At 41.8% G+C, this 72,089-nt stretch overlaps 2 protein-coding genes across 2 annotated transcripts; both read left to right on the forward strand.

The window, feature by feature from the left end:
• Positions 1–39,380: 39,380 nt before the first annotated feature.
• On the forward strand, positions 39,381–43,566 carry LOC120042304 (capping protein inhibiting regulator of actin dynamics-like). The gene is made up of 3 exons (XM_038987127.1): positions 39,381–41,293; positions 41,958–42,079; positions 42,375–43,566. The coding sequence occupies exons 2-3, from the start codon at positions 41,997–41,999 to the stop codon at positions 42,955–42,957; spliced, it is 666 nt and encodes a 221-aa protein (XP_038843055.1). The 5' UTR covers positions 39,381–41,293; positions 41,958–41,996; the 3' UTR covers positions 42,958–43,566.
• Positions 43,567–44,772: 1,206 nt separating this feature from the next.
• On the forward strand, positions 44,773–48,173 carry LOC120042303 (trichohyalin-like). The gene is made up of 3 exons (XM_038987126.1): positions 44,773–45,546; positions 46,930–47,437; positions 47,589–48,173. The coding sequence occupies exons 1-3, from the start codon at positions 44,778–44,780 to the stop codon at positions 47,611–47,613; spliced, it is 1,302 nt and encodes a 433-aa protein (XP_038843054.1). The 5' UTR covers positions 44,773–44,777; the 3' UTR covers positions 47,614–48,173.
• The last annotated feature ends 23,916 nt before the right edge of the window (positions 48,174–72,089 follow it).

A 72,089-nucleotide genomic window follows, 5' to 3' on the forward strand; every position in this document is an offset into this window, starting at 1 on the left:
AATACCAGTCTCCCAGTCTGCTCCAGCACAGTGTGCTCCAGCCCAGGTCAGCCAACCAGCCTCTCAGTCTGCTCCAGCCCAGGTCAGCCAACCAGCCTCTCAGTCTGCTCCAACACAGTGTGCTCCAGCCCAGGTCAAAATACCAGTCTCCCAGTCTGCTCCAGCACAGGTCAGAATACCAGTCTCCCAGTCTGCTCCAGCACAGTGTGCTCCAGCCCAGGTCAGAATACCAGCCTCCCAGTCTGCTCCAGCCCAGGTCAGAATACCAGCCTCCCAGTCTGCTCCAGCCCAGGTCAGAATACCAGCCTCCCAGTCTGCTGCAGCCCAGGTCAGAATACCAGCCTCCCAGTCTGCTCCAGCCCAGGTCAGAATACCAGTCTCCCAGTCTGCTCCAGCCCAGGTCAGAATACCAGTCTCCCAGTCTGCTCCAGCCCAGGTCAGAATACCAGCCTCCCAGTCTGCTCCAGCCAAGGTCAGAATACCAGCCTCCCAGTCTGCTCCAGCCCAGGTCAGAATACCAGCCTTCCAGTCTGCTCCACCCAGATAGTCACCCACAACTGCAATCCTTATTGATTCAAATGGGAAGTTCTTAGAGAGGGAGAGGGAGTGAAAAGGTAGAGAGGCGGAGAGAGGGAGTGAAAAGGGAGAGAGGCGGAGAGAGGGGAGTGAAAAGGGAGAGAGGCGGAGAGAGGGGAGTGAAAAGGGAGAGAGGCGGAGAGAGGGGAGTGAAAAGGGAGAGAGGCGGAGAGAGAGAGTGAAAAGGGAGAGAGAGGGAGTGAAAAGGGAGAGAGAGGGAGTGAAAAGGGAGAGAGAGGGAGTGAAAAGGGAGAGAGGCGGAGAGGGAGGGAGTGAAAAGGGAGAGAGGCGGAGAGAGGGAGTGAAAAGGGAGAGAGGGAGTGAAAAGGGAGAGAGGCGGAGAGAGAGAGTGAAAAGGGAGAGAGGCGGAGAGAGGGAGTGAAAAGGGAGAGAGGCGGAGAGAGGGAGTGAAAAGGGAGAGGCGGAGAGAGGGAGTGAAAAGGGAGAGAGGGGAGTGAAAAGGGAGAGAGGCGGAGAAAGGGCAGAATACCTGACCACTGTGACTGACCCAAACTTAACCTTTTACGGGGGCAGCCCGACACCGGTACACAGCTCAAAGTGCAGGGCGCGAAATTCAAAATCTATTTTTTTTTAATATTTAACTTTCACACATTAACAAGTCCAAGACACCAGATGAAAGGTGCACATCTTGTGAATCAAGCCAACATGTCCGATTTTTTAAATGTTTTACAGGGAAGACAAAATATGTAAATCTATTAGCTAACCACGTTAGCAAAAGACACAACTTTTCTAACTCCATCAGTTTCTTACTCCATCAGGTGCTATAACAAATTCGACCAAATAAAGATATAAATAGCCACTAACCAAGAAACAAATTCATCAGATGACAGTCTGATAACATATTTATTGTATAGCATATGTTTTGTTCGAAAAATTTGCATATTTCATGTATAAACCATAGTTTACATTTCAGCTACAATCCGAAATTGCACAGAAAGCAGCCATAATATTTACAGACACCAACGTCAAATAGCTAATTACTCATCATAAAACATTTCTGAAAAATATAATGAACAGACTAGGTCCATACTGCTCCTACATGGTGTAACAATACATCATGTAGATGTATACAATGAACAGATGTATATAATGAACAGACTAGGTCTATACTGCTCCTACATGGTGTAACAATACATCATGTAGATGTATATAATGAACAGACTAGGTCTATACTGATCCTACATGGTGTAATTAGGTGATTTACACTACCATTCAAAAATTGGGGTCACTTAGAAATGTCCTTGTTTTTGAAAGAAAATCACATTTTTTAATTTATCATTTATAAAAACTTCTTTTTGCTTTGTCATTATGGGGTATTGTGATGTCATTATGGGGTATTGTGTGTAGATTGAAAAAATGATTTAATCCATTTTAGAATAAGGCTGTAACGTAACAAAATGTGTAAAAAGTGAAGGGTTCTGAATACTTTCCAAATGAACTGTATATATAGGGGCAGTACTTAGTGACATCACTTCATGAAACAGGAGGTACAAATATATAACATAGGTTCACAGTATCAACATTCAATGTATCAAAATATATGACCAAGCTGGAATTGGAAACGCCAGCCCAGCCACAATCCTAGAGGTTCACTGATGATCAACCTCCTCCTTCACATCTGACTCCTGATGATCAACCTCCTCCTTCACATCTGACTCCTGATGATCAACCTCATTAAAAAAACTCAGTTGATCTTAAACTGCAGAAAACATTTTGGAAGTCTTTAACTGCATCAAAGTCTGTGGCCTGTGATGTTGGGACAAATGATAGACCCTTATTATACAAGAGACAAAATCCACAAATTCTACAGCACAACGGCAGAGTCATGTCTTCAGTGTAAAACTCACAATGACTCAATAATCCTTCTGGGAATGTTATGATGTCATAAAGTTATGGGCGGAGTTAGAAAGTTGGCTGTCAGAAGTACAGTTATACAATGTAAAATTACTTTTAATCTGTCTGTCTGTATATTTCAAAACATGGCATTTGAGGGTGCAGTGAGATACCCCAGAGTTGGACGATACTTTTCTCATAAATCATCTTAAATATTATACTTAATTAAACCTGGAAATCAACCAATCCTCTGTTGTTAATTCAATAGAAAGGTCAAATGCTTTATTATCTAAAAGTTGAAAGTGAGTTGGCAACGGAGAGAAAAAAAATGGTGCTGATGAATGCGCTGGCTGTGTTCCAGTGGGTCTGGGCAGGTGTGATGTAGTTAATGGAGATGGAGGTGTGTTCTCGTGGGTCTGGGCAGGTGTGATGTAGTTAATGGAGATGGAGGTGTGTTGTAGTTAATGGAGATGGAGGTGTGTTCTAGTGGGTCTGGGCATGTGTGATGTAGTTAATGGAGATGGAGGTGTGTTGTAGTTAATGGAGATGGAGGTGTGTTCTAGTGGGTCTGGGCAGGTGTGATGTAGTTAATGGAGATGGAGGTGTGTTCTAGTGGGTCTGGGCAGGTGTGATGTAGTTAATGGAGATGGAGGTGTGTTCTAGTGGGTCTGGGCAGGTGTGATGTAGTTAATGGAGATGGAGGTGTGATGTAGTTAATGGAGATGGAGGTGTGTTCTCGTGGGTCTGGGCAGGTGTGATGTAGTTAATGGAGATGGGGGTGTGATGTAGTTAATGGAGATGGAGGTGTGTTCTAGTGGGTCTGGGCAGGTGTGATGTAGTTAATGGAGATGGAGGTATGATGTAGTTAATGGAGATGGAGGTGTGTTCTAGTGGGTCTGGGCAGGTGTGATGTAGTTAATGGAGATGGGGGTGTGTTCTAGTTGGTCTGGGCAGGTGTGATGTAGTTAATGGAGATGGAGGTGTGTTCTAGTGGGTCTGGGCAGGTGTGATGTAGTTAATGGAGATGGAGGTGTGTTGTAGTTAATGGAGATGGAGGTGTGTTCTAGTGGGTCTGGGCAGGTGTGATGTAGTTAATGGAGATGGAGGTGTGTTCTAGTGGGTCTGGGCAGGTGTGATGTAGTTAATGGAGATGGGGGTGTGTTCTAGTGGGTCTGGGCAGGTGTGATGTAGTTAATGGAGATGGGGGTGTGTTCTAGTGGGTCTGGACAGGTGTGATGTAGTTAATGGAGATGGGGGTGTGTTCTAGTGGGTCTGGGCAGGTGTGATGTAGTTAAAACCTGTTAAGGCTAGGGGGTGCTGTTGTCACTATTTATGGAAATCGTGTAATTTTTGAAACGGCTTCCTACAAAATTCTTGATCGTACAATATGCATATTATTATTATTATTGGATAGAAAACAGTCTATAGTTTCTATAGGAGTTGAAATTTTGTCTCTAAGTGGAACAGAAGTCATTCTACAGCAATTTCCCTGACATGGAGTCAGATTTCAGAAATGTTGGCCCCTGTTCTGGAGTCAGTTTTAAGGCCAATGTTATTCCTATGAGTATACGGACACTGCTTACGTCTTCCCCTGGATGCCTTTACGTGATGACGATTTGAATGGGGTCGATTGCGCAATCACAGGCACTATAAATAAAAAAACCCTGTAGCTAGGAACTCTTTTCTTGCTGCGTCATGCGCTTGGCGGCCACCGACCCGCACTTGTTCCAAGCATTAGTGTAGGGAGTAATATTACTCTGGTCATGTTTCTACTCGTTATAGGAGTTAAAAACATCATAAGGTAGTTAATTTAAAGCGTTTTATAGCAATTTATATCCGTTTAGTGCGATTTTGGGACATTTATTTCTGAGACGCTGTGAATCTCTGGGCACGCTTCCAGTTCATGCCGAACGCAGTTGGCATTTCCACATGGCAAGAGGACAGCTTTCCACCAAAAGACGATTAGACCCAAGAAAGGATCCTTTGCCCAAGATACTGATGGAAGAACAGCTCAAAGTAGGAACAATTTATTATGATAAATCGTGTTTCTGTCGAAAAATGTTAGTGGCTTAGGACGCCATCTTTTTTGACGTAGCTTCGCTTGGCGCAAACTGTATTGAAAAGTAAGGATAATTTAAAAAATGTAATTCCGCGATTGTATTAAGAATTAAATTGTCTATCAATCGCTGTCCACCCTATATTTTTTAGTCACGTTTATGAGTATTTATGTATACGACTAGATCACTGTCTAATATGGCACACGGCATTTTCTGACCAGCTCGGCTACTTTTCTCATTGTATAACCACGATTTTGGTGGCTAAATATCCACATTTTCGAACAAACTGTATATGTATGTTGTAATATGATGTTACAGGAGTGTCATCTGAAGAATTCTGAGAAGGTTAGTGAAAAAATTAATATCTTTTGGCGATGTTGACGTTATCGCGCTCTTTGGCTAGAATCAATGCTGGGGTAACGTTTGCATATGTGGTATGCTAATATAACGATTTATTGTGTTTTCGCTGTAAGACACTTAGAAAATCTGAAATATTGTCTGTATTCACAGGATCTGTGTCTTTCGATTAGTGTATGCTGTGTATTTTTACGAAATGTTTTATGATTAGTAATTAGGTAAGACACGTTGCTCTATCTATTTATTCTAGTCGATTTGTGACGGTGGGTGCAATTGTAAACTATGATATCTACCTGAAATATTCACATTTTTCTAACAAAACCTATCCTATACCATAAATATGTTATCAGACTGTCATCTGAGGAGGTTTTTTCTTGGTTAGTGGCTATCAATATCTTAGTTTAGCCGAATTGGTGATAGCTAGTGGTGTTGGTGGACAAAGAAAAAATGGTCTCTTTTGCTAAGGTGTTTACCTAATAGATTTACATATTGTGTCTTCCCTGTAAAACATTTTAAAAATCGGACATGTTGGCTGGATTCACACGATCTGTATCTTTCATTAGCTGTATTGGACTTGTTAATGTGTGAAAGTTAAATATTTTAAAAAAATATTTTTTTTGAATTTCGCGCCCTGGCTTTTCAGTGGGGGGGGGGGGGGGGGGGTGCCGCTAGCGGCACCCCAGTCCTAGACAGGTTAATGGAGATGGAGGTGTGTTCTAGTGGGTCTGGGCAGGTGTGATGTAGTTAATGGAGATGGAGGTGTGTTCTAGTGGGTCTGGGCAGGTGTGATGTAGTTAATGTTTGGATGATGTTGTAATTTGTATGTGTATGTTTATAAAATATCAAATGAAATATATGTTTTAAGTCCCAATGCAAAGTTACACCTTATTACATTAAACCAATCAGAATTCAAAAGAATGCCAAAGTCAGGTGTGAAGTAATATGGAGGACCAGCCTATTACCTATGATGTAAACTACAACAGAAATAACTTCAAATGTACAACTTCAAATTAAACCAATCGTTGCACTCGTGACTTGAGTGATTGAAGTATACCAAAGTTTTGTGAATACATAACACCATCTAACCAAATATCAAAGAATGTTAGCTATATGCAGTTATCTTAGCCAGCTAACGTTAGCTATATGCAGTTATCTTAGCCAGCCCGCTAACATTAGCTATTTAGTCAACTAGCTATGGTCAGCGAGCTGGAGCCCAACTACCGGAGACCAGTTAGAACCCAACTAACAAAACCCAACTAAAAACATAACTGCACATCAAAAGAGACAAACAGAATGATGTCAGGGAAAATCCCCAAAATCCAAAATATAAAGATTACAGGTGTCAGTCAGCTAGCGCGCTAGCAGTAAGCCAGGGTTGTAAAAGTTACAAAACTCCCGTAGTCTACTTCACAGAGAACATACTGAAAAGTAGCATGGGGAAACAAAGCTTCCTGAAGCATTGATGCTTTCCAGCCAATTGTGGCAAAAATAGGTTAGTTACTCAAGGCTTTGAGCGACACAGAATTTAGAACAGCCACATTTTATAGATGAAGTCACATGCCGTAGCAGCGTAGCCATTATGTCATATATTAAACCACTGGCCGTGTTCGAGGGCATCAAATCCATGCTGCGTTGTGGGTAAACGGTGACTGGCTGACTGATTTATAAATAATAATGAGTAGTTATTTATGATGTAAGGTGATTTGTAAATCAGTCAGTTGGCAGTCGCCTGCAGTGTCGAACCAGCCCAGTACCAAACCAATCAGGTGGTTGTTCGATGAAACGAATCTTCAGACGTCATTGATGACGTGCTGCTGATAAAGTGATACAGGCATCAGCACACTGCTTTGAAGTTTAATGCTTTCAAGGCCTCGTACCTCCGGTATCAAACATAACATCCCCATCGAAAAGTTGACAAAACAAAAAGGAGCAAGCAGGTTGATTTCCTCTGTCGTTTTGAGCCCACGGCAAGAAGTCACCAGAGCCCACCGTGCTAACGGGTTCCCACTAGATAACACAACCACACAGTTAATGAAAAGCATGAGGTGAAGCTTGAGCTAGATATCAACCTATCGAGCTAGTGTGACCTTCCTGGTCTCTCAAGTCAGTGAGTCAACACAGGAAGGAGCAATGGATGGATAGTTAATTTATTTCCAAAGCTGCAATGATGGGACACACACAGTATGGATGAATGATCAGTAGTGACGGGATATAAATAGCACTCCCACAGCAATTCTCCATAAATCTGCCCTATAATATACTAACAAAAAAACTATTGAAGTGTCTACCAAAGTTATTGTGATCGTATAGTGGATTTAACAATTCCTACTAATTCCTAATTTACTATAATAAATGAATCAATTGTTTCCATGTGTCTCATATTCACTACATCAGAATAAACTGTCATCCATTTTACTATCAAAATATATCAAATTAACCTGGAAATGACTAAATGTCCCCCTCTGGTGGCGAAGAAGTATAATACACCTAAACTAACAAAACCGGGCTAAAAAACTGGCTGGTGTTCATGAGTTTATAAAACATATACTTTATACATTTGTCATAAATGACCTGCATTGATGAGACACACAGTGTGGATGAATGATCAGTAGTCGACAGGGTAAAAATAGCACTCCTAAAGAAGATGCATTTTCCAGTTAGATACCAACTTGAAAGAGGGAACTTTAGCATAAAACCCACATGGAAAACTGAGATTTGGCAAGTAACATATAAAGAGAGGCTTATTTGACGCCAAACCAACAACAGTAGTTACTAAAACATAAATTGCTAATGTATGATTTAAAAGGTGGATTTTATGATGTAATGTCAACTTTATATATTTCTATCCCGGGACTATTCCATTTTGAACTCACCCACAGCAATTCTCCATAAATCTGCTGTGGATTACCCAGAATCCCAAAATAAATTAATACATATGTGATAACACAAAAACATAACTGGTTGTGCTTATAGGTAACCAGATCTTCAATACAACTCAGTTACTAAGTCTTTATCCACACTGTGTTGTTACACTGGTGAGTAAAAACTCATGCTTCCTACACTAACTTTTTGTCTGAACATTATAATATATATTTTACGTCACACTAGCGTCATTGTCTTAAAATCGCACATCTCCTTCGCAGTCAGAGGTTCAGACTAAGCGTTACCCACTCCAGTCAGCAGATGGCGGTGTGCGATTTTAAGGCAATGCTGTTAGTGTGACGTATAATCTAGTGGACGGAACGCAATGCTGTTAGTGTGACGTATAATCTAGTGGACGGAACGCTTCTTTCAGCAGCAGCAACAGTTAGTCCGCCACCTCGGTAGCTTGCTAGCCAAAATAGCCGAACCCATAAAGCTCTTTAGACGATTTAGTGTATATTAGCCACTGTGTTTTAAACCCTCTTCTGTCGTCTAGTTAGTTAGTTATCCTATTTCATTTCATATTTACGGTGTTGTTGTTATTATTCAGCTGGCGGGCTGGTTAAGTTAGCATTAGCCTAGCTAGCTAACATCTCCGACCATGAGTTCACTAAATTACTCTCTTCCTGCTGAAGAAGAGACGGTCTGCTGGACGGAGAAAGAAGCTCTCATCAAAGAGGAGGAGGAAGAGAAGGATGTTACAATACAAAAACAAGTAGAGGGTGAGGCTGTTACAGGGAAAGAAGAAGAGAAAGACTTTACAGTGAAAGAAGAGGCGTTCAGAGTTAAAGAGGAGGAGGGTGTTACAGTAAAAGATGAGGAGGATTCAGTTTTTGAAGTGAAAGCGGAGGAGGGGGAGATTACGGTCTCATCGGAAGAAGAGGAGGAGGAAACTGGATATCTGGGCCCGATTTCCCAAACGCAATTTAAGGCATCCAGTGGTTCTAAAGATGAACTTAGCCATAAGATGGTTTTGAGAAACCGGGCCGTGATTACCACTGGTAAGTACTGTCTTAAAAACAGAGGTACAAACTCTGCAGTTGTTGAACTGATGTTTGGTGTTAAAGGGGAAATCGGCAATTGCTACATCCATATTTTGACTTTTAAATTATTTATTTATAGCCATTGATTCTTGAAGAATATAACACATGCCTCATGAGCTTAGTTCAACTGTTGTACCACATCAGAACCCAAAATAAGCTTTTTTTACTCCAATGTCTAGAAACAATGTAAACCAACACTGTATAGCCTCAACATGGTTAACTATAATGTTGATATCATGGATGGTCAGTCCTTGCATCCATAGGTCTGTCTATGAATTTGAGAGTAGTTAAATGTCTCCAGGCCCATCATCATCTTATTACCAAAACAGTGGTGGAATGACTGCTGTGTTATTGTTTCAACTGCAGATTGGTTGATTGATGTGTGTTTTTTTAATGGGACAACCTAGTATTTAAACAGCAACAAAATGGCTGCCAAGAGACTTGGTTTGGTAAACAGCTGAGGGATGGGGGCTGGAGAAATGTAACCACTCTCAAATTCATAGAGAAAGCTATTGTAGCAACCGTAACCCAACACCTAGCGACCTCGTCAAGAAGTTCAGACATCTTGGCATAACAGTTATAAAGTGTTGGCTTGACAGTCGCTGGACCCAGGTTTGAGTTCAGCTCAGGGCTTCCCCCTGAATTCACTACACTATGAATACAAGGACTGGCAATGCATGATGTCATAATGATAGTTTAACCAGGTTTCTAGGATATATAGTATATTCTAGAATTCATCCATGATGTCATAATGATAGTGTAACCAGGTTTCTAGGCTATATAGTATATTCTAGAATTCATCCATGATGTCATAATGATAGTTTAACCAGGTTTCTAGGCTATATAGTATATTCTAGAATTCATCCATGATGTCATAATGATAGTGTAACCAGGTTTCTAGGCTATATAGTATATTCTAGAATTCATCCATGATGTCATAATGATAGTTTAACCAGGTTTCTAGGCTATATAGTATATTCTAGAATTCATCCATGATGTCATAATGATAGTGTAACCAGGTTTCTAGGCTATATAGTATATTCTAGAATTCATCCATGATGTCATAATGATAGTTTAACCAGGTTTCTAGGCTATATAGTATATTCTAGAATTCATCCATGATGTCATAATGATAGTGTAACCAGGTTTCTAGGCTATATAGTATATTCTAGAATTCATCCATGATGTCATAATGATAGTTTAACCAGGTTTCTAGGCTATATAGTATATTCTAGAATTCATCCATGATGTCATAATGATAGTTTAACCAGGTTTCTAGGCTATATAGTATATTCTAGAATTCATCCATGATGTCATAATGATAGTTTAACCAGGTTTCTAGGCTATATAGTACATTCTAGAATTGCCAGTGAAGATTTCCTGTGGAGGCAAATTATTAGAGCTGTTGATAAGTCATTGTATAATATTCAGCCAATTTTTTTTCATGCCTTTACATTAATGGCAAGACATACCTAGATGCAATTACATTCATGAATTGGTTTGAAACCTTTGTTTTAAACCCTTCTCAAAGTTGGTGCCTTGACGGATTTGTAAAAAATGGTTTGTCATGAAACACTATTTACTTATTTATTTAAATGTAACCTTTATTTAACTAGGCAAGTCAGTTATGAACAAATTCTTATTTACAATGACTGCCTACCCCGGAAGACGCTGGGCAAATTGTGCGCCGCCCTATGGGACTCCCAATCACGGTCGGTTGTGATACAGCCTGGATTTGATCCAGGGTGTCTGTAGTGGCGCCTCAAGCCCTGAGATGCAGTGTCCGCTGCGCCATTCGGGAGCCCCAAAATCATGTTTCTAGTGCTGTCCCCAACTAAAATACATCTTGGTCAACCAAGAGTCATCTGTTCTTTCTACCAATCGCCCCATGTGTTTTTATAAAATCTGTATGTACTGAACTTGTCTGATGCTTTAAGCACGCTGTTTGATTAAATAAATTATACACACAAATGACTAGAGGGAGCCGGTCGTCAACATAACCCGACTAGAGGGAGCCGGTCGTCAATACAACCCCCGGTCGTCAACATAACCTGACCAGAGGGAGCCGGTCGTCAACACAACCTGACCAGCAGGATTCCCCCTCCGCTGCTGGACTTCGTAAATTCTGCCGTTCTGCTCCTGAAGTTTTCAGTAATAGACTAATAGTCTACAGATAGATAGACTAATAGACTAGTAATAGACTACACCAGCAGTCTGCAACCTTTTCCAGTTGGAGTGCCAATTTATCTGACCATTTCTACTGATCTGGTGCCAGTTATGATTTTCATATGTACATTTTACTGGAACAGTTTCATTTAATTTATAATAGTATCTCAAAATGATTGTCTGTGATTAATCTACATTCTATCAAAAGGAAAATTATACAAATCTAAAAGTAACTTTTATTGACATTGCCAACTATGTAAAGATAGCCTACATAAAGCCAACAAATAAAAACATTGCATTCTGCAGGTAGAAAATATCCTGATAGAAATAAATGTCCTAGAAATCACATTGGCAGCACATGGCCTGTCTACAACAAACTTGAAACATTGTATCAACTATCAACTGGGTCAGGAAACTCGGATAGCAAGCTTGCAACATTGTATAAAATATTCTAGGCCGTCAGTTTCCTGCTCCAGTGAGTTCTGGACAGTAATCAGCTGTAGGCTATTTGTGCAATGGATAAGAAGTAATCAGGTATTTTATGACATTTCCACTGGATCAGAGCATTACGTTTTCCCTTTTTATGCCGAGTGGTTATCGGAAGGGCGAGAGCTGGAAATATTTTACGAAAATACTTTGAGGAACTATTGTCATTCGCAATTGATTTTGATTAGACTTTGTTTACTTGCTGTTTGGAGGTGAAGAAAAAATGTATTTGAGAAGCTCAGCAACTCATTAGTGGTGCAGCGTTATGACAATGAGAAATACTATCAGACATCCCCAAATGGGCACAGTTATAAACCTACATTTGTGTGCAGGCCAGCTAGATTAATCCTACTTCTATATGGGTAATCAGGTGTGCGTCCTTACTCAACATTGACAGGAGTGTTTCAAACAAAACACAATTAATAAATTGACAAAACTGCTGCATCTTGTATGGTCAGGTCTGGGTGGTCTGCCAGGGGCCGTTTCATTTAGTATCCGTTTGGGTCGGTTGGGGAATGATTTTATTTCCCCATAGTATGTTGTACCGAAGTTGACCAACTGAAAGGGAGTGTAACTTTATGACTATTGTTGGATTCGGGCTAAACTTTGAACATTGAGATATTAAAGACATGATAGGTCAGACGCAGAATATATAAAGGAGTGAGATCTGTAGAAAGACAGTGGCTGTGGAATGTGCTTGGTGGATGGGAGGAGATCACAGGATTGCTTTAGGGGAAGCGGATGGACATCTGTGGATTAGGCGAAAGAGGGGTTGAGGACAGGAGGTCAGGTAAGATCCCCTGAAGGGAGTAATAAGGGTTTAGTATCCTGTTATCGTCTTCCTGTCGACCCAGAAGATGTAAGGATTGGAGAGAAGGAGGAGTGTCCAAAGTGGGGTATATATACTTGTGATGGTGAGAACATGTTTTTGTTTGAATTATAGCTGTAACGACCCTTTGGGAATAATTAAACTTGGTTAAACTTCTCTAGTGTCCGTGAGTTATTTATTCTGAAAAATTAGAACCTAACACTATACCTAGTTTTCCCTGAAGAAGGGAAACGAGGGGCAACACCTGTTTGGCCACACCCCTTCCTGGGTCGGTGAAGAGTGGTGTTAAATTTAAGGAATAAATCCGAGCCTCACGCTCATCAACAGTGGAAGGCGGAGCTTCCAGCGAGGCGTGAATTTAATAGTATGTTGTACCTAGTTTCCCTCCTTCAGGGAACAGTAGTTATAGTCATAACGTTACGCTTGTCATATGATGAACTTCAACTTAAATACAGGATCTTGCTGTCGGACAGTTTTTTTGTATTCTGAAATGCACTCGAACTACGTATCATTTAGTGGCTCCTTATGTTACGCTGGGAAAACAGTTTGTGGGCACAGAAACACTAAATAATTTCAGAGTTTGCTAAATCCAATGGTTTTTAACAGAGTCATCTTGTAATCCAAGATGGCGTAGCAGTAAGATGTTTGTTGAAAATGTTATCTTTTTTTGTATATATTAAAATGTATTGCAATATCTTTTTCCATTTTTTAATTACATATACCTTCCGGCAACCCGCCTCACCCAATGTGATACGGATCTGTTTGTTTTTTTTAGACCTTATAGCTAGAACCTCCATCAGAAGCTAGCCATCAGAAGCTAACCAGCTAATTAGCTACTAGCTATTTAGTCATTGTTAGCCACTGCTAGCGGCCTTTACCTTTTTAGCTCAGACACCAGCCGCTTTTAGCCTGGATAGTACCTGTCAGTCTGCACAGCGCGATATCAACCCTGAGCATATCGGACTGTTTTTCTCCATTACATCACCGTATTCCTGCCGTAAGCTCTGGACCATTACACCAGATAATTGCAGCTGGCTAGCTGCTACTGAGTGGCCCAGCCTTGAAGCTAGCCTTGAGCCAGGCCCATCTCCCGGCCTGCTTAGTGGACCCTATGATCACTCGGCTACACAGCTGATGCCTCCCAGACTCTTCACTAAGACGATTAGAAGCCACTACATCACCGGATTCCTGCCGTAAGCTCTGGACCTTTGCACCAGATTGGCTATAGTGGCTAACGCCCTTGTCCCGAAGCTAGCACCAGTTAGCCTCGAGCCAGGTGCATCTCTCGACTAGCAAACAAATAACTCCAGCTACAATACCTCTTTTGCCAATTGGCCTGGACCCTTTGTCGACACAGACCCCGCCGATCCATCACAACTGGTCTGCCGACGCAATTCCGTCCGATGTGCCCTCAACCGGCCTTTGCCAGACGTCGGTGACGCCCTTGTCCCGAAGCTAGCACCAGTTAGCCTCGAGCCAGGCGCGGCTCCCGGCTAGCATAGTAACGACTACCTAACGGCTTCCCTGGTTCATATATTGCTGTTCACTGGACCTTATGATCACTTGGCTACATAGCTGTTCATTAGTCACGGTTCTCCATTTTGTTTATTTTGTTTATCTGTCGGCCCCAGCCTCGAACTCAGGCCCAGTGTGTAGTTAACTGACCCTCTCAGCCCATTCATTGCCATTTTACGTGTTGTTGTCTTAGCTGATTAACTGTTGTCTTACCCGTTGTTGTCTTAGCTAGCTCTCCCAATCAACACCTGTGATTGCTTTATGTCTCACTTTATGTCTCTCTAATGTCAATATGCCTTGTATACTGTTTAGTTATCATTGTTTTATTTTACTGTGGAGCCCCTAGTCCCACTCAACATGCTTCAGAGAGCTCTTTTGTCCCACCTCCCACACTTGCGGTGACCTCACCTAGCATAACTTCAGAGATGCAACCTCTCTTATCGTCACTCAATGCCTAGGTTTACCTCCACTGTACTCGCACCCTACCATACCCCTATCTGTACATTATGCCTTGAATCTATCCTACCACGCCCAGAAATCTGCTCCTTTTATTCTCTGTTCACAACGCACTAGACAAACAGTTCTGATAGCCTTTAGCCGTACCCTCATTCTACTCCTCTGTTCCTCGGGTGACGTAGAGGTTAACTCAGGCCCTGTGTGTCCCCAGGCACTCTCATTTGTTGACTTCAATATTCGAAAAAGCCTTGGTTTCATGCATGTTAACATCAGAAGCCTCCTCCCTAAGTTTGTTTTACTCACTGCTTTAGCACACCCTGCCAACTTTAATGTCCTTGCCGTGTCTGAATCCTGGCTTAGGAAGGCCACCAAAAATTCTGAAATCTCAATACCCAACTACAACATTTTCCGTCAAGATAGAACTGTCAAAAAGAGAGTTGCAATCTACTGCAGAGATGGCCTGCAAAGTTGTATCATACTTTCCAGTCCATGCCCAAACAGTTCGAGCTTCTAATTTTAAAAATGAATCTTTCCAGAAATAGTCTCTCACTGTTTCCACCTGTTATAGACCCCCCTCGGCTCCCAGCTGTGCCCTGGACACCATATGTGAATTGATTGCCCCCTCCATCTATCTTCAGAGTCCGTTCTATTAGGTGACCTAAACTGGGATATGCTTAACACCCCGGCCGTCCTACAATCCAAGCTAGATGCCCTCAATCTCACACAAATTATCAAGGAACCCACCAGGTACAACCCTAAATCCGTAAACATGGGCATCCTCATAGATATTATCCTGACCAACTTGCCCTCCAAATACACCTCTGCTGTTTTCAATCAGGATCTCAGCGATCACTGCCTCATTGCCTGCATCCGTTATGGGTCCGCGGTCAAACGACCACCCCTCATCACTGTCAAACGCTCCCTCAAACACTTCTGCAAGCAGGCCTTTCTAATCGACCTGGCCCGGGTATCTTGGAAGGATTTTGACCTCATCCCGTCAGTAGAGGATGCCTGGTTGTTCTTTAAAAGTAATTTCCTCACCACCTTAAATAAGCATGCCCCTTTCAAAAAATGTGTAACTAAGAACAGATATTGCCCTTGGTTCACTCCAGACCTGACTGCCCTCGACCAGCACAAAAACATCCTGTGGCGTACTGCACGAGCATCGAATAGTTCCTGCGATATGCAACTTTTCAGATAAGTCAGGAACCAATACACACAGTCAGTTAAGAAAGCAAAGGCTAGCTTTTTCAAACAGAAATTTGCATCCTGTAGCTCTAACTCCAAAAACTTTTGGGACACTGTAAAGTCCATGGAGAACAAGAGCACCTCATCCCAGCTGCCCACTGCACTGAGGCTAGGAAACACTGTCACCACCGATAACTCCACGATAATCGAGAATTTCAATAAGCATTTTTCTACGCCTTGGCATGCTTTGCCAGGCACCCTCAACAGCAACCCGCCAAAGCCCCCACCATTTCTCCTTTACCCAAATCCAGATAGCTAATGTTCCGAAAGAGCTGCAACATCTGGACCCCTACAAATCAGCCGGGCTAGACAGTCTGGACCTTCTCTTTCTAAAATTATCTGCCAAAATTGTTGCAACCCCTATTACTAGTCTGTTCAACCTCTCTTTCGTATCATCTGAGATTCCCAAAGATTGGAAAGCTGCCGCGGTCATCCCCCTCTTCAAAGGGGGTGACACTCTAGACCCAAACTGTTGCAGATCTATATCCATCCTGCCCTGCCTTTCTAAGGTCTTCGAAAGCCAAGTTAACAAACAGATTACCAACCATTTCGAATCCCACCGTACCTTCTCCGCTATGCAATCTGGTTTCAGAGCTGGTCATGGGTGCACCTCAGCCACGCTCAAGGTCCTAAACGATATCATTAACCGCCATCGATAAAGACAGTACTGTGCAGCCGTCTTCATCGACCTGGCCAAGGCTTTCGACTCTGTTAATCACCGTATTCTTATCGGCAGACTCAACCGCCTTGGTTTCTCAAAAGACTGTTTCGCCTGGTTCACCAACTACTTCTCTGACAGAATTCAGTCAAATCGGAGACTCGCCTGGTTCACCAACTAACAAACTAACAAACCTCCAGACGAGATGCCATACAACACTCCTTCTGTGGCCTCCAACTGCTCTTAAAAGCAAGTAAAACTAAATGCATGCTCTTCAACCGATCGCTGCCCGCACCCGGCCACCCGACAAGCATCACTACTCTGGACAGTTCTGACTTAGAATATGTGGACAACTACAAATACCTAGGTGTCTGGTTAGACTGTAAACTCTCCTTCCAGACTCACAGTAAGCATCTCCAATCCAAATTGTTATCTAGAATTGGCTTCCTATTTCGCAACAAAGCCTCCTTCACGCTGCAAAACACCCTCGTAAAACGGATCGGCGATGTCCCGACACCGGTACACTTATGACAACAGCCAGCTCAAAGTGTACGTAGACTCTTACGTATCATGACCATGTATAGGCAGGAAGTTGAACAGAGCATATATTTCTGACATTCCACTTCCTGGTCAGGAAAAGTGCTGCATAATGAGTTCTGTTTCACTCAGATAAATAATTCAAACGGTTTTAGAAACTAGAGAGTGTTTTCTATCCAATAGTAATAATAATATGCATATTGTACGAGCAAGAATTGAGTACGAGGCCGTTTGAAATGGGCATCTTTTATCTGGCTACTCAATACTTTCCCTTGCAGCCATAACAGGTTAAGCATCAGCTATCTGAGCAGCTTACCGATCGCTGCAGTTGTACACAGCCCATCTGTAAGTAGCCCATCCAATTGCCTACCTCGTCCCCATGTTTTTTACTTTTTTTGCTCTTTTGCACACCAGTATTTCTACTTGCACATCATCATCTGCACATCTATCACTCCAGTGTTAATTTGTTAAATTGTAATTACTTCGCTACTATGGCCTATTTATTGCCTTACCTCCTTACTCCATCACACTGTATATAGATTTTTCTATTGTGTTATTGACTGTACTTTTGTTTATCCCACGTGTAACGATGCGTTGTTTTTGCTTTGCTTTATCTTGGCCAGGTTGCAGTTGTAAATGAGAACTTGTTCTCAACTGACCTACCTGGTTAAACTATCTTTATGTTCATTATATATAACATATCATTATGTTAAATAAAAAAATAAAATAATAATAATCATAACTTTATTGACAACACCCAAGTGGATACTGTCATTAACGCTGTTCTTCAATAATTACACATAATTCTTAATACTGTAGCTGTTTAGTTACAGTCACATGTTCAACTATCATCAGCTGATCCAGGAAATAATTTTCTGAATGACAGTCACATGACAAACATCACAACATGCAACAACAACCAAAGTGCTTCTTCATTCATTACTCTGGTAAAGACAGTTATGCCGTGCTCCACGTTGGATCCAACATCCCTAACAAATTGATGTTTGTAATGTTATTGTTTGCTTGATTTACTCTAGGGTCTCGTTAGTCTGTTTGGACACAGATACTTTTGCTCATAATGTGTAGAGAACTGTTCCTTGATGGATAGGCTATTGTACAACACACAGAGCTATTTTCCTTTATTTGTTGTTAGGTGAAGTTATGGGTCCTACAGTAGGTCTATGTTATTGTTATGGGTCCTACAGTATGTCTGTTATTGTTATGGGTCCTACAGTAGGTCTACGTTATTGTTAGGTGAGGTTATGGGTTCTACAGTAGGTCTGTTATTGTTTTGGGTCCTACAGTAGGTCTATGTTATTGTTAGGTGAAGTTATGGGTCCTACGGTAGGTCTATGTTATTGTTATGGGTCCTACAGTAGGTCTATGTTGTTGTTAGGTGAAGTTTTGGGTCCTACAGTAGGTCTATGTTGTTGTTAGGTGAAGTTTTGGGTCCTACAGTAGGTCTATGTATGTCATGCAACAACAACCAAAGTGCTTCTTCGTTCATTACAGGTATATTTGTTGTTAGGTGAAGTTATGGGCCAATTTGGCAAACCGTGTACAAACCCTCATTGTCAGGTTGATGGAAAAGACAAAGAGCATTTTACTGGTTGAAGTGTTTTTTAAATACAGCGGTTGATTTGCGATGATGACAAAAACATTATATTAAGCAGGACATTCAAACGAGCCTTATAATTATAATCCAAAGTAGTGTGAAATGCACTCATATTCAACCTGGAAATGGAGGTTACTCCCCTGAGTTTTCCCCCATTCACATTCAGAATACATTGTGAAAAACTAAAAGCTTTGCTCACCATTTTTGCTCCAGGCAGATATACTACATCCATAAATAGTGGTTTCTTCATTACCAGATATACTACATCCATAACTAGAGGTTTCCTCATTACCAGATATACTACATCCATAACTAGTGGTTTCCTCATTAGCAGGTACACTACGTCCATAACTAGTGGTTTCCTCATTAGCAGATATACTACATCCATAACTAGTGGTTTCCTCATTAGCAGATATACTACATCCATAACTAGTGGTTTCCTCATTAGCAGATATACTACATCCATAACTAGTGGTTTCCTCATTAGCAGATATACTACATCCATAACTAGTGGTTTCCTCATTACCAGATATACTACATCCATAACTAGTGGTTTCCTCATTACCAGATATACTACATCCATAACTAGTGGTTTCCTCATTAGCAGATATACTACATCCATAACTAGTGGTTTCCTCATTAGCAGGGAGGAGTTTCTACAACCAGATTGCTGAAATTGTGGCAATGCACAAACAAACGCAGAAAAGGGCCTATAACTTCTTCGGGGGCAGCATTTTCACTTTTGGATAAATAGCGTGCCCAATTTCAACTTCCTTCTACTCATCCCCAGAATATAAAATATGCATATTATTAGTATTATTAGATTTGGATAGAAAACACTCTGAAGTTTCTAAAACTGTTTGAATCATGTCTGTGAGCATAACAGAAGAAACCCTGAGGACAAACCATTCAGATTTTTTATTTTTTTGAGGTCACTGTCTTTTCAATGAGTTTTCATTGGGAAACCAGATTTCTAAGGGACTTGTTTGTAGTTCCTACCACTTCCACTGGATGTCACCAGTCTTTCGAAATTGGTTGAGGTTATTCCTTTGTGTAATGAAGAAGTACGGCCATAGTAAAGGAGGGTCACTTGAAGTAAATTGTTTGAGAGAGGCACATTACCAAAAAAGTTGCGTCAGTTTGTTTTCTTTTTGTATTGAACACAGATCATCCCGTCTTCAATTTGATCAATTTATTAACGTTTAAAAATACCTAACGTTGTATTACAAAAGTAGTTTGAAATGTTTTGGTAAAGTTTCCTTGTAACTTTTGATATATTTTGTAGTGACGTTGCGCAAGTTGGAAGCTGTGTTTTTCTGGATGAAACGTGCCAAATAAATTGACATTTTGGATATATATCGACGGAATTAATCGAACAAAAGGACCATTTGTGATGTTTGTGGGACATATTGGAGTGCCAACAAAAGAATTTCGTCAAAGGTAAGGCATGAATTATATTTTTATTTCTGCGTTTTGTGTCGTGCCTGCAGTGTTGAAATATGCTACTCTCTTTGTTTACTGTTGTAATCAGATAATAGCATCTTATGCTTTCACCGAAAAGCCTTTTTGAAATCTGACATGTTGGCTGGATTCACAACGAGTGTAGCTTTAATTTGGTATCTTAAATGTGTGATTTAATGAAAGTTTGATCTTTATATCATTTTATTTGAATATGGCGCTCTGTATTTTCCCTGGCTATTGGCCAGGTGGGACGATTGCGTCCCACCTACCCCAGAGAGGTTAAGACAATTGTCGAATAATTTTAACATTCATTACAGACATCAATTGTTGTACAACATCATGGCTACGCTGTTGACATGTTGTTCACCTATAATGACCTGGTGGTAATAATGACCTGGTGGTTGGCATAACACAAGCAGAACCCGAGAACAGGATGGCCTCCACCACACAGCCTGATGACACTGCACCAGCCTACCAGTCTGCTCCAGCCCAGGTCAGAATACCAGCCTCTCAGTCTGCTCCGGCACAGGTCAGAATACCAGTCTCCCAGTCTGATCCAGCACAGTGTGCTCCAGCCCAGGTCAGAATACCAGCCTCCCAGTCTGCTCCAGCCCAGGTCAGAATACCAGTCTCCCAGTCTGCTCCAGCCAAGGTCAGAACACCAGTCTCCCAGTCTGCTCCAGCCAAGGTCAGAATACCAGCCTCCTAGTCTGCTCCAGCCCAGGTCAGAATACCAGCCTCCCAGTCTGCTCCAGCCCAGGTCAGAATACCAGCCTCCCAGTCTGCTCCACCCAGATAGTCACCCACAACTGCAATCCTTATTGATTCAAATGGGAAGTTCTTAGAGAGGGAGAGGGAGTGAAAAGGTAGAGAGGCGGAGAGAAGGAGTAAAAAGAAGGAGAGAGGCGGAGAGAGGGGAGTAAAAAGGGAGAGAGGCGGAGAGAGGGGAGTGAAAAGGGAGAGAGGCGGAGAGAGGGGAGTGAAAAGGGAGAGAGGCGGAGAGAGGGGAGTGAAAAGGGAAAGAGGCGGAGAGAGGGAGTGAAAAGGGAGAGAGGCGGAGAAAGGGGAGTGAAAAGGGAGAGAGGGGAGTGAAAAGGGAGAGAGGCGGAGAGAGGGGAGTGAAAAGGGAGAGAGGCGGAGAGAGGGAGTGAAAAGGGAGAGAGGCGGAGAGAGGAAGTGAAAAGGGAGAGAGGCGGAGAGAGGGAGTGAAAAGGGAGAGAGGCGGAAAGAGGGAGTGAAAAGGGAGAGAGGCGGAGAGAGGGGAGTGAAAAGGGAGAGAGGGGAGTGAAAAGGGAGAGAGGCGGAGAGAGGGAGTGAAAAGGGAGAGAGGCGGAGAGAGGGGAGTGAAAAGGGAGAGACGGGAGTGAAAAGGGAGAGAGGCGGAGAAAGGGGAGTGAAAATGGAGAGAGGCGGAGAGAGGGAGTGAAAAGGGAGAGAGGCGGAGAGAGGGAGCGAAAAGGGAGAAAGGCGGAGAGAGGGAGTGAAAAGGGAGAGAGGCGGAGAGAGGGAGTGAAAAGGGAGAGAGGCGGAGAGAGGGAGTGAAAAGGGAGAGAGGCGGAGAGAGGGGAGTGAAAAGGGAGAGAGGCGGAGAGAGGGGAGTGAAAAGGGAAAGAGGCGGAGAGAGGGAGTGAAAAGGGAGAGAGGCGGAGAAAGGGCAGAATACCTGACCACTGTGACTGACCCAAACTTAAGGAAAGCTTTGACTATGTACAGACTCAGTGAGCATAATTGTCAAATGTGTGATTTCCTGAACTGGCACATACAAGAAAACCAGGTTTTAAAGTTCTGTTCAATAGCCATCCCATCATTACAAAACATTTGAAAGGCTAAGTCTATCATCTCCTGAGAAGTGGTAACTATTCACATGAACTTTTCAAAGAGGTTTGGTGCCCCCTGGTGGCTGAACCCGAGATCAATGAGAGATCTTGTCAGAAACAATGACACAGTCCCACTTCTCAGCTATCTTTATTTACATCAAACTAAACTAACTGCTATCTTGAAATGTTGAAAAAGTGTTTTTAAATAGCTCAGGCTGGAGAGGGGAGGGGTGCATCTCTCTAGGCCAACCAGGAGGTTAGAATACAGGACAATACCATATTAGGAACTGTTTCAGTCTGTGGTCTGTGGTCAGTCTGGAGAGGGGAGGGGTGCATCTCTCTAGGCCAACCAGGAGGTTAGAATACAGGACAATACCATATTAGGAACTGTTTCAGTCTGTGGTCTGTGGTCAGTCTGGAGAGGGGAGGGGTGCATCTCTCTAGGCCAACCAGGAGGTTAGAATACAGGACAATACCATATTAGGAACTGTTTCAGTGTAGAATCGACAGACACAAGACGGATCTAATCTACCCAGCAACCAGATGTGGACAAAGGAAAGTGCCAAGGGCCGGCAAAGGCGGGGCAAAGTTTAAACCGCGCCCAGCCTCTACTGTGATAGGCCAACAGACTCGTTGGAACTACATCATCACGGTATAAGAACAGCTGTTTACGTACTTCCTGCCAGTTCCCTGTTAACCCTGCGTGGTGATACAGCGAACCCGTATATACGAAAATTGCATTTGCCATTCATTGTTTGCGGTAATTAAACAAAATTAAAGAAAGTTAGCAGACCTTGCTTTTTAATTATCCTGACACCGGATGTGTTACACGCAGCGTTCACAAGTTATTAGCTATATGCAGTTATCTTAGCCAGCCAGCTAACATTAGCTATATGCAGTTATCTTAGCCGGCCAGCTAACATTAGCTATATGCAGTTATCTTAGCCAGCCAGCTAACGTTAGCTATATGCAGTTATCTTAGCTGGCCAGCTAACATTAGCTAAATGCAGTTATCTTAGCCAGCTAGCTAACGTTAACTATATGCAGTTATCTTAGCCAGCCAACATTAGCTATATGCAGTTATCTTAGCCAGCCAGCTAACGTTAGCTATATGCTGTTATCTTAACCAGCCAGCTAACATGAGCTATATGCAGTTATCTTAGCCGGACAGCTAACATTAGCTATATGCAAGTATCTTAGCCGGCCAGCTAAAGTTAGCTATATGGAGTTATCTTAGCCAGCCAGCTAACATTAGCTATATGCAGTTATCTTAGCCGGCCAGCTAACATGAGCTATATGCAGTTATCTTAGCCAGCCAGCTAACGTTAGCTATATGCAGTTATCTTAGCCGGCCAGCTAACGTTAGCTATATGCAGTAATCTTAGCCGGCCAGCTAACGTTAGCTATTTAGCCAACTAGCTATTAGCCTAACCAGCGTAGCCAACCAGCTAACATTAGCTATTTAGCCAGCTAGCTATTAGCCTAACCAGCGTAGCCAACCAGCTAACGTTAGCTATTTAGCCAACTTTTTTTTTTTTTTTTTTTTGGGGGGGGTGGACGTAAAGGTAATGGCGGACTGAACGAAGTTATGTAGAGCACCTCAAGATAAAACATAATATTCGAAATATCTGCTAAATTAGACTAAAATATTAGCACTAAATAATCTGGTGGGTGATAACCTTCAATCTGGATAATAACACAAAACAAATCCTAAGACTAGAGACATTTATCGACAAATATTACGAAAACAAGCAACACCCAAACATGACGGAGAATAAGACAGGGGAACCGAATCAAAAACGAAAACGTGACTCCTCAACCGACACGGATGATCTAATATTCTCAACACCAGCAATGGTAAAGGTCGAAACCGATCTGTTAAAATCAATAAATGACAAACTGGGTATACTTGAATTAGTTAGTAAAGATATAAAAGACTTGAAGGCAAGCCTAGAGATGAGTGATGAAAAAGCTGCGACATTGGAGAAGGAAACACACGCGCTAAAAGTGACGGTCAATAAGATTGAAACCGAAATGAATGAATTTAAAAAGGAGAACAACGTTCTGAAAGAATGCTTACTGGACATACAAACTAGATCCATGAGAGAGAATTTGGTACTTACAGGTATCCAAGAGAAAGAAGGAGAGGTTCCTGAATCTGTAGTTAGAGAGTTCCTTTTTGCAGCGCTTCAGATTCCACGCGAAGTTATCGATAAGATTCAACTTGAACGTGTACACCGCCTCGGACAGAGAGGGCAGAGGTACGAACGCCCAATCGTTGCCAAATTTGCTTCATTTAAAGATAAAATAATGGTTAAAAGCCTGGGTAAAAGACTTGCTGGGACCAAAATTGGCATGAATGATCAGTTTCCGAAAGAAATTGCAGAACGGCGCAAAGTTCTGTATCCAATTTTCAAAGAAAATAGATTAAAAGCGAAACGAGTAGCTCTTGTCGTGGATAAACTATATATTGATAACCAGTTGTTCAGAGACACAAAGACTACTCCATGGTTATTTTAAAAATTACAAAGTTCTCATAGATGAGGAAAATAAACACAATTCAAGCCCGGTTACTGATTGTAACAATACAATACAAAATATAGCTTTTCTATAAATCTTCACATATAACTAATTGAACACAAGCACTATTTCTACATAGTGAAGATAAAAACTAAGTAAACAGAAGGCACAGTATGTGTGGATGGTGTGGTGTGTGTTTATTTTTATTTGTTATGTTTGGAAAGTTGAGTGAGTGAGTAATGAAATAGTTGCATATCCCAGAGCCAGTGTATTGCTGTGGGCCGGGTATGAGAGGGCTTTCAATGTTGTTCAAATGATGGATATACTTTTATAATGAATTATACGTCTTATTTATTTATTGTCCTATCATGGGGAACTACATTTTTAAAATAAATTATATCTAATTATTTATTATCCTATTTTAATGGTACGGTCCATGGCCCTATACCCTAGACACCCACATGAGTGGCCCAGATACTAAGGAGAAGTCCCTAACTGTTTTATGTGCATGCTGTAAACGGTCTGTATGCAGCCAAAATGAGGACAGGGACCATGAGCAGCACTGCCCCCTCAAGATTCTGAGCCTGCTTGGCAGGGTTGGTCCTGCAAAGCCAAAGCCCCCTAAAGGGAGAGCATAATAAACAAGGAAATTCTCAAAGCTGCTAATGAGAACCTTGACGACCTTGTACCTAGCCGGTGGGGATTCCGGTGGGGTGCCCCCACCCAGGCAGTGGCAGTGCTGGCAACACTAGCTGCAGTAACCCATGGGGAGGGGGTCACACTCGGACATTCAGAGAGGGGGTATATTATTGTGGCCCTGGTGGCACGAAACCAATCGGACTGCATGGAGATGCTTGGGAACATGGTCAAAATGGATGACCGTATTGTGGGTGTTTCAGGAAGAAGGTGTACATTTGACCTCCATCATCTAGGATGTGACAATGGTAAATAAATCTCTACATTTATGCTCATTTTTTGCGCGGTCTTGCAGGCCTTCTCATGCAGCTGCAACTGCAAGTACATTTGTAAATCATGACCCATCTTGAGTTGGGCTCTGGGATGGTGCAATTGTTGAGAGGGTGAGCTTATGGTTGTGTGGGGGTAAGGGCTGAATGTGTGTGGGTGTATGTGTGTATCCCACAACTGTTGCGAAGGAAGAAGTAAAAGATGTTAGGGACTATAGAGGATGATTCACAGCAATATGTAATAAAAATCGAGGTGAGGGCGATGGAAATGCATTTGGCAATGGATCTGCTTCGGTTCGGTGGATGGTGCTGTGTGCACTTTTCGAAGGATGGATCCCAGTCGGTTCGGGGCTGTGCGATGCGGGGGGTCGGGGGTGGTCTGCCGGGCATTGGGATGACAACCCAACTCGAGATGGGGGCTTTTGGCGGGTGGAATAGTGGGGACCAATTGGAGGTTTGCTTAGTGGAGATGCAAATGTCATGGTACAACTATATAGACACGCAATCATTATGTTACTTTTTAATAGGACGTTTACAAACATATTTTGATAAAAATAATTGAAAGGTGTGTCTCATTATGGTAAGTGGTGAAATAAGTATAGCCAGTTACAATTGTAATGGCTTAGCAGATAATAAGAAAAGACGATCAGTATTTACCTGGCTAAAAGAGAAGGATTATAATATCTATTGTTTACAGGAAACCCATTCGACAGTTTTAGATGAAGTTTTGTGGAAAAAGAACTGGGGGGGCAAAATATATTTCTCCCATGGGCAAAGAAATTCAAAAGGGGTGATGGTTTTAATTAATAATAACTTTGATCCAAATGTGCAACTTGTCCAAACAGATCCTCAAGGTAGATGGATTATTTTAAATATGTTATTGGACAATAAACATATATGGCTTATTAACCTATACGGTCCGAATAATGATGATCCAAGCTTCTTTGACAATATATATAAGAATGTATCAACTCTACAAGCAACACTAGACTCTATTATTATAGTGGGAGATTTTAATACGGTCTTAAATACCTCTATGGACCGGAAAGGAAATCACACTACAAACTATCACCCTCAGGCACTTAAGGAAATCAGGAATGTCATGGATGTATTGGAATTAGTGGATATATGGAGACTTAAATACCCTGACCTAGTGAGATATACATGGCGGAGGCTTAATCAAGCTAGTCGCCTTGACTACTTTCTTATATCATTCTCTCTGGCACCAAAAGTTAAAAAGTGTTTGATAGGGGACAGAATGCGGTCGGACCATCACATAATTGGCATATATATTACTCTTACAGAATTTCCACGTGGGCGAGGATATTGGAAATTTAATCAAAGCCTACTAGATGATAAATTGTTTAGAACTAGGACAGAAGAATTTATAACTGACTTTTTTAGACATAACATAGGTACAGCAGATCCCCATATTGTATGGGACACTTTTAAGTGTGCCTTTAGAGGCCATGCAATTCAGTACTCATCTATAAAACAAAAGCAATTTCGATCAAAAGAGTCCATATTAACAAAGGAAATTGAAGGACTAACAGTACAGTTAGATAACAATAAAAACGGTACCATAGAGGCACAGAATAAGTTAGAGAAAAAACAAAAAGAAATGGAGGAACTTATTCAAGAAAGATTCAGTGTAATATATTACAAAAATAAAGCGAACTGGATGGAATATGGGGAAAAATGCACCAAATTCTTTTTCAATCGTCAATATAGAAATGCTACCAAAAAAAACGTATTAAAACTTGTTACAAATGATGGAGTCATGCATGATTCACCAAATTATATTTTGAAAGAGGAAGTAAAGTACTTTAAGAATATATTTTCGTTTCAGGCTCCTCCATCTCCACTAACTGAAACTAATTGTATGGATTTTTTCCCTAATAATAATGTAAAATTAACATCTGTACAGAAAGACTCATGTGAAGGCCTAATTACAGAGGAGGAACTACTTGATGCAATTGGGGCCTTTAAGGATGGGAAAACTCCAGGACTGGATGGCATACCAGTGGAAGTATACAAACATTTTTTTGATATACTCAAAGGACCATTATTAGCTTGTTTTAACCACTCCTATATAAATGATATATTATCAGACACGCAACAAGAAGGTGTGATATCATTATTACTGAAACAGGACCCAAGTGGTATATATAAAGATCCAGTCCATTTAAAAAAATTGGAGACCTCTTACACTTCAGTGTTGTGATGCAAAAATCCTAGCAAAATGCTTGGCGCATAGAATAAAAAAAGTTTTGTCAGATATTATTCATCCTAATCAGACAGGTTTTTTACATGGACGATACATTGGAGATAATATAAGGCAAGTACTGGAAACAATGGAACACTATGAAATATCGGGGACACCAGGCCTGGTTTTCATAGCTGATTTTGAAAAGGCTTTTGATAAAGTACGACTGGAGTTTATATATAAATGCCTAGAATATTTCAATTTTGGGGAATCTCTTATAAAATGGGTAAAAATTATGTATAGTAACCCTAGGTGTAAAATAGTAAATAATGGCTACATCTCAGAAAGTTTTAAACTATCTAGAGGAGTAAAACAAGGTTGTCCACTATCGGCATATCTATTTATTATTGCCATCGAAATGTTAGCTGTTAAAATTAGATCAAACATTAATATTAAGGGATTAGAAATCCAGGGCCTAAAAACTAAGGTGTCATTGTACGCTGATGATTCATGTTTTCTTTTAAAACCACAACTAGAATCTCTCCACGGCCTCTTAGAGGATCTAGATACATTTGCTATCCTCTCTGGATTAAAACCAAATTATGATAAATGTACTATATTACGTATTGGATCACAAAAAAATACACATTTTACATTGCCATGTAGTTTACCAATTAAATGGTCTGACGGTGATGTGGACATACTCGGTATACAAATCCCAAAAGAAAGAAATGATCTCACTCCAATAAATTTTTATAGAAAGTTAGCAAAAATAGATAAGATCTTGCTACCATGGAAAGGAAAATACCTGTCTATTTGTGGGAAAATCACCCTGATTAACTCTTTAATCATATCACAGTTTACCTATTTGCTTATGGTTTTGCCTACACCTAGTGACCTGCTTTTTAAATTATATGAACAAAAAATATTCAATTTTATTTGGAACGGCAAGCCAGATAAAATTAAAAGGGCCTATTTATATAACGAATATGAATTCGGAGGGCAGAAATTATTAAATATTAAAGCATTAGACCTCTCACTAAAGGCATCAGTCATACAAAAGTTATACTTAAATCCAAACTGGTTCTCTAGTAGATTGGTACGAATGTCTCATCCTATGTTCAAGAAGGACCTTTTTCCCTTTATTCAGATTACACCTGCTCACTTTCGGTTGCTTGAAAAGGAAATAATTTCCAAAATATCTTTATTTTTTAAACAAGCCTTAGAAAGTTGGTTGCAATTTCAGCTTAATCCACCTGAAAGGACGGAACAAATAGTACAACAAATCTTGTGGTTAAATTCAAATATAGTAATTGATAAAAAAACTGTATTTATCGAAGAAATGTTTAAAAAAGGTATAATTTTTGTGAATGATATCATAAATAGGACTGGTGGAGTAATGTCACACATGCAGCTAACACAGACATATGGAAATGTCTGCTCTACCCAAAATTACAACCAATTAATTGCGGCATTACCACAAAAATGGAAGAGGCAGGTGGAAGGGGATAAAAGTAAGGAACTTGTATGTCGGCCTTATATTAAAGAACATAAATGGTTAAAGAAAAGTGTGATAAATAAAAACATATACCAATTTCATTTAAGGACCAAAAAACTTACAGCTGTGCCATATAAATTGCAAAATAGTTGGGAAGAGATTTTCGATGTACCCATTCCATGGCACATGGTTTATGAATTGATACGCAAAACAACGCCGGATTCAAAACTTCGAATTTTTCAATTTAAATTATTGTACAAAATTCTTGCAACTAATAGAATGTTATATATGTGGGGGATACAATCTTCCCAGCTCTGTAGATTCTGCTGTGAGGAGGCAGAGTCATTAGACCATTTATTTTGGTATTGTCCGCATGTAGCTCGTTTTTGGTCACAGGTCCAGGAATGGTTGAAGAATTGCAACATTTGCGTAGAACTAACGCTACAGATAGCAATACTGGGGGATTTGAAAAGCCATAGTCAATCAATCAATAATATAATTATTATTTTAGCAAAAATGTTTATTTTTAATTTACAATCCGTGGAAGCTATGAGAATAGGACGATTCAAATCTTTTGTGAAGCATCACAGCACAGTTGAAAAATATATGGCAAATAAAAATCCGAAATGGATGATTTTGGAAGATAGATGGGAAAGGTTGAGTGGAGCTGAAGGGTGGGACTAATAACAAGATAAACAATGTAGGGCATACGGGATCTGTGTATAGGTGCGGAGCTATTGTGAAATAGCACAGTTACAAGTGGAAATCAAACTGGATGGACAACAGAAATAGAGGAAGGACTAAGAACAAACAAGAGAGAACTATTATAAAGTAGACTGTGTCTGTAAAATGTGTATAAGATGTATAAATTGAAGGTAAAAACAGAAATGTTTATCAGTTTACTCCAATTGGGGGATCGGTGGTAGGGTTTGCGGGGAATAATAATAAAGGTATACTCCTTAAAAAAAGTATGTATGTCTATGTAGGTATGTGTATGTATATATGTGTATATGTATGCATACGTGAATGGATATATATATTTACCCAAAAAAATATGGGGGATTGGAAATGATGCAGACAATTACATTGGAAGCAACATTCTTTCCGCAATATTAAGCTATTTAGCCAACTAGCTTTTAGCCTAACCAGCGTAGCCAACCAGCTAACATGAGCTATTTAGCCAACTAGCTATTAGCCTAACCAGCGTAGCCAACCAGCTAACGTTAGCTATTTAGCCAACTAGCTATTACATTTAACATTTAACATTAACATATATAGCCCATCTATAATTTTGTCCAAACAACTACCTCTTTCCCTACTGTATTTATTTATTTAGCTCCTTTGCACCCCATTATTTCTATCTCTACTTTGCACATTCTACCACTGCAAATCTACCATTCCAGTGTTTTACTTGCTATATTGTATTTACTTCGCCACCATGGCCTTTTTTTTGCCTTCACCTCCCTTATCTCACCTCACTTGCTCACATTGTATATAGACTTATTTTTCTACTGTATTATTGACTGTATGTTTGTTTTACTCCATGTGTAACTCTGTGTTGTTGTATGTGTCGAACTGCTTTGTTTTATCTTGGCCAGGTCGCAGTTGTAAATGAGAACTTGTTCTCAACTGGCCGACTTGGTTAAATAAAGGGGAAATAAATAACACATAATAATACAAAAATGTAGCAGCAGTATAGACCTAGTCTGTTCATTATATACATCTACATGATGTATTGTTACACCATGTAGGAGCAGTATAGACCTAGTCTGTTCATTATATACATCTACATGATGTATTGTTACACCATGTAGGAGCAGTATAGACCTAGTCTGTTCATAATATACATCTACATGATGTATTGTTACACCATGTAGGAGCAGTATAGACCTAGTCTGTTCATTATATACATCTACATGATGTATTGTTACACCATGTAGGAGCAGTATAGACCTAGTCTGTTCATTATATACATCTACATGATGTATTGTTACACCATGTAGGAGCAGTATAGACCTACAGTGGCTAGTAATGAAATTACGAGTTTTAATCACTTAATAATTCACAAACAAAATATATATCAGAAAAATCACAAGAACTAATTGTTAGCTCCAACATTACTTGTTACTTCTGTGAACTTTCATTATCCTCCCTCCTCACAAATCCAAATGTGAAAATATCTGAAAGTTATGTAGGTTTTTGGTAACGGAATTACAAGGCACAAGTCAATATTCCTTAAACGATTTCTCCAAACCAAAATGTAAGTGTTGATATTAGTAGTCAGGGGTCTTTACGTCAACATTATTATTTTTAATGTAATTCTGATATTTGACCTTTTATGACTTTTTCTGGTGATCTGGCCTTTCCAGCTTCAGTCTGAATCACACCCATGATGAGAGGAGGTTTACTGGACACACAGGGAGAAACTACAGTCTGAATCACACCCATGATGAGAGGAGGTTTACTGGACACACAGGGAGAAACTACAGTCTGAATCAGCCATGATGAGAGGAGGTTTACTGGACACACAGGGAGAAACTACAGTCTGAATCACCCCCATGATGAGAGGAGGTTTACTGGACACACAGGGAGAAACTACAGTCTGAATCACACCCATGATGAGAGGAGGTTTACTGGACACACAGGGAGAAACTACAGTCTGAATCACACCCATGATGAGAGGAGGTTTACTGGACACACAGGGAGAAACTACAGTCTGAATCACACCCACGATGAGAGGAGGTTTACTGGACACACAGGGAGAAACTACAGTCTGAATCACCCCCATGATGAGAGGAGGTTTACTGGACACACAGGGAGAAACTACAGTCTGAATCATACCCATGATGAGAGGAGGTTTACTGGACACACAGGGATAAACTACAGTCTGAATCACACCCATGATGAGAGGAGGTTTACTGGACACACAGGGAGAAACTACAGTCTGAATCACACCCATGATGAGAGGAGGTTTACTGGACACACAGGGAGAAACTACAGTCTGAATCATACCCATGATGAGAGGAGGTTTACTGGACACACAGGGAGAAACTACAGTCTGAATCACCCCCATGATGAGAGGAGGTTTACTGGACACACAGGGAGAAACTACAGTCTGAATCACACTCATGATGAGAGGAGGTTTACTGGACACACAGGGAGAAACTACAGTCTGAATCACCCCCATGATGAGAGGAGGTTTACTGGACACACAGGGAGAAACTACAGTCTGAATCACACCCATGATGAGAGGAGGTTTACTGGACACACAGGGAGAAACTACAGTCTGAATCACACCCATGATGAGAGGAGGTTTACTGGACACACAGGGAGAAACTACAGTCTGAATCACACCCATGATGAGAGGAGGTTTACTGGACACACAGGGAGAAACTACAGTCTGAATCACACCCATGATGAGAGGAGGTTTACTGGACACACAGGGAGAAACTACAGTCTGAATCACACCCATGATGAGAGGAGGTTTACTGGACACACAGGGAGAAACTACAGTCTGAATCACATCCATAATGAGAGGAGGTTTACTGGACACACAGGGAGAAACTACAGTCTGAATCACACCCATGATGAGAGGAGGTTTACTGGACACACAGGGAGACACTACAGTCTGAATCACACCCATGATGAGAGGAGGTTTACTGGACACACAGGGAGACACTACAGTCTGAATCACACCCACGATGAGAGGAGGTTTACTGGACACACAGGGAGAAACTACAGTCTGAATCACACCCATGATGAGAGGAGGTTTACTGGACACACAGGGAGACACTACAGTCTGAATCACACCCACGATGAGAGGAGGTTTACTGGACACACAGGGAGAAACTACAGTCTGAATCACACCCACTGATGAGAGGAGGTTTACTGGACACACAGGGAGAAACTACAGTCTGAATCACACCCATGATGAGAGGAGGTTTACTGGACACACAGGGAGAAACTACAGTCTGAATCACCCCCATGATGAGAGGAGGTTTACTGGACACACAGGGAGAAACTACAGTCTGAATCACCCCCATGATGAGAGGAGGTTTACTGGACACACAGGGAGAAACTACAGTCTGAATCACCCCCATGATGAGAGGAGGTTTACTGGACACACAGGGAGAAACTACAGTCTGAATCACCCCCATGATGAGAGGAGGTTTACTGGACACACAGGGAGAAACTACAGTCTGAATCACCCCCATGATGAGAGGAGGTTTACTGGACACACAGGGAGAAACTACAGTCTGAATCACCCCCATGATGAGAGGAGGTTTACTGGACACACAGGGAGAAACTACAGTCTGAATCACACCCATGATGAGAGGAGGTTTACTGGACACACAGGGAGAAACTACAGTCTGAATCACACCCATGATGAAAGGAGGTTTACTGGACACACAGGGAGAAACTACAGTCTGAATCAGCCATGATGAGAGGAGGTTTACTGGACACACAGGGAGAAACTACAGTCTGAATCACACCCATGATGAGAGGAGGTTTACTGGACACACAGGGAGAAACTACAGTCTGAATCACACCCATGATGAGAGGAGGTATACTGGACACACAGGGAGAAACTACAGTCTGAATCAGCCATGATGAGAGGAGGTTTACTGGACACACAGGGAGAAACTACAGTCTGAATCATACCCATGATGAGAGGAGGTTTACTGGACACACAGGGAGAAACTACAGTCTGAATCACCCCCATGATGAGAGGAGGTTTACTGGACACACAGGGAGAAACTACAGTCTGAATCACACTCATGATGAGAGGAGGTTTACTGGACACACAGGGAGAAACTACAGTCTGAATCACCCCCATGATGAGAGGAGGTTTACTGGACACACAGGGAGAAACTACAGTCTGAATCACACCCATGATGAGAGGAGGTTTACTGGACACACAGGGAGAAACTACAGTCTGAATCACACCCATGATGAGAGGAGGTTTACTGGACACACAGGGAGAAACTACAGTCTGAATCACACCCATGATGAGAGGAGGTTTACTGGACACACAGGGAGAAACTACAGTCTGAATCACACCCATGATGAGAGGAGGTTTACTGGACACACAGGGAGAAACTACAGTCTGAATCACACCCATGATGAGAGGAGGTTTACTGGACACACAGGGAGAAACTACAGTCTGAATCACATCCATAATGAGAGGAGGTTTACTGGACACACAGGGAGAAACTACAGTCTGAATCACACCCATGATGAGAGGAGGTTTACTGGACACACAGGGAGACACTACAGTCTGAATCACACCCATGATGAGAGGAGGTTTACTGGACACACAGGGAGACACTACAGTCTGAATCACACCCACGATGAGAGGAGGTTTACTGGACACACAGGGAGAAACTACAGTCTGAATCACACCCATGATGAGAGGAGGTTTACTGGACACACAGGGAGACACTACAGTCTGAATCACACCCACGATGAGAGGAGGTTTACTGGACACACAGGGAGAAACTACAGTCTGAATCACACCCATGATGAGAGGAGGTTTACTGGACACACAGGGAGAAACTACAGTCTGAATCACACCCATGATGAGAGGAGGTTTACTGGACACACAGGGAGAAACTACAGTCTGAATCACCCCCATGATGAGAGGAGGTTTACTGGACACACAGGGAGAAACTACAGTCTGAATCACCCCCATGATGAGAGGAGGTTTACTGGACACACAGGGAGAAACTACAGTCTGAATCACCCCCATGATGAGAGGAGGTTTACTGGACACACAGGGAGAAACTACAGTCTGAATCACCCCCATGATGAGAGGAGGTTTACTGGACACACAGGGAGAAACTACAGTCTGAATCACCCCCATGATGAGAGGAGGTTTACTGGACACACAGGGAGAAACTACAGTCTGAATCACCCCCATGATGAGAGGAGGTTTACTGGACACACAGGGAGAAACTACAGTCTGAATCACCCCCATGATGAGAGGAGGTTTACTGGACACACAGGGAGAAACTACAGTCTGAATCACACCCATGATGAGAGGAGGTTTACTGGACACACAGGGAGAAACTACAGTCTGAATCACACCCATGATGAAAGGAGGTTTACTGGACACACAGGGAGAAACTACAGTCTGAATCAGCCATGATGAGAGGAGGTTTACTGGACACACAGGGAGAAACTACAGTCTGAATCACACCCATGATGAGAGGAGGTTTACTGGACACACAGGGAGAAACTACAGTCTGAATCACACCCATGATGAGAGGAGGTATACTGGACACACAGGGAGAAACTACAGTCTGAATCAGCCATGATGAGAGGAGGTTTACTGGACACACAGGGAGAAACTACAGTCTGAATCACCCCCATGATGAGAGGAGGTTTACTGGACACACAGGGAGAAACTACAGTCTGAATCACACCCATGATGAGAGGAGGTTTACTGGACACACAGGGAGAAACTACAGTCTGAATCACCCCCATGATGAGAGGAGGTTTACTGGACACACAGGGAGAAACTACAGTCTGAATCACCCCCATGATGAGAGGAGGTATACTGGACACACAGGGAGAAACTACAGTCTGAATCACACCCATGATGAGAGGAGGTTTACTGGACACACAGGGAGACACTACAGTCTGAATCACACCCATGATGAGAGGAGGTTTACTGGACACACAGGGAGAAACTACAGTCTGAATCACCCCCATGATGAGAGGAGGTTATACTGGACACACAGGGAGAAACTACAGTCTGAATCACACCCATGATGAGAGGAGGTTTACTGGACACACAGGGAGACACTACAGTCTGAATCACACCCATGATGAGAGGAGGTTTACTGGACACACAGGGAGACACTACAGTCTGAATCACACCCATGATGAGAGGAGGTTTACTGGACACACAGGGAGACACTACAGTCTGAATCACACCCATGATGAGAGGAGGTTTACTGGACACACAGGGAGACACTACAGTCTGAATCACACCCATGATGAGAGGAGGTTTACTGGACACACAGGGAGACACTACAGTCTGAATCACACCCATGATGAGAGGAGGTTTACTGGACACACAGGGAGAAACTACAGTCTGAATCACACCCATGATGAGAGGAGGTTTACTGGACACACAGGGAGAAACTACAGTCTGAATCACACCCATGATGAGAGGAGGTTTACTGGACACACAGGGAGAAACTACAGTCTGAATCACACCCATGATGAGAGGAGGTTTACTGGACACACAGGGAGAAACTACAGTCTGAATCACACCCATGATGAGAGGAGGTTTACTGGACACACAGGGAGAAACTACAGTCTGAATCACACCCATGATGAGAGGAGGTTTACTGGACACACAGGGAGAAACTACAGTCTGAATCACACCCATGATGAGAGGAGGTTTACTGGACACACAGGGAGAAACTACAGTCTGAATCACACCCATGATGAGAGGAGGTTTACTGGACACACAGGGAGAAACTACAGTCTGAATCACACCCATGATGAGAGGAGGTTTACTGGACACACAGGGAGAAACTACAGTCTGAATCACACCCATGATGAGAGGAGGTTTACTGGACACACAGGGAGAAACTACAGTCTGAATCACACCCATGATGAGAGGAGGTTTACTGGACACACAGGGAGAAACTACAGTCTGAATCACACCCATGATGAGAGGAGGTTTACTGGACACACAGGGAGAAACTACAGTCTGAATCACACCCATGATGAGAGGAGGTTTACTGGACACACAGGGAGAAACTACAGTCTGAATCACACCCATGATGAGAGGAGGTTTACTGGACACACAGGGAGAAACTACAGTCTGAATCACACCCATGATGAGAGGAGGTTTACTGGACACACAGGGAGAAACTACAGTCTGAATCACACCCATGATGAGAGGAGGTTTACTGGACACACAGGGAGAAACTACAGTCTGAATCACACCCATGATGAGAGGAGGTTTACTGGACACACAGGGAGAAACTACAGTCTGAATCACACCCATGATGAGAGGAGGTTTACTGGACACACAGGGAGACACTACAGTCTGAATCACACCCATGATGAGAGGAGGTTTACTGGACACACAGGGAGACACTACAGTCTGAATCACACCCATGATGAGAGGAGGTTTACTGGACACACAGGGAGACACTACAGTCTGAATCACACCCATGATGAGAGGAGGTTTACTGGACACACAGGGAGAAACTACAGTCTGAATCACACCCATGATGAGAGGAGGTTTACTGGACACACAGGGAGAAACTACAGTCTGAATCACACCCATGATGAGAGGAGGTTTACTGGACACACAGGGAGAAACTACAGTCTGAATCACACCCATGATGAGAGGAGGTTTACTGGACACACAGGGAGAAACTACAGTCTGAATCACACCCATGATGAGAGGAGGTTTACTGGACACACAGGGAGAAACTACAGTCTGAATCACACCCATGATGAGAGGAGGTTTACTGGACACACAGGGAGAAACTACAGTCTGAATCACACCCATGATGAGAGGAGGTTTACTGGACACACAGGGAGAAACTACAGTCTGAATCACACCCATGATGAGAGGAGGTTTACTGGACACACAGGGAGAAACTACAGTCTGAATCACACCCATGATGAGAGGAGGTTTACTGGACACACAGGGAGAAACTACAGTCTGAATCACACCCATGATGAGAGGAGGTTTACTGGACACACAGGGAGAAACTACAGTCTGAATCACACCCATGATGAGAGGAGGTTTACTGGACACACAGGGAGAAACTACAGTCTGAATCACACCCACGATGAGAGGAGGTTTACTGGACACACAGGGAGAAACTACAGTCTGAATCACACCCATGATGAGAGGAGGTTTACTGGACACACAGGGAGAAACTACAGTCTGAATCACACCCATGATGAGAGGAGGTTTACTGGACACACAGGGAGAAACTACAGTCTGAATCACACCCATGATGAGAGGAGGTTTACTGGACACACAGGGAGAAACTACAGTCTGAATCACACCCATGATGAGAGGAGGTTTACTGGACACACAGGGAGAAACTACAGTCTGAATCACACCCATGATGAGAGGAGGTTTACTGGACACACAGGGAGAAACTACAGTCTGAATCACACCCATGATGAGAGGAGGTTTACTGGACACACAGGGAGAAACTACAGTCTGAATCACACCCATGATGAGAGGAGGTTTACTGGACACACAGGGAGAAACTACAGTCTGAATCACCCCATGATGAGAGGAGGTTTACTGGACACACAGGGAGAAACTACAGTCTGAATCACACCCATGATGAGAGGAGGTTTACTGGACACACAGGGAGAAACTACAGTCTGAATCACCCCCATGATGAGAGGAGGTTTACTGGACACACAGGGAGAAACTACAGTCTGAATCACACCCATGATGAGAGGAGGTTTACTGGACACACAGGGAGAAACTACAGTCTGAATCACACCCATGATGAGAGGAGGTTTACTGGACACACAGGGAGAAACTACAGTCTGAATCACACCCATGATGAGAGGAGGTATACTGGACACACAGGGAGAAACTACAGTCTGAATCACACCCATGATGAGAGGAGGTTTACTGGACACACAGGGAGAAACTACAGTCTGAATCACACCCATGATGAGAGGAGGTTTACTGGACACACAGGGAGAAACTACAGTCTGAATCACACCATGATGAGAGGAGGTTTACTGGACACACAGGGAGAAACTACAGTCTGAATCACACCCATGATGAGAGGAGGTTTACTGGACACACAGGGAGAAACTACAGTCTGAATCACACCCATGATGAGAGGAGGTTTACTGGACACACAGGGAGAAACTACAGTCTGAATCACACCCATGATGAGAGGAGGTTTACTGGACACACAGGGAGAAACTACAGTCTGAATCACACCCACTGATGAGAGGAGGTTTACTGGACACACAGGGAGAAACTACAGTCTGAATCACACCCATGATGAGAGGAGGTTTACTGGACACACAGGGAGAAACTACAGTCTGAATCACACCCATGATGAGAGGAGGTTTACTGGACACACAGGGAGAAACTACAGTCTGAATCACCCCCATGATGAGAGGAGGTTTACTGGACACACAGGGAGACACTACAGTCTGAATCACACCCACGATGAGAGGAGGTTTACTGGACACACAGGGAGAAACTACAGTCTGAATCACCCCCATGATGAGAGGAGGTTTACTGGACACACAGGGAGAAACTACAGTCTGAATCACACCCATGATGAGAGGAGGTTTACTGGACACACAGGGAGAAACTACAGTCTGAATCACACCCATGATGAGAGGAGGTTTACTGGACACACAGGGAGACACTACAGTCTGAATCACACCCACGATGAGAGGAGGTTTACTGGACACACAGGGAGAAACTACAGTCTGAATCACACCCATGATGAGAGGAGGTTTACTGGACACACAGGGAGAAACTACAGTCTGAATCACCCCCATGATGAGAGGAGGTTTACTGGACACACAGGGAGACACTACAGTCTGAATCACACCCATGATGAGAGGAGGTTTACTGGACACACAGGGAGAAACTACAGTCTGAATCACACCCATGATGAGACTACCTTTAAAGGTTTGGTATTTGTTAGTGTTTAGGTTAGAGTCAGTTTCAAGTTTTGGCCAGACGGGCTGTCAATGGGATGTTGGTCTGAAAAGTCCATTTAGTCTTTCCCTTCTCAAACCTGTCCTCCCCCTAACCAGTTCATATCATGTATTCCTCCACCAGCACACCTCATTCACTAATCAGAGGTTTGATAATTAGTTGACCAGTGGTACAAAGGGGACTGGATCTAGGTGAACTATGTGGAGTGTCTTCCAGGGACAGTACAGTACAGACTGACAAGATTACAACAGTGTAGTTTACTCAACTCATTCAAACTATCATGACTATTGTTTAGAGAGAAGATCTGCACAAGGGCATAAAGTGTAAGATATAGCAAGAGAGGACAATATGGTGCAAGGCAGCCAAAGTGGAATCAAAAGTCATAGGCCTAATCATCAATCAAATATGAACTATAAAACCAAAATATAATCTACATATAAAGACAACATGTCATCTACATGTGTTATAGAAAAGCTCCCTTCTCACATCCCAGGTCACATATAAAGACACCATGTCATCTACATGTGTTATAGAAAAGCTCCCTTCTCACATCCCAGGTCATGTTTGGACTAGAACGTGACAACTCAACGGGCTATGCGCATCTCCCCAATAGCCGACAGACAACTTTCCTGAGTGCAATGTCATTAATGTGACAGATATGTGTACAGTATAATAAGCATAGCGAAGAAGAAAAATATCCTACTTCTGACGCACAGCAGAGACATCGCTGCTGAGATTTCCCCTGGAGCAAGAGTCCCTCAAGAATTTACAAACACTCATTGCGTTTCAATGAATGTACTCCCCAAACGCTTGTTGCATCGTAAACTATCCTCGCAGTCCCTTGGGAGTTCAGCGGATGGATGATGCGCCGCTGCCATTTACTTGGATGAGAAGTTGGACGAACGCTCCTCCAGCTGACGGTACGCAATGGTGGAGAACTACAGCGTGGTGATGTGTCGTTCACGAACGAACGGATCTTTTTGAACGGATCTTTTTGTTGAACGTCTGGAGCCGCATTGCATCGGTGAAAGAGCCATTCATCTGTCTCTCTGATTTGCATACTGCTACTAGTGCTTGTTGAGCTCAGAACAACGTTTTTCTACAGATAAGTTACAACATCATTATCTAAAGGGGGTGAATCCTCACTGCAGAAACAATAAATAGTGTGGAGAGCGGGTCAATCTGGTCCACGAGGATTTATTTCATGCTTAAAAACGAATTCTTCATTTTTTACCCGCATTTCACGATCTGACTTAATGGTAGCCTACCTTTTGGCTTTTACATTGAATATTTGCAATTTTTTCATTGTTCTAGATTTATTTTAAGCATTTTAAAGGTAGATCCGTTTATGAGCCAAATGAACCCGCTCTTTTACTTGAACGGAGCCAAATGTGCCGGCTCACCGAATAGACTCAGAAAGCCCATCACTACTACAGCGGAGAGGTCAAATCCAAACAGAGCACCACAATCAACAGGCAGGCGGTTATTGGGATTTGACTGTCACAGGGACCAACTAATAAGAGGTTATAATTCATTGGAATTGTTGTGATTGTATGTTTGTCTGTACAGTTATGGCTGTCCTGTTATTATTTTGTGTCTTGATCAATAATGAGTAGCTAAACCATATCGACTTTTGGACACTGATGCGCAGGAGAACCCCTAGCTGTCAATCAAGCAGGCGCCGGTGAACGGATTATGACGCTCAAGCGTTCCAAATGACGCAACAATACAGTTCCAGAACAGAGAAAGTTAATGCCGAAGATGTTGTTCGGTTCCACACTAAAACTGCTGTTTGACAAGTGTGATTTGAGGTGAGTCAAATATTTACAAAAGTTTACAATACATTAACCATCCGCTAGCCTACTTAACCTATAATTCTGTCATGGTAAGATAACACATGTGAAAGTGAACGTAAATGTATTTGAAATATTTTTTATGCCATTATCTAGCTAGCCTTATAAAATACAATTATTAATTATGGAATTGTTTTTTTCTGTTGCTATCAATCAATCCATCTGTATTTACTCTTCTGTCTGTTTGTCTTGTTGACTTATCTGTCTGTCTGTCTGTGTACTGTCTAGCCAGCATATGCCAGAAAGGTTCTTTCACATAGGCTCATATTCACAAAGTCTCATAGAAGGAGTGCTGATCAATAATCCGTTTTGTCTTTTAAATCAAACTGAATACGTTTTGATGGACAGGAGGGGACCTGATCCTAGATCAGCACTCCTACCCTGAAACACTTTGTGAACACAATCCAGGTGTACTGTGATTATGAAGTTGTGATGAGGTATTATTATATTAGTCGGGCTGATGCATGATGGGTTGTAGGCTAGAGCTTGAGTACTGTAGTCTGAAGGCTGTTTCTGAATTCACTGACCTGGTGAGTAAATGTTGTGTACAATGGCGCCATCTAGTGACAGAAACATAGAAACACACATTGTTGCTGAACGAAGGCATCTCTTTATTTTCCAGAAATAAAACTTGTAGACCTTTCCTGCAGTCTCTGAGGAGATGGACACCTCTTCTTCTTCTGGACGATCTCCGTCTCCTACTGGGACTGTCTTCTTACCCCCTCCTATCATGTGGAACAGTCTGTAAGTCATTCATCACATAACCTAGCTCTGGTCCAGGGCATTATGTGCGGCTTGCTGAAGGAAGGCTCAGTGTCTGCAAGCTGTACTTAACGCCCTGGGCCAGAGCTACACATTACCCACCTCTGGCCATCATGGACAGTCAACTCATCACATTCACGTACTGTAAGTCACAGTTGAGTGAGTTGTGTGATTAAAGGCAGTTTAATTGATCAGAAGTTTCATTATTATTGTAATATTGTAGTAAATTGTCTGAGTTCACTTCCTAAATAATGTGTTGACATTCCTTCGCACCCAGCTACAAGCAGGCAGAGATGGAGGTTCAGTTCCTGAGGGAAGAGAAGAAGACCTGTACAGAGAAGGAAGCCCACATGCTTGAGTTGAGGGGGAAGGATCGAACGATCCGAAATCAGAAGAAGGAGATGGACAGACTTCAAGTGTGCCTCTGGGAGGAGGAAAAGAAGAAGAGGAATGGTGGAACGGAGAAGGACAAGATGATTGAACAATTACAGTCTGAGACAGACCATCTCAGAGCCCTTTTGAAAGATGAAAGGAGGAGAAGAAGAGTAGAAAGGGGTATTATGAAAGAGTGGAAGGCTGAGATCCTGAGACTGAGGGAGGCAGAGAGCCACAGGGAGGTAGAGAGACAGAGAGAAGCAGAGAGAAGCAGCGAGACAGAGAGAAGCAGAGAGGCAGAGAGAGCCACAGAATGGGAGAACCAGAGACAAATGCTGGAGATCAACAGACTCAAACAACTGCTGGAGCTGCTGATGGTGGACCTACAACTGGCCCACGTAAGACATGTCATTGTTATTATTAAAAGGCAGTGTATATTCACCCGGCTGAAAATGAATGGCAGCAGTATGCTAACCCAATGTTAACTTTTATGCCTTTCCTAAACGTTAACCCTTACCTTAACCTCACTGAAACTATACCTAACCTTTACCATAACCCAACCCTAGGTCCTAAACCTAACCTTCATTTATCTCAACCCCTACGCCTTTCTTCTGCCGGTTGAATATCCACTTCCTTATTAACGTCATTACTGTTGTTGTTGTTGACAACTGTATCTGTGCAGGTTGTAAATAATTGCATTAGTGAAACATCATTTGTAGGAGTAATTTCTACAAGCATAAACATCAGAGGCAACATTAAATTGCAACGGGAATTTCTCAAACCCCTAACTGAATGGGCAAGCTAGAACTGTGTGTTTGTATTTGTACACATTTTGGACATAATTGATTCCATAAAATGTCTCATAATTTTTTCAAACCATGTCAATACATTAATTGACAATGAATTGTCCAGATGAATTGATCAAAATGACCCTGCTATTGATGTTGTTCAGTGTTTGATTCAATTACCTAGGTCTAAGTTGTATTTCTATGTATCATTCTCTGCAAATGCTTTGAAAGTATGTCTTGGTCATAGATTATCACTAATTTAACCTTTTCAATTTAAGCAAGAGATAGAGAGATTGAGGCTATGGCAGAAAGTCATGGAGAATCAGCGACCAAGACTGGCCTGGAACAACAACCCTATTGAGACAGAAAGAGAGAGGGAAAGAGAGAGGGAAAAAGAGAAAGAAAGGGAGATGGAAAGGGAGAGAAAAGCAGAATTGGAAAGACAAGAAATGAAGAAGAAAGTGAAACAGGCAGAAGAAACGATAAAAGTGTTAGAACGAGAGATTGAGAGATTGAAAGAGACTGAAAAGGAAATCATATTTGAAAGAGAAAGACACATGCGTATTGCAGAGAATGAGAAAGTCAAACTGGTTAATGGAAAGGTGAAAGAGTTAGAGAGAGAGGTTGAGAGACTGAAAGAAGATATGACAAAAAAAGAGATTCAATACAAAATCAAATTTGAAAGAGCGAAAGAAGCGTATAGAAGACAGAATGAGAGAGTGAAACAGGTTAACCAAAATGTACTAGTGTTAGACAGAGAGGTTGCGAGAATGAAAGAAGAGATTAGATTGAAAGACGAGACTGAACCAGAGAGAACATTTGATAGAGACAGAGAGAGAGAAAATGATTGGAGACGAAGTGAAGAGGAGATGAAAAATAGAGTGGAGAGAGAGATGGAGATGGAGACAGCCCTCAATGACAAAAAGATGTCTGAATTGGAGGAAGTCTTCAATAAAATCAAGGAACAGCTGATAGAATTAGAAAATATGGAAACAGACAAATATAAATGGAAACAGAACCAAATGGACATGGAGGAGAAGATGGAGGGTGAGAACAACAAACAGAAAGAGGTAGAAAGAAAGAGAATGGAGAAAATACCAAAACAGAGACAACAAGAAGATGAGAAGAAGAAGGAGAGAGAAGAAGAAGAGGAGAGACGCAAACAGAAGCACATAGAGATGGAAGAGGAAGAAAGAGGGAGTGAAAAAGAGAAACAGAGAGAGATCAAAAGGAAGAGAATGGAGAAGAGACAGAAAAATATGGAAAGAGAAGAAGAGAGACAGAGCGAGAATGAAGAAGAACGATGTAAACAGAAGCAAATTGACATGGAGAAGGAGGAAAGAGAGAGGGAGAACAATACACAGAGAGAGATAGAAGAGATACACAGAGGACAACAACAAGAGGAGAGACAAAAACAAATGGAGAAGGAGAAAGAAAGGGAGAAAGACAATGAGAATCAGAGAGAGATGGAATTAAAAGATCGTCAACAGAAAGAGATGGAGAAAGAAAAGATGATCATGAGAGAGAGGGAGGAAGCAGGAAGAAGAAAGGAGGGGCATAAAAATATTTTGGGGGAAATTGAGGGACAGAATGAACTGGAGATAGAACAGGAGAGAGAGATGGAAGACAAGCATGAAGTGATTAAGGAAGCAGAGGAAGAGTACAGGGAAAGAGAAGAGAGAGCAAAGGAAGTAAGCATGAAGAAACATGTAGTAGTTAATGTTAAAGCAAAAGCACGGGAAGTCTTCAATAGACGTAAAGAGAGAAGGTTAGAAGTGTTGAAGGGGGAACGAGAACACATAGAAAGAGGACAACAAATCAGGAGGGAGAAGGAGGAAAGACGGCTGGAGATGGAAAGAAAACAGGAGAGGGCAAGACAACAAGAGGAGCAGGATAAAAAACAAGAGATTGAAATTGCTAGACAGAAAGAAATGTTCAGACTAAGAGAGGAGGAGAGGCAGAGAGAGGAAGAGAGAGAGGAGGAGAGAAAGAGAGCCGTTAAAGGCCATTTAGCTTTAATCAGAGAGAGAGAGATAATAGAGGCAAACAGAAGAGAGGAGATGGTGGAAGAGGAAAGAAGGGAATTCCTTGAAAAGCACAAGAGAGGTGACTTAGAGGAGGAGGAGGAAAAGGAAGAAGACAAGGAGGACATTCTCCCACCTGATAAAAGTATCCGAAGGAGAGCTGTGGGCTGGATAAATAAGAAGTGGGAGAAGAGGAACCTCAAGAAGATCGAGAGAACCTATCAGAGAGAAGCTGAGGAGGGCTATAAGATCGTCCACATAGGTAAGACCTGTTTTCCCTCTGCTTATGACATCATCCTCTTTAGTCTCCTCTACACACATCAGTTCCACACCAGTCATCATGTTGCATCATTGTTTCAATATAAAACTACTGTGTAAAGAATATGTTAGCTGACATGGCTAATTGAGTGACTGACTGACGTAACAAGAAACATACTGCTGATGTAACAACCACGTGTTTAAATGGTACATTGTGTCATCTACCAGTCTAACTCTCAAGACTAAGTAGAGACCCAGAAAGAGTTGTGTCATCTACTAGTCTAACTCTCAAGACTAAGTAGAGACCCAGAGAGAGTTGTGTCATCTACTAGTCTAACTCTCAAGACTAAGTAGAGACCCAGATAGAGTTGTGTCATCTACTAGTCTAACTCTCAAGACTAAGTAGAGACCCAGAAAGAGTTGTGTCATCTACTAGTCTAACTCTCAAGACTAAGTAGAGACCCAGAAAGAGTTGTGTCATCTACTAGTCTAACTCTCAAGACTAAGTAGAGACAGCAGCATACCACCCTGCATACCACTGCAGGCTTGCTTCTGAAGCTAAGCAGGGTTGGTCCTGGTCAGTCCCTGGATGGGAGACCAGATGCTGCAGGAAGTGGTGTTGGAGGGCCAGTAGGAGGCACTCTTTCCTCTGGTCTAAAAAATATCCCAATGCCCCAGGGCAGTGATTGGGGACACTGCCCTGTGTAGGGTGCCGTCTTTCGGATGGGACGTTAAACGGGTGTCCTGACTCTCTGAGGTCATTAAAGATCCCATGGCACTTATCGTAAGAGTAGGGGTGTTAACCCCGGTGTCCTGGCTAAATTCCCAATCTGGCCCTCAAACCATCATGGTCACCTAATAATCCCCAGTTTACAATTGGCTCATTCATCCCCCTCCTCTCCCCTGTAACTATTCCCCAGGTCGTTGCTGCAAATGAGAACGTGTTCTCAGTCAACTTACCTGGTAAAATAACGGTAAAATAAAAATAAAAATAAAAAGACCCAGATAGAGTTGTGTCATCTACTAGTCTAACTCTCAAGACTAAGTAGAGACCCAGAAAGAGTTCCTAAAAAACACACACAAAAACGTGTTTTGGGGGGATCCGGGGGCTACTAGTGGCCATGCGGCCCTAAGCGATCACATATGCCCTGGCACTATACAAAGAATAGGTGCCATTCGGGACTCATGTTCAACTTAGGGTCAGGTCAATTCGGGATGGGAATTATTGCACTTTATTGACAAATTCCATGCCTTGCTCAACTGAAAAGAGTAAAGAATCATTGAGATTAAATTGTGTTTTCTATTCTTCATTCCCTGTGTCCATTACATTTAAGTTGATACCAGATCCCTAAGTTGAATGTGAACTCTACTTCTTCTCCCCTACCAGCCATCCCTGGACACACAAGGCTAACAGCCACCATGACACGGGCAGAGAGAGAGAGGGAGAAGAGGAAGGAGCTGCTGAAGGCTGAGAAGAGAAGGAAGAAGATGGAGGATTTTAATAAGCAGTGGAGAGAGCAGTCCCTGCTTAAAAAACAAACTCATCAGAAACTGAAGGAGGAGAGGGGGAAGATGAAGGGACATTACCTGGAGCAGATGAATCTGGAGGCTGATGCTCAAATCAACACCCGTTGTCTAACCACCCAACACAGCCACGATTATCTGGAGACAACACAGCCCACTGGATCTGGAGATGGCCACCAGGAAAGGCCAAGGAGGCAACAGGCATGGGCAGAGATCCAGGAGGGGAGTTCAGAGAACCAGCAGGAGTGGCCAGAGAACCAACAGGGGGGGCCAGACAGCCAGCAGCTAGAAGCTCCAGAAGAGGCTGAAACATCAGAGCCAACCTCCAAGAACAAGAAAAGGCCAGGCATCTGGAAGAGAATTAAGATGAGGTAAAGAATGTTTAAACATCTATTCATGTTTTACACTGTTAATATATATGTTGTCACTTTAAAAAGTGACATTATCCAAATGTGAGGGTTTAGTGTACATGCAACACACATGTAAATATATAGATACTTACCTGTCTCTGATGTCTTACAGCATTCCTGACGTGCTGTCTGCCTAGAGCTGGAACTCGAAGAAGCCACAGTTCCACTGAGGTTACATTGGTCATTAAAAGTGTCGCCCAATAATTCCTCCTCCTCTAAGTCATCAAGCCACATTTCCTCCACAAAACATGATCGTCTCCTCAAGCCAGCAAGTATCCTCTTTATCAGGCAACAAACCATCGAAGGTCAGTGACTCTCCTCCCCAGAGCAGAGGTTCTCATCTTTATCCTAATTAAATTCATCTCTGCTCACCACCTCTACTGTCCTAGAAAATATCCCAAAAATGGAAATGGTTTAAACAGAAGTCCTCCCCTCAGACCAGTGGCTCCACAAACCAGAGTTTCTTATCTTTATTCAAGTTGAACGCAACTCTGATCATTTCCACCACCTCACCTGTTAAGGGGAGGTGCTGAAAAGGAGGTCTGGGAGGAGGTCTGCAGGTAGCCTGGACCGGACCGGTAGCAGCTAAGTTACTGGCTCCATCCCCGGACAGAGCTACTCAAGTCAGGCCAGTGATGTTTGACGATGTCATTTTTGTTATTAAAGTTTTACGTTTTAATAAAAGCATTACATTTAAAAAGCAATATTGTTGTTACGGTGTGGATTGTTTTGTTATTTCATTAGAATTGAAACATCCAGTAGTCATGGTAGATGTTAGACTTTCAATGAGACACCTAACATTCCATCAGTTTGCTACAATGTGTGACATGTTATATTAGAGAGGAGTCCTCTATACACATCTATTTTAGACCAGAGGAGAAATATCAGATTGAAATAGCTTCTCTAAGAATCTGAGGAGAGAGCAACAGTAGACGCATCGTTAGCTCCCCCACCTCCAGTTCAGTACTTGGGTCATTCCACCAGTTGAGCACCTTTTGGGGAGTGTAACTTTTATTTCACCTAATTCTAACATTCTGTCATAAAGAGCACATGTTCAACTTAATAAAACACATGTTTTCCCATCTCAAAAGTTTAAAAAAAATACATACTATAGCAAGTGCCTATTAAGTGCCAAATAAAGTGACAGGGTTGACTGTAACAGAGTTGACTGTTTCATTTAGAATCAACCATAGATGATGTGTTATAATTCACCCAGTGGTGATTGCAGCATGTACATCTTGGTGGGGAAAACTCTCCCAAAATGTTTTAGATGAATTCCAGCAAAGCCACTACACTACACTAAACAATACATTAATTGCACTATAACTTTGACAAACAGTGCCCACAAACTGTTATGGTCGACATAAAGCTATCCCAACAGCAGAGCTTTCTTTTCAGCACCATGGAGTGAATCCTTTAAAAAAAAACATGGCTGATATGGCTGACTTGCTTAAACAAATGTGGTTTCTACTGACAATTGAGATGTACAAACTATGGCATAAGGGGACAACAAGTGGACTACAGGCAATCCGTAATTTTGATGAAGACATTAATGAGAGAGCTGGACGGACGCAGTCAATATAACCGTTTGTTCAGCACTTTAGAAATGTTGATTATGGGCCGCTCTTACAGTATTCTCCCTGTACACCAAGTCATAACTCTATGTAAGCAGACTTTGAAAGCTCTTACAATATTTGATGATGACATTTCTCTAAAGGCTATAGTCTACATGTGCAGCACCAAGTCAGAGCAGTAGGCTAAATTATGAGAGGGGAAAGGGACCAAATTATTCGTGTGAGGCACATGGGCTATTAACACCTTACTACACAACATACACTTAGTATTACTTTCTTAGCTACAGTATACACATCTCCCTGACATAGTACATCATTTATAGAGCAGCATCCAATACATTTTTGGACTCACCTTGTTGTGATGTGCTCACTTGAACAGGAAGGTGTCCCGGCTCTACCAGGGCCTTGAGGTGGTCTCCCACAGCTCTGCTGGTGGAGTGGTAAACACCACCCCCGGCTCTACCAGGGGGCTTGAGGTGGTCTCCCACAGCTCTGCTTATGTCATGTTCTGTGGCCTTGCTGTTCCATTTCTTTACTGCCCCTGCAACACAGAAAGAAACACATTTAGTCATATTATATAAAACACTCAAAGTAATGGATATGGAGCATCTATGGCCTCAGTTACACCTGGCACCTAAATGTGACTTCTGTCATCTGATCACTCTAAGCTGAATTAGGTTCAGATCTACCAGGATGGGCCTTTGACATTTAAAATGGTTACGGTAGGGGTTGCGGGTAGACAGTACACAACGTAGAACGAACCACGCTACAAACAGAAGTTGACGTTTAAAATGGTTATGGTAGGGGTTAAGGTTAGGGTTTAGGGTAGGGATGTCCCAGGGATCCTGGATAGCATTGACCATTGTGCATTCTTCTGTCTCTTTTACATAGCAGGTGATGGATTTTGATGCTAATACAATATTCCATGATGTTTCTATATGATAACAATAGAGTAATATATTTAATATGATGTACAATATTCCATGATGTTTCTATATGATAACAATAGAGTAATATATTTAATATGATGTACAATATTCCATGATGTTTCTATATGATAACAATAGAGTAATATATTTAATATGATGTACAATATTCCATGATGTTTCTATATGATAACAATAGAGTAATATATTTAATATGATGTACAATATTCCATGATGTTTCTATATGATAACAATAGCATAATATATTTAATATGATGTACAATATTCCATGATGTTTCTATATGATAACAATAGAGTAATATATTTAATATGATGTACAATATTCCATGATGTTTCTATATGATAACAATAGAGTAATATATTTAATATGATGTACAATATTACATGATGTTTCTATATGATAACAATACCGTAATATATTTAATTTGCCATATAGTATTTTTTAACAGTTTCACTAATACATTTGTATTAACTTAATCATTATCATTCAACGTCAGTTCACCGTCTCACCTCATACTGTATTGGAACAGCAGCAGCTGACTGTCCGGTTCAACATCAGTTCACCGTCTCACCTCATACTGTATTGGAGCAGCAGCAGCTGACTGCCCAGTTCAACATCAGTTCACCGTCTCACCTCATACTGTATTGGAGCAGCAGCAGCTGACTGCCCAGTTCAACATCAGTTCACCGTCTCACCTCATACTGTATTGGAGCAGCAGCAGCTGACTGCCCAGCTTAACATCAGTTCACTGTCTCACCTCCTACTGTATTGGAGCAGCAGCAGCTGACTGCCCAGTTCAACATCAGTTCACCGTCTCACCTCATACTGTATTGGAGCAGCAGCAGCTGACTGCCCGGTTCAACATCAGTTCATCGTCTCACCTCATACTGTATTGGAGCAGCAGCAGCTGACTGCCCGGTTCAACATCAGTTCATCGTCTCACCTCATACTGTATTGGAGCAGCAGCAGCTGACTGCCCGGTTCAACGTCAGTTCACCGTCTCACCTCATACTGTATTGGAGCAGCAGCAGCTGACTGCCCGGTTCAACATCAGTTCACCGTCTCACCTCATACTGTATTGGAGCAGCAGCAGCTGACTTGATCGTTGATGCTAATCAGCATGTTTGAATCTGAGAGTAAATAGAGCCGACTACAACTCTAAAAATGAAGGGTTCAACTGGAGTTATTCTCAGATCCCCTAAGAACCGTAGGGTTCTTGGTCAATGAAAAACAGCCCCAAAAGGTTCTTCAAAGAACTTGTTAGAAGGTGGGTTCATCGAGGAACCTCCGTTGTTGCTGGACTTCTTCCGGGAACTTCGCAATTACAACTGAAAACGATGGTGACAAGTTTGGATGCGACAACAGTTAAAAAGGTTAAGTTGGGTTGATGTTTGGCTCTGAATATGTCTCATTTATAACAATAATATAACATACTAATAATGAATAACGAAGACAATGATGGTTTTCTGTGAATATCTTCCATAACGTTACTATAGCTAATTACCGTAAATATTAGAAAGCCGGGTTTGACCGTCGGCGTTGTATGAGCTACAGTACAGTACCGTAATCTAGCTAGCTAACGTTATGTCTTAACTAGGCACAACTAGGTTTAGATTATTTCCCTGAACTATATTCTTTCCCATATATTGTATATCGTTTCCATAAAGCCAACATGGCTTTACACTCATTAACGTAAGTTTCCAATCTAGAGCAGTTCTCACTTTTGTGATAATGAACTAGCTAACGTTAACTAACTAACTAAGGACGGTGACCTGTCCAGACGAGATGTTACAACGAACTGAATCGTCAATGGAGGTCTTCCTCTTTATATAGCCTGCTACAGCATGCAATACTATTAACTCACAAGGGGGCATAACGTTACGTGTACAATACTATCTCATTTTGGAAACGTTACATGGACAATACTATCCCATTTTGGAAACGTTACATGGACAATACTATCCCATTTTGGAAACGTTACATGGACAATACTATCCCATTTTGGAAACGTTACATGTACAATACTATCACATTTTGGAAACGGGACATATACAATACTATCCCATTTTGGAAACGTTACATGGACAATACTATCCCATTTTGGAAACGTCACATGGACAATACTATCCCATTTTGGAAACGTTACATGGACAATACTATCCCATTTTGGAAACGTTACATGGACAATACTATCCCATTTTGGAAACGTTACATGGACAATACTATCCCATTTTGGAAACGTCACATGGACAATACTATCCCATTTTGGAAACGTTACATGGACAATACTATCCCATTTTGGAAACGTTACATGGACAATACTATCCCATTTTGGAAACGTTACATGTACAATACTATCCCATTTTGGAAACGTTACATGGACAATACTATCCCATTTTGGAAACGTCACATGGACAATACTATCCCATTTTGGAAACGTTACATGGACAATACTATCCCATTATGGAAACGTTACATGGACAATACTATCCCATTTTGGAAACGTTACATGTCTGCCCCCTTGTGGAGGGAAATTAATATCTTAGATGGTAGCTGTAGATGGGATTCAAATGCATAATGGTATTAATACAGTGTCTAGACTACCTCTTTTGTATAAATGCCCTTCAGAATCCAAACACAGTATTGCCACGCAGCAAAATGTTGCGTATAATCTTTCAAGTCAGCCTGATAAAATATTGAACAGTTTCTGTACAAAGATATCATGAAATGTGATATTAGACCTGTATGGCAGTACTGCTACTGTATGGCAGTACTATATTGGCGATTGCTTTCTCCAATATGTTCTTCTCTTTTGCATTCAATTGTATGTCGATGCCATTTATCTTTCAATATTTATTTAATATATATATATATTTTAATGCCTGTAAGACTATTCTTTGACACATTTTCTCTTCCTTTGAAATTCTTATAAGACAGAACATGGACACAATGCAATTGGGATCAAGAAGAAGGTACAGATCTGTTGTAGGACAGCTGCATTTGAAGTGTACATTTAACCTACATAGCAGTCAATATGTAACGAATGTGAAATGGCTAGCTAGTTAGCGGGTACGCGCTAACAGCGTTTCAATCAGTTACGTCACTTGCTCTGAAACCTAGAAGTAGTGTTTCCCCTTTCTCTGCAAGGGCCGCGGTTGATGTGTGCAGAGGGTCCCTGGTTCGCGCCCGTGGGGACGGTCTAAAGTTATACTGTTACAAATACAAACTGAATCTTCATGGGACAATGGGGAAATCCATTTCACCGTGAGAGTGAAATCCCGCTGGCCTTTGATGGGGAGAACATCCACGCCCTCGAGGACGTCCCCATGGGACTTGAGGCTCTGCTAGGGCAGAATTATTTTTTTCCTTAAATTTCCCAAAAATGTCAGAAAAACACTTATGTTGTTAAGTTACTGTGTTCTGGGGAGAAGAGAAGTTGGGGTGAAGTTACCAGGGCCGGTCATAAAGATGGCAAACTTCCTAACATAACTAAGTGGATACGATATACACACTAAAGCTGAAAAATCTGTATTTAGCATCAAGTCTACAATATTGTTAGTTTACCTATGATTAATTTTTAATGTATGTTGTTTTTTTTGTACATCATTATTTTTTATATTTTTTTAAATGTCATGAAAAGCATTATACAAAGTAAATGTATTATTTGTTATGGTCTGACATGTCTGCAGAAATGTTGCAATTTTAAAATGTGTTTTGTTTGGTAAATTGTTTTGTAAATATTAATTCACATTTGTGGTGCCACTAAATAAACAATTAATTATTTCAGTCAATATTGTTATTAAAATATGTTTTTGTAATGCAGGGAGGGTGGACAGGGAGTTAAAAAATGAACCCCAAAAGGTTCTTTGATAAACTTATAGGGGTTCCCACAAAAGGTTCTTCAAATAACTTTTAGGGGTTCCCCCACAGTTTCAATTTGAAGAACACCTAAAGGATACTCCAGGAACCTTTACTTTTTAGAGTGTATATTGATAAAACTCACCTTGTCCGAGAGACATTTACAGAGTTATACACAGCCCGATTTGGGATGACTATTTTGGGGCGAAACAGCGACCACAACAGACAGACCTGATATCACCCATAATTCAACGTCCTTGGACGTCACAAGCTGAGTGGGTATGACCAAAGTTATTCTATTTAGCTACACTTTGTAGTAAATTTTTACACTATAGTAAATGTTTCTGATGCCACATCGCCCGTTTTCAAAGGGAGTCGTTTTTTTTGTCTGAAAGTATTTTCTCAACTGCGATACCAACTCCAGTCAGCAGATGGCGATGTGCGTCTTTCAGGTGATTCTGCCACTGTGACGTATAATCTAGTGGAAGGGACGCTTCTTCAACAGCTAGTCAGCCACCTTGGTTCACTAACTTTATGGAAAAAGGTTTATTCAATAAATCTAGCAACTCCTCTCATACTGGGAAAATACAGGAATACACACTCAGAGCCTCCTGACTGGGCCCTGTTTACACCTCCACACAGGAATACACACTCAGAGCCTCCTGACTGGGCCCTGTTTACACCTCCACACAGGAATACACACTCAGAGCCTCCTGACTGGGCCCTGTTTACACCTCCACACAGGAATACACACTCAGAGCCTACGAGGCTTTTCTAAAAACTCACTTTGCGTGGTTCGCTCACCTCTTTTTTTTAAACTAGGTTTGAGATTTGGTATCCACTCGGCTTGCTGCCTCAGATCAAAGGTGGGTCCATCTGCTCCGTTCCCAAAGTGTGGTCTCCCTGAGATACCAAGTTTGAGGGATCCCTCGTGTACCATTTACCCAGGTCATCAGGAGCGGTCACCAAGTGAAGATTAACATCCCCAAATGTGGTTAATTTCTTTCATATCAAATGGAGACAAACTTATCACACAAGTCAGAGTTATTCTTAAACTAAATCTTTATTCACTTATTAATAAGGGAGCAGGTCAATACAACGTACACATAAAAAGTTAATCAATTGAGTGCTCTACGATAATGATGGGTGGTCGAAGAATCACCCCCCGATGATTCGTTGAGAGCCACGAGACAAAAGTACAAAGGTCTTTTACAGCCAAGATACACCCCTTTCAACCTACATGACCAACAATAGACGTATAGAACGGGTCACAAGGTTAAGATTTGTCTGAAAGATACTTATAGTTCCCAGCAGACAGTATCTACTGTAAAAACAGTACTCTTTGTGTAGTGACCAGGGTCTGGCCCTGGGGTCATCTCTCCCTGGTACCATATAGAACAGAAACATTAACTCATGCTCTGGAATGCAGTCTCTTTAGGTTTTATCACCCAAAAGACATTGTAAATCTCCTGTCAGTGTTTTCTCCCAGAGGCCCATCCTCAGTAGAACACAGACACAATAGTTCTAAGAACCCTCTATTCTGTTGCATAAAACAACCATTTGATCCAATAAAAGTATTATAACTTAATGTTGCAGTTTTGCTCTCAGTTTCCACTGAAAGTTGACTAGTAACAACAACTGGGACATAAAAGACACCCACAATGAGACCCACTAAATCTGCCCAAGAAGAGAAAAACTAAAGAACAACCCACACCAAACTTAAAGACAGGAAGACCCAGTCCCCAATGTCATGCTCTAGTACATTTGGGTTGGCACATCTGAGAATGAATCCTGATATTCTAAAAGAAGGGCAACAACGTCAATATAATTATACCCGAAAATTGTCAGTTGATTGCATAAATAATTATGATTACTAAATGTTACATGAATTGGAAATATGAAATATCAAAACCAAATGTTTGTTCATATGTATTGTATGTATAATATAGAACATAAAGTAATATGTACACTGCTCAAAAAAATAAAGGGAACACTTAAACAACACAATGTAACTCCAAGTCAATCACACTTCTGTGAAATCAAACTGTCCACTTAGGAAGCAACACTGATTGACAATAAATTTCACATGCTGTTGTGCAAATGGAATAGACAAAAGGTGGAAATTATAGGCAATTAGCAAGACACCCCCAATAAAGGAATGGTTCTGCAGGTGGTGACCACAGACCACTTCTCAGTTCCTATGCTTCCTGGCTGATGTTTTGGTCACTTTTGAATGCTGGCGGTGCTTTCACTCTAGTGGTAGCATGAGACGGAGTCTACAACCCACACAAGTGGCTCAGGTAGTGCAGTTCATCCAGGATGGCACATCAATGCGAGCTGTGGCAAAAAGGTTTGCTGTGTCTGTCAGCGTAGTGTCCAGAGCATGGAGGCGCTACCAGGAGACAGGCCAGTACATCAGGAGACGTGGAGGAGGCCGTAGGAGGGCAACAACCCAGCAGCAGGACCGCTACCTCCGCCTTTGTGCAAGGAGGTGCACTGCCAGAGCCCTGCAAAATGACCTCCAGCAGGCCACAAATGTGCAAAACATCAGCCAGGAAGCATAGGAACTGAGAAGTGGTCTGTGGTCACCACCTGCAGAACCATTCCTTTATTGGGGGTGTCTTGCTAATTGCCTATAATTTCCACCTTTTGTCTATTCCATTTGCACAACAGCATGTGAAATTTATTGTCAATCAGTGTTGCTTCCTAAGTGGACAGTTTGATTTCACAGAAGTGTGATTGACGGAGTTACATTGTGTTATTTAAGTGTTCCCTTTATTTTTTTGAGCAGTGTATAAATTACTGATATCGATTAGGGGGGAAATCAGGATGTACGTGATGTTGAAACGAACACAACTAAAAAAACACATGGAAATGGGAGATATATTTTAGCTCACTGGTTAGAGGACAACCTGCAGAAGACAGTCAGCTACATTTTGGAGTGATGCATTTAAAAAAAGGGGTCGCTAAACAAAGGAACGCAACACTTATTTGTCATCACTCATCGATATCACGTTGAAATCAATTGTGTGACAGAAGGGAGATGAGGTTGCACGTCCTGTTAAAACTAACAGCTCAAAAACCACACGGAATCTGGGAGTAATGTGTACATCCCTGGTTAGAGGACAATTTGTAGAAAAGTCGGCTACATTTAGAAGTGTTGCATTTTGATTCAAGTGGGTCACCAACGTGGTAAGTGTAACAAAAGCTCTTTTTGTGTTAGTCACTTTTTGTTAAATCACATAAATAGTACTCTTTCAATTCAGAGCCTGGATTTTTCCCAAGGCTAATACCCATATCACGCTGAAATCAATTGAATTAGGGTTCTACATTGTGAAACTCCTTAAAATACTCATACTACAATGTTAAAACATTCTACATTGTGACATTAATTCATTGATATCATGAAACAACTGCTTCATGTATGTATTTTGTCACACTGAACACAGCTATAAGATTTCTCTCCTGTGTGTGTTCTCTGGTGTACAGTCAGATTGCTAGATTGACCAAAACTCTTCCCACATTGACCACAAATATAAGGTTTCTCTCCTGTGTGTGTTCTCTGGTGTGATGTCAGAGTGCTAGATTGACCAAAACTCTTCCCACATTGACCACAGCTATACGGTTTCTCTCCTGTGTGTGTTCTCTGGTGTACCGTCAGATTGTCAGATGTAGTAAAACTCTTCCCACATTGATCACAGCTATAAGGTTTCTCTCCTGTGTGTATTCTCTGGTGTAGAGTCAGATTGCTAGATTTAGTAAAACTCTTCCCACATTGACCACAGCTATAAGGTTTCTCTCCTGTGTGTGTTCTCTGGTGTAATGTCAGGTGGCCAGATCGACCAAAACTCTTCCCACATTGACCACAGCTATAAGATTTCTCTCCTGTGTGTATTCTCTGGTGTAGAGTCAGAGTGCTAGATCGACCAAAACTCTTCCCACATTGACCACAGCTATAAGATTTCTCTCCTGTGTGTGTTCTCTGGTGCACTGTCAGATCACTAGATTGACAAAAACTCTTCCCACATTGATCACAGCTATAAGGTTTCTCTCCTGTGTGGATCCTTTGATGAATTTTAATGCCTGATGAGGTGAATCTCTTCCCACAGTCAGAGCAGCAGTGAGTTCTCTTCCCTGTGGATCTCTGCAGGTGTTTATTGAGGTGTTCTGATCTGGAGAGACTCTTCTCTGCCTCTACAGCATCATGAGGTTGTTGAGGCTCCCCAGAGGATCCACGATAGTCCCGTCTATCTCCTGTGTTAACAACAAAGTCAGACAGATGATTAAAGGCCCACAACAGCGGTAATCCACTGTAAAAGGTGATGCCAACAGAATAGCCATGATGTTGTACAACAATTGATGTCTGTAATGAATGTTAAAATTATTTGACAATTGTCTTAAAATGAGCAACAAGTCATATTTTGTCTTGTTTTCACATTAGTAGTAACATCTAAGATTGTAGGCTAGAAATAAGTTATTCATGTTGTTGAACCTCTAAGCAGTGTGCCAGACGACCTTTGACCTCCAATACAGGCCCCTTTCTGTGTTGCTAAAATTGCGGCACGAGGGCAATTTGATTGCAGAAACTCCTCCATGCTAATGAGGAAACCGCTAGTTATGGATGTGGTATATCTGGTAATGAGAAATACCACATCCATAACTAGTGGTTTCCTAATTACCAGATATACTATATCCATAACTAGTGGTTATCTGCTAATGAGGAAACCACTAGTTATGGATGTAGTATATCTGGTAATGAGGAAACCCCTAGTTATGGATGTAGTATATCTGCTAATGAGGAAACCACTAGTTATGGATGTAGTATATCTGCTAATGAGGAAACCACTAGTTATGGATGTAGTATATCTGCTAATGAGGAAACCACTAGTTATGGATGTAGTAAAACTGGTAATGAGGAAACCACATGTTATGGATGTAGTATATCTGGTAATGAGGAAACCACTAGTTATGGATGTAGTATATCTGGTAATGAGGAAACCACTAGTTATGGACGTAGTATATCTGCCAGGAGCAAAAATGGTGAGCAAAGATTTTAGTTTTTCACAATGTATTCTGAATGTGAAAAGGGGAAAACTCAGGGGAGTAACCTCCATTTACAGGTTGCTTATGAGTGCATTTCACACTACTTTGGATTATAATTGTAAGGATCGTTTGAATGTCCTGCTTAATATAATGTTTGTGTCATCGCAAATCAACCGCTTTGTATTTAAAAAACACTTCAACCAGTAAAATGCTCTTTGGCCTTTCCATCAGCCTGACAATGAGGGTTTGTACACTGTTTGCCAAATTGGCCCATAACTTCACCTAACAACAACATATACCCACTGTAGGACCCACAACTTCACCTAACAACAACATAGACCTACTGTAGAACCCATAACTTCACCGAACAATAACATAGACCTACTGTAAGACCCATAACTTCACCTAACAACAACATAGACCCACTGTAGGACCCACAACTTCACCTAACAACATAGACCTACTGTAGGACCCATAACTTCACCTAACAACAACATAGACCTACTGTAGGACCCATAACTTCACCTAACAACAACATAGACCTACTGTAGGACCCATAACTTCACCTAACAACATAGACCTACTGTAGGACCCATAACTTCACCAAACAACAAATAAAGGAAAATAGCTCTGTGTGTTGTACAATAGCCTATCCATCAAGGAACAGTTCTCTACACATTATGAGCTAAGTATCTCTCTGTGCAAACAGACTAACGAGACCCTACAGTAAATCAAGCAGACAATAACATTATAAACATCAATTTGTTAGGGATGTTGGATCCAACGTGGAGCACGGCATAACTGTCTTTACCAGAGTAATGAATGAAGAAGCACTTTGGTTGTTGTTGCATGTCGTGATGTTTGTCATTTGACTGTCATTCAGAAAATGATTTCCTGATTCAGCTGATGATAGTTGAACATGTGACTAACTAAACAGCTACAGTATTAAGAATGATGTGTAATTATTGAAGAACCGCGTTAATGACAGTATCAATTTGGGTGTTGTCAATAAAGTTACGATTATTATTTATTTATTTATTTCAGCTTTATTTAACCAGGTCGGCCAGTTGAGAACAAGTTCTCATTTACAACTGCGACCTGGCCAAGATAAAGCAAAGCAGTGCGACAAAAACAACACAGAGTTACACGTGGGATAAACAAACGTACAGTCAATAACACAATAGAAAAATCTATATACAGTGTGTGCAAATGGAGTACGGAGGTAAGGCAATAAATAGGCCATAGTAGCGAAGTAATTACAATTCAGCAAATTAACACTGGAGTGATAGATGTGCAGATGATGTTGTGCAAGTAGAAATACTGGTGCGCAAAAGAGCAAAAAAAGTTAATAAAAACATGGGGATGAGGTAGGTAGTTGGATGGGCTATTTACAGATGGGCTGTGTACAACTGCAGCAATCGGTAAGCTGCTCAGATAGCTGATGCTTAAAGTTAGTGAGGGAGATATAAGTCTCCAACTTCAGGGATTTTTGCAATTCGTTCCAGTCATTGGCAGCAGAGAACTGGAAGTAAAGGCGGCCAAAGCAGGTGTTGGCTTTGGGGATGACCAGTGAGATATACCTGCTGGAGCGCGTGCTACGGGTGGGTGTTGCTATGGTGACCACTGAGCTGAGTTAAGGTGGAGCTTTACCTAGCAAAGACTTATAGATGACCTGGAGACAATGGGTTTGGCGACGAATATTTAGCGAGGGCCAGCCGACAAGAGCATACAGGTCGCAGTGGTGGGTGGTATATGGGGCTTTAGTGACAAAACGGATGGCACTGTTATAGACTGCATCCAATTTGCTGAGTAGAGTGTTGGAGGCTATTTTGTAAATGACGTCGCTGATCCGTTTTACGATGGTGTTTGGCAGCGTGAGTGAAGGAGGCTTTTTTGCGAAATAGGAAGCCAATTCTAGATTCAATTTAGGATTGGAGATGCTTAACGTGAGTCTGGAAGGACAGTTTACAGTCTAGTCAGACACCTAGGTATTTGTAGTTGTCCACCTATTCTAAGTCAGAACCGTCCAGAGTAGTGATGCTAGTTGGGTGGGCGGGTGAGGGCAGCGATCGGTTGAAGAGCATGCATTTAGATTTACTTGCTTTTAAGAGCAGTTGGAGGCCACAGAAGGAGTGTTGTATGGCATTGAAGTTCATTTGAAGGTTGGTTAGTTTGTTATTTGGTGAACCAGGCGAGTCAGTCATTTGAGAAACCAAGGCTGTTGAGTCTGCCGATAAGAATACGGTGATTGACAGAGTCGAAAGCCTTGGCCAGGTCGATGAAGACGGCTGCACAGTACTGTCTTTTATCGATGGCGATTATGATATCGTTTAGTACCTTGAGCGTGGCTGAGGTGCACCCGTGACCAGCTCGGAAACCGGATTGCACAGCGGAGAAGGTACGGTGGGATTCGAAATGGTCAGTGATCTGTTTGTTAACCTTTCTCGCCCCGGGGTTCCGCTAGCGGAACACCCACAACATTCTGCAGCCTTCGCAGAGCGCGAAATTCAAAAAATATTTTTCCGAAATATTTAACTTCCACACATTAACAAGTCCAATACAGCAAATGAAAGATAAACATCTTGTGAATCCAGCCAACATGTCCGATTTTTAAAATGTTTTACAGCGAAAACACAATATATATTTATGTTAGCTCACCACAATAGCCAAACACACAACGCTATTTATCCACCGCCAACATAGCTTTCACAAAAGCCACAAATAGAGATACAATTAATCACTAACCTTTGAAAACTTCATCAGATGACAGTCTTATAACATCATGTTACACAATACATTTATGTTTTGTTCGAAAATGTGCATATTTAGAGCTGCAAATCTTGGTTATACATTGCAGCTACCGTCACAAATAGCACCAAAACAGCCAGAATAATTACAGAGAGCAACGTGAAATACATAAATACTCATCATAAAACATTTATGAAAAATACAAGGTGTACAGCAAATGAAAGATAAACATCTTGTGAATCCAGCCAATATTTCCGATTTTTTAAGTGTTTTACAGCGAAAACACAATATATATTTATGTTAGCTCACCACAATAGCCAAACACACAACGCTATTTATCCACCGCCAACATAGCTTTCACAAAAGCCACAAATAGAGATACAATTAATCACTAACCTTTGAAAACTTCATCAGATGACAGTCTTATAACATCATGTTACACAATACATTTATGTTTTGTTCGAAAATGTGCATATTTAGAGCTGCAAATCTTGGTTATACATTGCAGCTACCGTCACAAATAGCACCAAAACAGCCAGAATAATTACAGAGAGCAACGTGAAATACATAAATACTCATCATAAAACATTTATGAAAAATACAAGGTGTACAGCAAATGAAAGATAAACATCTTGTGAATCCAGCCAATATTTCCGATTTTTAAGTGTTTTACAGCGAAAACACAATATAGAGTTATATTAGCTTACCACAATAGCCAAACACACAAACGCATTTATTCACCGCAAAGGTAGCTTTCGCAAAAACCAGCAATAAATATAAAATCAATGACTAACCTTTGGACAACTTCATCAGATGACAGTCTTATAACATCAAGTTATACAATACATTTATGTTTTGTTCGAAAATGTGCATATTTAGAGGTACAAATCGTGGTTTTACATTGTGAATAGGTAGCAAAAATGCACAAAATTCTCCGGAGATATTTTGGACAGTCACCTAATCTAATCAAAGAACTCATCATAAACTTTACTAAAAAATACATGTTGTACAGCAAATGAAAGATACACTGGTTCTTAATGCAACCGCTGTGTTATATTTTTAAAAATAACTTGCTTATTGAAATTCTCAATTATAGTGGGACACTGGGTGAAGGAGAAGCTGGGGAGGCTTGGGCAAGTAGCTGCGGGGGGTGCGGCGCTGTTGGCCGGGGTTGGGGTAGCCAGGAGGAAAGCATGGCCAGCCGTAGAGAAATGCTTATTGAAATTCTAGATTATCGTGGAGTTATCGGTGGTGACAGTGTTTCCTAGCCTCAGTGCAGTGGGCAGCTGGGATGAGGTGCTCTTATTCTCCATGGACTTTACAGTGTCCCAGAACTTTTTGGAGTTAGAGCTACAGGATGCAAATTTCTCTTTGAAAAACCTAGCCTTTGCTTTCCTAACTGACTGTGTGTATTGGTTCCTGACTTCTCTGAAAAGTTGCATATCGCGGGGACTATTCGATGCTAGTGCAGTACACCACAGGATGTTTTTGTGCTGGTCGAGGGCAGTCAGGTCTGGAGTCAACCACGGGCTATATCTGTTCTTAGTTACACATTTTTTGAAAGGGGCATGCTTATTTATGGTGGTGATGAAATTACTTTTAATGAACAACCAGGCATCCCCTACTGACGGGATGAGGTCAATATCCTTCCAGGATACCCGGGCCAGGTCGATTAGAAATGTCTGCTCGCAGAAGTGTTTTAGGGAGCGTTTGACAGTGATGAGGGGTGGTCGTTTGACCGCGGACCCATAACGGATGCAGGTAATGATCGCTGAGATCCTGATTGAAAACAGCAGAGGTGTATTTGGAGGGCAAGTTGGTCAGGACAATATCTATGAGAATGCCCATGTTTACGGATTTAGGGTTGCACCTGGTGGGTTCCTTGATAATTTGTGTGAGATTGAGGGCATCTAGCTTGGATTGTAGGACGGCCGGGGTGTTAAGCATATCCCAGTTTAGGTCACCTAACAGTACGAACTCTGAAGATAGATGGGGGGCAATCAATTCACATATGGTGTCCAGGGCACAGCTGGGGGCTGAAGGGGGTCTATTGCAGGCATCAACAATGAGAGACTTATTTCTGGAGAGATTAATTTTTAAAATTAGAAGCTCGAACTGTTTGGGCTTAGACCTGGAAAGTATGATACAACTTTGCAGGCCATCTCTGCAGTAGATTGCAACTCCTCCCCCTTTGGCAGTTCTATCTTGACGGAAAATGTTGTAGTTGGGGATGGAAATTTCAGAATTTTTGGTGGCCTTCCAAAGCCAGGATTCAGACACGGCAAAGACATCAAGGTTGGCAGAGTGTGCTGAAGCAGTGAGTAAAACAAACTTAGGGAGGAGGCTTCTGATGTTAACATGCATGAAACCAAGGCTTTTACGGTTACAGAAGTCAACAAATGAGAGCGCCTGGGGACACACAGGGCCTGGGTTAACCTCTACATCACCTGAGGAACAGAGGAGTAGGATGAGGGTATGGCTAAAGGCTATCATAACTGGTCGTCTTGTGCGTTGGGAATAGAGAATAAAAGGAGCAGATTTCTGGGCATGGTAGGATAGATTCAAGGCATAATGTACAGACAGGGGTATGGTAGGGTGCGGGTACAGTGGAGGTAAACCTAGGCATTGAGTGACGATAAGAGAGGTTGCATCTCTGGAGGCACCAGTTATGCTAGGTGAGGTCACCGCAAGTGTGGGAGGTGGGACAAAGTAGTTCTCTGAGGCATGTTGAGTGGGACTAAGGGCTCCGCAGTAAAATAAAACAATGATAACTACCCTAAACAACAGTATACAAGGCATATTGACATTAGAGAGACATAAAGCGAGGCATGAAGCAATCACAGGTGTTGATTGGGAGAGCTAGCTAAGACAACAACGGGTAAGACAACAGTTAATCAGCTAAGACAACAACAGGTAAAATGGCGATGAATGGGCAGAGAGGGTCAGTTAACTACACACAGGGCCTGAGTTCGAGGCTGGGGCCAACAGAAACAAAATAAACAAAATGGAGTACCGTGATTAATGAACAGTCCAGCAGGCATCAGCTATGTAGCCAAGTGATCATAGGGTCCAGTGAACAGCAATATATGAACCAGGGAAGCCGCTAGGTAGTGATTACTACGCTAGCCGGGAGATGCGCCTGGCTCGAGGCTAACTGGTGCTAGCTTCGGGACAAGGGCGTCACCAACGTCTGGCAAAGGCCGGTTGAGGGCACATCGGATGGAATTTTGTCGGCAGACCAGTCGTGATGGATCGGTGGTGCTCCGTGTCGACAAAGGGTCCAGGCCAATTGGCAAAAGAGGTATTGTTGCTGGAGTAATTTTGTTTGCTAGCCGGGAGATGCACCTGGCTCGAGGCTAACTGGTGCTAGCTTCGGGATAAGGGTGTTAGCCACTGTAGCCAATCCGGTGCAAAGGTCCAGAACTTACGGCAGGAATCCGGTGATGTAGAGGCTTCTAGTCGTCTTAGTGAAGAGTCTGGGAGGCATCAGCTGTGTAGCCGAGTGATCATAGGGTCCACTGAGCAGGCCGGGAGATGGGCCTGGCTCAAGGCTAGCTTCGGGTCTGGGCCACTCGTTGGCAGCTAGCTAGCTGCGATTATCCGGTGTAATGGTCCAGAGGTTACGGCAGGAATACGGTGATGTAGTGGAAAAAAAAGTCCGATATGCTCAGGGTTGATATCGCGCTGTGCAGACTGGCAGGTGTTATCCAGGCTAAAAGCGGCTGGTGTCTGAGCTAAAAAGGTAAAGGCCGCTAGCAGTGGCTAACAGTGACTAAATAGCTAGTAGCTCATTAGCTGGTTAGCTTCTGATGGCTAGCTGCTGATGGAGGTTCTAGCTATAAGGTAAAAAAAAAAAAAAAAAATGCAGATCCGTATCATATTGGGTGAGGCGGGTTGCCGGAAGGTATATTTAATTTAAAAATGGAGAAAGATTTAAATATATTGCAATATATACAAAAAAAGACGAAAAATACATACCATTTACAACAAACAGGTCTTAATTCTACACCATCTTGGTATACAAGATGACTCAGTTAAAAACCATTGGATTTAGCAAACTCTGAAATGATTTAGTAGTTCTGTGCCCACGAAAACTGTTTTCCCAGCATAACATAAGGAGCCACTAAATGATACATAGTTCGAGTGCATTTCAGTAAACAAAAAAACTGTCCGACAGCAAGATCCCTTATATAAGTTGAAGTTCATCATATGACAAGCGTAACGTTATGACTATAACTACTGTTCCCTGAAGGAGGGAAACTAGGTACAACATACTATTAAATCCACGCCTCGCTGGAAGCACCACCGTCCACAGGTGATGAGAGTGAGGCTTGGATTTATTCCTTAAAATGTAATGCCGCTCTTCACCAACCCAGGAAAGGGCGGGGACAAACAGGTGTTGAACCTCGATTCCCTCCTTAAGGGAATAGTAATTATAATCAAAGTTACACTCCCTTTCAGTCGGTCAACTTCGGTACAACATACTATGGGGAAATACAATCATCCCCCAACCGACCCAAACGGATACGAAATGAAACGTCCCCTGGCAGACCACCCAGACCTGACCCTACAAGATGCATCAGTTTTGTCAATTTATTCATTGTCTTTTGTTTGAAACACTCCTGTCAATGTTGAGTAAGGACGCACACCTGATTACCCATATAGAAGTAGGATTAATCTATCTGGCCTGCACACAAATGTAGACCTATAAATGTGCCCATTTGGGGATGTCTGATAGTATTTCTCATTGTCTTAACGCTGCACCACTAATGAGTTGTGGAGCTTCTCAAAGTAACTTTTTCTTCACCTCCAAACAGCAAGTAAACAAAGTCTAATCAAAATCAATTGCGAATGACAATAGTTCCTCAAAGTATTTTCGTAAAATATTTACAGCTCTTGCTCTTTCGATAACCACTCAGCAGAAAAGGGACAAATGTAATGCTCTGATCCAGTGGAAATGTCATAAAATACCTGACTACTGTCCAGAACTCACTGGAGCAGGAAACTGAGGGCCTAGAATATTTTATACAATGTTGCAAGCTTGCTACCCGAGTTTCCTGACCCAGTTGATAGTTGATACAATGTTTCAAGTTTGTCGTAGATAGGCCATGTGCAGCCAATGTGATTTCTAGGATATTTATTTTTATCAGGATATTTTCTACCTGCAGAATGCCATGTGTTCATTTGTTGGCTTTATGTAGGCTATTTGTTTTTACATAGTTGGCAATGGCAATAAAAGTTACTTTTAGATTTGTATAATTTTCATTTAGATTTAGAATGTAGATTATTCACAGGCAAAGATTTTGAGATACTATTATAATTTAAATGAAACTGTTCCAGTAAAATGTGCATATGAAAATCATAACTGGCACGCAGATTGGTAGAAATGGTCAGATAAATTGGCACTCCAACTGGAAAAGGTTGCAGACTGATGGTGTAGTCTACTACTGAAAATTTCAGGAGCAGAACGGCAGAATTTACGAAGTCCAGCAGCAGAGGGGGGCTCCCTCTGGTTGGGTTGTGTTGACGACCGGCTCCCTCTGGTCGGGTTGTGTTGACGACCGGCTCCCTCTGGTCGGGTTGTGTTGACGACCGGCTCCCTCCGGTCGGGTTGTGTTGACGACCGGCTCCCTCTGGTCGGGTTATGTTGACGACCGGCTCCCTCCGGTCGGGTTGTGTTGACGACCGGCTCCCTCCGGTCGGGTTGTGTTGACGACCGGCTCCCTCTGGTCGGGTTGTGTTGACGACCGGCTCCCTCCGGTCGGGTTATGTTGACGACCGGCTCCCTCTGGTCGGGTTGTGTTGACGAGCGGCTCCCTCCGGTCGGGTTATGTTGACGAGCGGCTCCCTCTGGTCGGGTTATGTTGACGAGCGGCTCCCTCTGGTCGGGTTATGTTGACGACCGGCTCCCTCTGGTCGGGTTATGTTGACGAGCGGCTCCCTCTGGTCGGGTTGTGTTGACGACCGGCTCCCTCTAGTCATTTGTGTGTCTTATTTATTTTTTCAAACAGCTTAAAGCATCAGACAAGTTGAGTTCATATAGATTTTATAAAAATACATGGGGCGCTTGGTAGAAAGAACAGATGACTCTTGGTTGACCAAGATGTATTTTAGTTGGGGACAGCACTAGAACATGATTTTGGGGCTCCCAGGTAGCGCAGAGGACACTGCATCTCAGGGCTTGAGGCGCCACTACAGACACCCTGGATCAAATCCAGGCTGTATCACAACCGACCGTGATTGGGAGTCCCATAGGGCGGCGCACAATTGGCCCAGCATCTTCCGGGGTAGGCAGTCATTGTAAATAAGAATTTGTTCTTAAATGACTTGCCTAGTTAAATAAAGGTTACATTTAAATAAATAAATAAAAGTGTTTCATGATAAACCATTTTTTACAAATCCGTCAAGGCACCAACTTTGAGAAGGGTTTAAAACAAAGGTTTCAAACCAATTCATGAATGTAATTGCATCTAGGTATGTTTTGCCTTTAATGTAAGGGCATAACAAAAAAAATTGGCTGAATATTATACAATGACTTATCAACAGCTCTAATAATTTGCCTCCACAGGAAATCTTCACTGGCAATTCTAGAATATACTATATATCCTAGAAACCTGGTTAAACTATCACTATGACATCATAGATGAAATCTAGAACATACTATATATCCTAGAAACTTGGTTAAACTATCATTATGACATCATGGATGAATTCTAGAATATACTATATAGCCTAGAAACCTGGTTACACTATCATTATGACACCATGGATGAATTCTGGAATATACTATATAGCCTAGAAACCTGGTTACACTATCATTATGACATCATGCATTGCCAGTCCTTGTATTCATAGTGTAGTGAATTCGGGGGGTTGCCCTGAGCTGAACTCAAACCTGGGTCCAGCGACTGTCAAGCCAACACCTTATAACTGTTACACCAAGATGTCTGAACTTCTTGACGAGGTCGCTAGGTGTTGGGTTACGGTTGCTACAATAGCTTTCTCTATGAATTTGAGAGTGGTTACATTTCTCCAGCCCCATCCCTCAGCTGTTTACCAAACCAAGTCTCTTGGCAGCCATTTTGTTGCCGTTTAAATACTAGGTTGTCCCTTTAAAAAAAACACACATCAATCAACCAATCTGCAGTTGAAACAATAACAAAGCAGTCATTCCACAACTGTTTTGGTAATAAGATGATGGGCCTGGAGACATTTAACTACTCTCAAAATCATAGACAGATCTATGGATGCAAGGACTGACCATCCATGATATCAACATTATATTTTTAACCATGTTGAGGCTGTTGATTTACATTGTTTCTAAACATTGGAGTAAAAAAAGCTTATTTTGGGTTCTGATGGGGTACAACAGTTGAACTAAGCTCATGAGGCATGGGTTATATTCTTCAAGAATCATTGGCTATAAATAAATCATTTAAAAGTCACAATATGGATGTAGCAATTGCAGATTTCCCCTTTAACACCAAACATCAGTTCAACAACTGCAGAGTTTGTACCTCTGTATTTAAGACAGTACTTACCAGTGGTAATCACGGCCCGGTTTCTCAAAACCATCTTATGGCTAAGTTCATCTTTAGAACCACTGGATGCCTTAAATTGCGTTTGGGAAATCGGGCCCAGATATCCAGTTTCCTCCTCCTCTTCTTCCGATGAGACCGTAATCTCCCCCTCCTCCGCTTTCACTTCAAAAACTGAATCCTCCTCATCTTTTACTGTAACACCCTCCTCCTCTTTCACTCTGAACGCCTCTTCCTTCACTGTAACGTCTTTCTCTTCTTCTTTCCCTGTAACAGCCTCACCCTCTACTTGTTTTTGTATTGTAACATCCTTCTCTTCCTCCTCCTCTTTGATGAGAGCTTCTTTCTCCGTCCAGCAGACCGTCTCTTCTTCAGCAGGAAGAAAGTAATTTAGTGAACTCATGGTCGGAAATGTTAGCTAGCTAGGCTAATGCTAACTTAACCAGCCCGCCAGCTGAATAATAACAACAACACCGTAAATATGAAATGAAATAGGATAACTTACTAACTAGACGACAGACGAGGGTTTAAAACACAGTGGCTAATATACACTATAGCGTCTAAAGAGCTTTATGGGTTAGGCTATTTTGGCTAGCAAGCTACCGAGGTGGCTGAATAACTGTTGCTGCTGCTGAAAGAAGCGTTCCGTCCACTAGATTATACGTCACACTAACAGCATTGCGTTCCGTCCACTAGATTATACGTCACTCTAACAGCATTGCCTTAAAATCGCACACCGCCATCTGCTGACTGGAGTGGGTAACGCTCAGTCTGAACCTCTGACTGCGATGGAGATGTGCGACTTTAAGACAATGACGCTAGTGTGACGTAAAATATATATTATAATGTTCAGACAAAAAGTTAGTGTAGGGAGCATGAGTTTTTACTCACCAGTGTAACAATACAGTGTGGTTAAAGACTTAGTAACTTAGTTGTGTTCACGATCTGGTTCCCTATAAGCACAACCAGTTATGTTTTTGAATTATCACATATGTATTAATTTATTTCGGGATTCTGGGTAATCCACAGCAGATTTATGGAGAATTGCTCTGTGGGTGAGTTCAAAATTGAATAGTCCCGGGATAGAAATATATAAAGTTGACATTACATCATAAAATCCACGTTTTAAATCATACATTAGCAATTTATGTTTTAGGAACTACTGTTGTTGGTTTGGTGTCAAATAAGCCTCTCTTTATATGTTATTTGCCAAATCTCAGTTTTCCATGTGGGTTTTATGCTAAAGTTCCCTCTTTCAAGTTGGTATCTAACTGGAAAATGCATCTTCTTTAGGAGTGCTATTTTTACCCTGTCGACTACTGATCATTCATCCACACTGTGTGTCTCATCAATGCAGGTAATTTATGACCAATGTATAAAGTATATGTTTTATAAATTCATGAACACCAGCCAGTTGATTAGCCCGGTTTTGTTAGTTTAGGTGTATTATACTTCCTCGCCACCAGAGGGGGACATTGAGTCATTTTCCAGGTTAATTTGATACATTTTGTTAGTAAAATGGATGACAGTTTATTCTGATGTAGTGAATATGAGACACATGTAAACAATTGCTTCATTTATTATAGTAAATTAGAAATTATTAGGAATCCACTATACGATCACAATAACTTTGATAGACATTTCAATTGTTTTTTTGTTAGTATATTAAAGGGCAGATTAATGTAGAATTGCTGTGGGAGTGCTATTTATATCCCGTCACTACTGATCATTCATCCATACTGTGTGTCTCATCAATGCAGGTCATTTATGACAAATGTATAAAGTATATGTTTTATAAACTCATGAACACCAGCCAGTTTATTAGATGGATGACAGTTTATTCTGATGTTGTGAACATGAGACACATGGAAACAATGTATTTATTTTATTATAGTAAATTAGGAATTAGTAGGAATTGTTAAATCCAATATACGATCACAATGACTTCGATACACATTTCAATAGTTTTTTTGTTAGTATATTATAGGGCAGATTAATGGAGAATTGCTGTGGGAGTGCTATTTATATCCCGTCACTACTGATCATTCATCCATACTGTGTGTGTCCCATCATTGCAGCTTTGGAAATAAATGAACTATCCATCCATTGCTCCTTCCTGTGTTGACTCACTGACTTGAGAGACCAGGAAGGTCACACTAGCTCGATAGGTTGATATCTAGCTCAAGCTTCACCTCATGCTTTTCATTAACTGTGTGGTTGTGTTATCTAGTGGGAACCCGTTAGCACGGTGGGCTCTGGTGCCTTCTTGCCGTGGGCTCAAAATGACAGAGGAAATCAACCTGCTTGAAATCAACCGGCTCCAGCTCGCTGACCATAACCGTGCTGATTGGCTACGCTGGTTAGGCTAATAGCTAGTTGGCTAAATAGCTAACGTTAGCTGGCCGGCTAAGATTACTGCATATAGCTAACGTTAGCTGGCCGGCTAAGATAACTGCATATAGCTAACGTTAGCTGGCCAGCTAAGATAACTGCATATAGCTAACGTTAGCTGGCCAGCTAAGATAACTGCATATAGCTCATGTTAGCTGGCTGGCTAAGATAACTGCATATAGCTAATGTTAGCTGGCCGGCTAAGATAACTGCATACAGCTAATGTTAGCTGGCTGGCTAAGATAACTGCATATAGCTAACGTTAGCTGGCCAGCTAAGATAACTGCATATAGCTAATGTTAGCTGGCCGGCTAAGATAACAGCATATAGCTAACGTTAGCTGGCTAGCTAAGATAACTGCATATAGCTAATGTTAGCTGGCCGGCTAAGATAACTGCATATAGCTAATGTTAGCTGGCTGGCTAAGATAACAGCATATAGCTAACGTTAGCTGGCCGGCTAAGATAACTGCATATAGCTAACGTTAGCTGGCTAGCTAAGATAACTGCATAT

This window comes from Salvelinus namaycush, unplaced genomic scaffold (genome assembly GCF_016432855.1).
Source record: "Salvelinus namaycush isolate Seneca unplaced genomic scaffold, SaNama_1.0 Scaffold65, whole genome shotgun sequence".
NCBI classification, from domain to species: domain Eukaryota; kingdom Metazoa; phylum Chordata; class Actinopteri; order Salmoniformes; family Salmonidae; genus Salvelinus; species Salvelinus namaycush.

Bases quoted from the DNA above. Each gene is read 5' to 3' on its own strand.
- LOC120042304 (XM_038987127.1), top strand. From the start codon at position 41,997: ATGGACACCTCTTCTTCTTCTGGACGATCTCCGTCTCCTACTGGGACT. The intron at 42,080-42,374 runs GTAAGTCATTCA...CTTCGCACCCAG, and splicing joins CCTATCATGTGGAACAGTCT to CTACAAGCAGGCAGAGATGG.
- LOC120042303 (XM_038987126.1), top strand. From the start codon at position 44,778: ATGAGAGAGAGGGAGGAAGCAGGAAGAAGAAAGGAGGGGCATAAAAAT. The intron at 45,547-46,929 runs GTAAGACCTGTT...CTCCCCTACCAG, and splicing joins CTATAAGATCGTCCACATAG to CCATCCCTGGACACACAAGG. The intron at 47,438-47,588 runs GTAAAGAATGTT...GATGTCTTACAG, and splicing joins TGGAAGAGAATTAAGATGAG to CATTCCTGACGTGCTGTCTG.